This window comes from Delphinus delphis, chromosome 3 (genome assembly GCF_949987515.2).
Source record: "Delphinus delphis chromosome 3, mDelDel1.2, whole genome shotgun sequence".
NCBI lineage: Eukaryota > Metazoa > Chordata > Mammalia > Artiodactyla > Delphinidae > Delphinus > Delphinus delphis.
This window is the reverse complement of record NC_082685.1, coordinates 35,161,372-35,233,460: the sequence shown is the minus strand read 5'-3', so window position 1 is coordinate 35,233,460 and position 72,089 is coordinate 35,161,372. Positions and strand designations below refer to the sequence as shown.

At 36.2% G+C, this 72,089-nt stretch overlaps 1 protein-coding gene across 1 annotated transcript; it reads left to right on the top strand.

The window, feature by feature from the left end:
* Positions 1 to 54,232: 54,232 nt before the first annotated feature.
* GABRA6 (gamma-aminobutyric acid type A receptor subunit alpha6) lies at positions 54,233 to 69,171 on the top strand. Its single transcript, XM_060006812.1, has 9 exons — positions 54,233 to 54,270; positions 54,470 to 54,588; positions 55,176 to 55,243; positions 57,202 to 57,422; positions 57,508 to 57,590; positions 57,903 to 58,046; positions 58,458 to 58,610; positions 59,812 to 60,071; positions 68,896 to 69,171. Exons 1-9 carry the CDS (start codon positions 54,233 to 54,235, stop codon positions 69,169 to 69,171), a joined length of 1,362 nt encoding a protein of 453 aa, XP_059862795.1.
* Positions 69,172 to 72,089: the final 2,918 nt, after the last annotated feature.

Here is a 72,089-nt window from a genome sequence, read left to right as displayed (position 1 = left end):
AGTCATTGGATATGAATAAGTTACAAAAGTGACACCACAGCTCACATGGTACAAAACTGAGTTGCATGGTACTTTTTCAGAGCCAAAGGAAATATCTCATAGAAAATATTGTAGAAAAAGTATATGTTTGAGATATGGAAATAATAATCTAGATACAGTTTGAATCACTTTCTGTTATTAAGATGAAGGGACTAGTTTAAAGGTGCAATATGTAATAGATTGCCTAGATTTAAAATCCTATGCTACCTCCTACTAGTTATGGGCTTAGTGGGAGTTACCCTCATTCTCTGTGTTACAGTTTTCTCATCTGAAAAATTAGAATACTAATAGTAAATACCATACAAGACTTTTCTGATAATTAAATCTTAAAATGCATGCAAAACATAGTACCTGGATTTTATAAAATGTGCTCAACTAATGTTAGCAATTTTTAAAATTAATACTCGAAATTTCTGGTTTCAATAAAGGTAGAGTAGCTTGATACACACTAATCATTCTGCTAATGACAAGTATAAACTTTGGACAGATATTAAAACAAGTGTTACAAAACAATTATTTTAAAGTTCTGGAGAAAAGCAAAAGAAGGTAGAAACTAAAAGAGAAACAATCTTTAAAGGAAGGGAAATAAACTAAGTGAGTTTTGCAATTAAATAGCTTTTCCCCAAGGGTACCAGTAGCAAAGAAGGAAAAGAACTTGAAGCTGAAATCATCTGTTTTACTGGGACGAAGAGACAGAGGCAGGAATTTGGAGCTGCTAGAATGGCTGGAAATTGAGGGGAACATTCCTTAAAGAAAGATGCCACAGAGGGAAAAGCACCAAAACTGTGTACAAATTCTCCTTAAATATTGGCAGATGCCTTTGCATGTGCAAGGTGATACAAAAGGAACTCAGAAAAAAAGGCTGCTAGAATAAAGACTTGAGTAGAAATTCTGGCAACCTATTGTTAGAGAGACATTTGGAGTTCAAGTCCTAACAAGTTAGAGGAACTTGGTAAACATCTTTGGATTTCCCTTGAAATCCCAGAAGATCCATGCCTTAAGAAGGAGTCAAGGCTACATTCTAGTTCTAAGAGCAAAGCTAGGTTCTTAAGGGACCAATTAAAAGAAAATTACAATTACATCAAGTGAACCTGCTAGTTTTCTAAATCTCTACTGGAATGAAACACAACATTCTTTCAAAGAAGATAGCATAACCCAGATTTTCTACAATATATTACCCATAATGTCCAGTATGCACTTCAAATTCACAAGATATGAGAAGAGAAAAATTGGATGCAAAAATCAAAATGAAGTCAAAAGAAATAGACACATATATGACTTAGATAATGGAATTAGCAATAAAAATTTTAAACCAGGTTTAATAAACATACTGAAACATGGATTATAGATATATTGGAAGACTCAGGAAAATATGGTGAAACTGGGTGAACCAGAAGCGGAGAATCACAGCCAAGAAATGGAAAAACCTAAAAAAGAACCAAATGGGATTATTATAAGAGAAAAATACATCTAACATATATAAGATATTTGGATCGGCTAGACAGAGCAGAGAAAATAATCAATAACTACAAAGACAGATCAAGAGAAATTATTTAAACTGAAACAAAGAATTAAAATATGAAAATAAAAGCCAGAACAGAGCATTTGAGACTTATTACCTAATACAAAATAGTAATACGTAATCATGGTTCCCTAAGTGGAGGTGAGAGAATAAGAAATAAAACAAATATATGAAGAGATAATAGTCAAAACATTTCAAAAATTAATGGAAAATCTCAGGAAACCCCAAGCAAGAAAAATACAAAGAAAAACACACCAACGGGCATTATTGTCAGACTGTTGAAAACCAAAGATAAAGAAAAAAAAGTTAAAAGCAGCTAGAACAAAAAAAAAGATTCATGGTATTACACTAAACAAGAATAAGAATGAAGACTCATTTCTTATTGGAATAAAGTCAAAGACAGATGATAATAGAAAATTATCAAAATTTGTATGGAGACACAAAAGACCCCGAATAGCCAAAGCAATCTTGAGAAAGAAAAACGGAGCTAGGCATCAGGCTCTCTGACTTCAAACTATACTACAAAGTTATAGTAATCAAAACAGTATGGCATCAGCACAAAAACAGAAACATAGATCAGTGGAACCGCATAGAAAATCCAGAAATAAACCCACGGAACTATGGTCAATTAATCTATGACAGAGGAGGCAAGAATATACAATGGAGAAAAGACAGTCTCTTCAGTAAATGGTGCTGGGAAAACTGGACAGCTACATGTAAAAAAATATATAATTAGAAATGAAATGATAACACTCTTTAACATTATACACAAAAATAAACTCAAAATGGATTAAAGACCTAAATGTAAGACCGGGTACTATAAAACTCTTAGAGGAAAATACAGACAGAACACTCTTTGACATAAATCACAGCAATATCTTTTTCAATCCATCTCCTAGAGTAAGGGAAATAAAAACAAAAATAAACAAATGGGACCTAATCAAACTCAAAAACTTTTGCACAGCAAAGGAAACCATACATGAAATGAAAAGACAACCCACAGAGTGGGGGAAAATATTTGCAAATGATGCAACTGACAAGGGATTAACCTCCAAAATTTACACACAGCTCATGCGGTTCAATATCAAAAAACACCAACCAAATTGGTACAGCCACTATGGAAAACAGTACGGAGGTTCCTTAAGAAACTAAAAATAGAGCTACCATATGACCCAGCAATCCGACTCCTGAGCATATATCCAGAGAAAAATATGCTTCGAAAAGATACATGCACCCCAACGTTCATTGCAGCACTGTTTACAATAGCCAAGACATGGAAGCAACCTAAATGTCCATCAACAGATGAATGGATAAAGAAGATGTGTTACATACATAGAATGGAATATTACTCAGCCATTAAAAAAGAATGAAGTAATGCCATTTGCAGCAACATAGATGGAACTGGAGATTATCATACTAAATGAAGTAAGTCAGACAGAGAAAGACCAATACCATATGGTATTGCTTATATGTGGAATCTTAAAAAAAAGATGCAAATGAACTTATTTACAAAACAGAAACAGACTCACAGTCTTAGATAATGACTTAGGTTACCAGTGGGGAAGGGCGAGGGGGAGGAACAGATTGGGAGTTTGGGATTGACATGCACACACTGCTATGTTTAAAATAGATAACCAACAAGGACCTACTGTATAGCACAGGGAACTCTGCTCAATACTCTGTAATAACCTAAATGGGAAAAGAATTTGAAAAAGAATACGTATATGTACATGTATAACTGAGTCACTTTGCTGTACACCTGAAACTAACACAACACTGTTAATCAACTCTACTCCAATATAAAACAAAATTAAAAAAAAATAAAGATACCTCCTAAGTGCTGGTGGCAGTAAGGGTGGTAAGAAAACTGTGAACCTAGAATTCTAGATCCTATCCTCAAATATCTTTTATGAATGGAGAAGAGACTGACAGTTTTATTTGAGAGGGAGGAGATAAAAGCTGAACTAATTTGTCATAAAAAAAGACTAATAGAATTTCTTCAGGGTGAAGAAAAATAATCCACCAAGGAAACCTAGATACAAGAAAACATTAAGACAACTGGAAATAGTAAATATATGCGTATATAAGGATTGTATTATTCTTAACTTCTTTAAGTGTCTATTGATTCTTTAAAGGAATAAATAATTATGTTCATAGAAATAAAACATCTGATAATAGAAGCAGAGTGGGTAAGTTAAATTATACATGTTAAAGTATAATATTAATTTAAGTTAGACAATGAAAAGTTAATGATTCAAAACAAACATTGAAAAATTAAACAAAGAAATGAAACTAGTAGCTTAAAAGGGGAGATAAAATGAGGTAATGTAAAATACTCAGTAAAAAAGAAGGAAGAAAGGAACAAAATACCATACAGGACATATAGAAAATAAACAGGCGAAATATAGACTTAAATCCAATATGTCAGTAATAGCATTTATTATATATGGACTAAACGCACCAATTAAAAGAAAGAGATTGTCAGACTGGTTTTAGTGATGAGTGGTACTAAAATTATATATAAATACGTAGACTGGCTGAAATGAAAGGATGAGAAAAAATAAACAAAGCAAGCAGTAATCACAGAAGAGCCAATTAATAGCAGATAAGGTAGGCATTAAGAAAATGAGTATTACCAAGATACAAAAGAAGAACATTTTATAATGATAAATTATTTTCCTCAAAAATTAATAGAGTACAGAGACAAAACTCATGAAAGGACATAGAAAAATCGTACAACATTAGTAACAAGTGTGACCAAATTGACACTGCTGAACACTACCTGAAACAATTTCAGAATACATTTTTTCAGGTGCATATAAAACATTACTCAAAATAGACCATGTGCTGTACTATAAATTAAGCATTAACTGATTTAAGATTGAAAACATACAGCCTGTACTCTCACACCATAGTGGAATTAAATTGGAAATAACAAGAAAATTAGAAAATGTCCAAATATCTGAAACTTAAGTGACCTACTTCTAAATAGTCCATGTACCAAAGAAGAAATCATAAGGAACATTTTAAAATGTTAACTCAATGACAATGAATAAAAAATTTAAAAATCCTGTTTAGCAGGAAAGTTTTAGCTTTAAATTCATATTTTAGAAAATATTAAAGGTTTAAAGTAAGCAAATATCTCAAGGAATTTTTTAAAAAAGGATAAACAAACTCAAACAGAATAAAGCAAATAAAAATAAGAACATAAGAGATTTAAATACAGAATAAACAATGCAGAAAATTAACAAAGCCAAAGTTTGATTTCTTTGAAAAAATAATAAAATTAAAAATATTGATAGAATCGATAGCAAGACACAAAGAAAAAAGAAGAAACACAAATTAACAATATCAGGAAGGAGACAGGGTGTATCGCTACATAGCTGACAGACATTGACAGGATAGTATGGGGCTATTATGAAAAACTTTAGTCTAATAAAGTCAGCAATGTAGATGCTGACTACATGGATAGTCTCCTTGAAAATTACAATTCACTAAGAGTAACACACAAAAAAATTAAAATGTAATACCTTGTAACTATTAAAGCTGTGAACTAATTACTAAAAATTTTCCCACAAAGAAAACTCCAGGACCAGATGGTTTTACTGGTGAATCTTATCAAACATTTAAGGATCAAATAATAGCAATTTATAATAATTCTTTCAAAAACAGAGGAGGAGGGAACATGTAACAATTTGTTTTTTAATTAATTAATTAATTTATTTATTTATTTATTTTTGGCTGCATTGGGTCTTCGTCACTGCACACAGGCTTTCTCTAGTTGCGGCAAGCGGAGGATACTCTTCGTTGCAGTGTGCAGGCTTCTCATTGCGGTGGCTTCTGTTTGTTGGGGAGCACGGGCTCTAGGTGTGCGGGCTTCAGTAGTTGTGGCACATGGGCTCAATATTTGTGGCTCACGGGCTCTAGAGCTCAGGCTCAGTAGTTGTGGTGCACGGGCTTAGTTGCTCCGTGGCATGTGGGATCTTCCCAGAACAGGGCTCAAACCCATGTCCCCTGCATTGGCAGGTGGATTCTTAACCACTGCACCACCAGGGAAGTCCCCAACTTGTTTTTTGAGACCATTACAATAACTCTGATACCAAAACTGACAATAAGTATTAGAAGAAAATAAAATTTTAGATAGCATCCCTTATTAGCATAGATGCAACACTTTAATGAAATGTTAACAAAATCCAATAATACATAAAAAAAATGATACTACTCTAGAACTAAATTCTTGGACTTCTTCCAGAAACACACACTTGGTATTACTTTTAAACTCAATCAATATAATTCATAACATAAGAAGAATGAAGAAGAAAAATCATATGATAATCAATGTAAAAAAATACCTTTGATAAAATTCAATAACTGCTTTTAATGAAAACTTGTAGCAAACTCGAAATTGAAGAGATATTATTCAATCTAAAATTAATCATCTACAGAATGAACCTACAGCTAATATCATGCTTTTAGAAAAATATTTAATACTTTTAAAGATCAGGAACAAGGTAAGGCTGTCATATTTATTCACTCCATCAAGATAGCAGTTAGGAAGGGTGTGACTAAAAAGCTTTAATGAATAGGAGATATAACAATTCATTTAGAAAAAAAATCTTTGGTAAACTCTAATCACTAATATATCGAGGAGTTTATTACATCTCAGCAATGGCAACATTTCAGCTAAAAAAAAAAACCTAATCTAATAGCTGTGGCTGCCTGTAATCCTATGTTGAGACATTTTCTGAGATTTGTCTAGGCTCAGAGCACCATGACTGATCAGTGCTGTGTGCTCTGGTCATGGCAAGAGGAATAGAGGGCACATTTTCCAGGAGGTCCTCCAATAGTCTTGACAAAGGACAAAGAAGCTTAGCATTGAATAGCTGTAGTCTCAAAGCAGCTAGTGCCCATATTGGATAATTCCATTGGTAGACAGATTGCCTTCCCTTTGGTTCTAACTCTGCTTTGTTGAGTTACATAAAACTTGAATTCTTTTTTCAATATGTTATCATTTCGGGTATTTGGAAAAATCTATCAATTCTTATTAAGTCAAATAGTCTTTTCATTCTGTTGTTTCTCCTAATCCCAGGAGCTGTTTCTGCTTAAAAATGCCAAGGGGCGGGGCTTCCCTGGTGGCGCAGTGGTTGAGAGTTCGCCTGCCGATGCAGGGGACACGGGTTCGTGCCCCGGTCGGGGAAGATCCCACATGCCGCGGAGCGGCTGGGCCCGTGAGCCATGGCCGCTGAGCCTGCGCGTCTGGAGCCTGTGCTCCGCAACGGGAGAGGCCACAGCAGTGAGAGGCCCGCGTACCGCAAAAAAAAAAAAAAAAAAAAATGCCAGGGGGCACCCTTCTGCTAGAGGGTCAAAACAATATCCCATTTATCATTGTATCCCTAGACCTAGAATGTGCTAGAAGTAATGAAAATGTGTTGAATGAGTAGGATACCTTACTTTGTCCAATTGTGTAGTTAAACTTTGTTGCCCCAAATTCTTAATTTTAAAAAAAACACTCTCTCCATGCTGTAGAAATATCTAGTATACCTAGTAGTAAATTTACAAAGTTTTCAAAGTAATATTTCAGGTGTCAGAAAAAAAAAAATTTAACTATGTACAAAATGAAATCAGAGCACTTCACACTGCCTGTGTATGGTCCTGACATCTTCTGTCTGGTAGTTTGAGTTACAAAAGCAGATGTTTGTATCACAACACAGCTGCAAACATAATTTTATTTTTCCATTGCTACACTATGCTGAGTACTAGGTTAGATGATTTTACGTATTTGATCTTATTTAGTTTAAGAAAGGATTTATAGAATATTACAATTCTGGGTGTTGCTCCGCAGTTATTTTCTTGTCTTGTATCTTTCCATTAACATGGTATATAAGCTTGAATAAACTTTCTTTTTTTTTAATTAATTTATTTTTGGCCGCGTTGGGTCTTTGTTGCTGCGCACGGGCTTTCTCTAGTTGCGGCGAGCGGGAGCTGCTCTTCGTTGCGGTGCGCCGTCTTCTCATTGCGGTGGCTTCTCGTTGCGGAGCATGGGCTCTAGGCACGCGGGCTTCAGTAGTTGTGGCACGCAGGCTCTAGAGCACAGGCTCAGTAGTTGTGGCACATGGTCTTAGTTGCTCCACGGCATGTGGGATCTTCCTGGACCAGGGATCAAACCCATGCCCCCTGCATTGGCAGGCAGATTTTTAACCACTGCGCCACCAGGGAAGTCCTTGAATAAACTTTTAAAAAATTAATTATTAGCTTCCTCATTTCTAAACTATAGACAGGGATAGTGTTGCTTTCACAATTTTATCTCTAGTATATAGTTAAACGTCTGGCATATAGTAGGTGATCGATAAAACTTTGCTGATTAAATGCATAATAAAATGAATTAAAACACCCATCTCTACCTTGAACTCTTTGCTACAAATTCAACACTGATGCCTTCTTGTTCTAATAACCAATGGCAAAATTGTAGGATTTGAACAGTTGTTTTGTTCCAAGAATTCTGTTAGACACTTTATGTATTTTATCCCTCATCCCAATCTTACAGGGTCAAAATTTCTTTCATTATATGCATGGCTCTCTATCCACTACTCCTGCCAAAACAATATACATTCAAAGTAATTTCTTTTAAAATATCTCGAAATTTGTGGATCAGAAGACGAATGCTGTGTCGCTTATAAATAACAATTTTGCACAGTCAATTAAACAAAAGCACTGCATAAATAGAAAATGCTGTATTAATTAAGATGATATCTATGCTTTTGGTGAACATTTCTGAAAAATTACAAATTGATTTTATTCTATTCTCTGTTATGATTTTTTAGCACCATTATATTCAAGATAGTTTCTATTGTGATACAAATGTAACTATTTGGAGGTAATAGAGCTAAAATAAATTATTAACACTGATTTATATTATAATTTACTTCCAGGACAAATAATTTCATCCGTAAGTCTGTGTCAAAAGTGCAGTGCTGGGCTTCCCTGGTGGCGCAGTGGTTGAGAGTCCGCCTGCCGATGCAGGGGACACAGGTTCATGCCCTGTTCCGGGAAGATCCCACATGCCGCGGAGTGGCTGGGCCCGTGAGCCATGGCCGCTGAGCCTGCACATCCGGAGCCTGTGCTCCGCAACGGGAGAGGCTGCAACAGTGAGAGGCCCGCGTAATGGAAAAAAAAGAAAAAGTGCAGTGCTTTCAACATTCATCATACAAATCATTTTTCACATCTTTTCATAATTTAACTATATTTACTCACCTAAATGACTATAAAATTCACAGAAACTAATTAGGGAAAAATGATTGTTTCATTTTAGTATGTTCATAAGTATATTTGTGAAGTTGTTATGTACTGTAATACTGTATTATTCCATAATAAAATGTTTCCGTAAAATCAATTTTTTTTTTTCGTGGTACACAGACCTCTCACTGTTGTGGCCTCTCCTGTTGCGGAGCACAGGCTCTGGACACGCAGGCTCAGCTGCCATGGTTTATGGGCCCAGCCGCTCCGCGGCATGTGGGATCTTCCCGGACTGGGGCACGAAACCGTGTCCCCTACATCGGCAGGCGGACTCTCAACCACTGCGCCACCAGGGAAGCCCAAAAATTATTTTTTATTACAGTCATTTCATCCTGGGATGAAATTGTTTAATAATAATGTAGTTATCACATTTTTTCAAGATTATTAGCAGGTCTAGAGTAGAAGTATATCTTTTAATTCATTCACCAAGATTATTATTTGTTTATTTTTAATTGGCTCCCAAGGTGTCTTTTCTATTAGAAGGCAGTGTTCTTTCTATGTGAAGAAATAATATTAAGCAAACATTTTCCTTCTTTTCTTCTCTCTTTCCATTCTACAAGGTTCTTCTATAACATGTGACGTTTCTAGCAAAATACCTCTGATCTCTTCATCTTCCTCAGCACTATATAATTTAACATCCATTGCTAAGGATAACAGTCATCAATCAGCACAGTCATTGAGGAGTAGAGGCAAGGTTAAAAAAAAATCAACTAGCTTACTTTTTTCTTGGGTAAAGTGTAAATTACTATTCATGATTTATAACTTGGGTCAAAGGTCATTTCCTCTACGCAGCCTCCCCAACTTCTCAGACAGAGTCATCTATGTGCTTCTCTGACATTCCTGTCCCTCACATCACTGTCACATACCATACATGTAATATGAACACACTGGCAGTTCTTCAGTGGCAGAAACTTGTATTAATCCTGGCACCCCGCCCCTCTGGGGCTTAACACAATATTCTGCACAAAATCAGAAATCAATAGACATTTGTTCAGTGAGAAAACAAAATAAAATAAAATAATACAATATAAGAACAGTTAAAATTTTCATTCAAAAAGAAAAGAGAATATACTGTTCTTTTTACTAATAAACTTCCTCTTTAATAGAAAAAGATTTCCTGCACGAGATTTTAAGCAACTTAATCCTATAGACAATAATTATTGTGCCATTTATAAACAGGGAGTCATGAAATAATAGAGTATATGGTGATACAATACCATCCCACTTCCCACTATAGTTTCTTAGAATAGGATGTTTAAGATAAGTTAATTTCTTCTAATTAAGTCAGAGCTTGTAATACTCCCAAGAACTGATTATTAGTCACTTTTTAAGTTATCACTGATCTTAGAAGGGAAGGGACTACACATGATAATACATTACAGTGACTTCTAAAAGGCAAGATATTTTGACTTATACATAATAGAAGATGCACTGGTGGCTCAGAGGATTTAAGGCAAATGCTAGAATTAGCAACATACTAGTAAAGAACTAGTATCCCAATTTCCTGGTTTTAGGTCAGAGTTTTGTTATTGTTCTATGTAAATGTGTTAAAAGATATGCTTGTTCTCTTTCATTTATGTTTCTAGCGGGAGGAGGAGACTTCCCATTCTTAGGGAAGAATATTTGAATGGACATTTCCTCCCTTCACCTCCTCCTTTCCTCCATTCCATGCCAATAACTATCAATTTAAGGATATAACTTTAGCAATAGGTTTCTCAAATCCATGATAAAATTCACTGCATTTCTAGCCGCCACATTCTCCGGTTCTGCTTTACGGCGACCCTGAGAACTCTTCATTTGGCTAATTACATCTATTTATCAATTTGTTAGAAATCTTAGAAAGGAGGGGTGGGCGATCAAGCGGCACCACATCTCCAAATGTTGGAACAATTTCACCCATTACTTTATAGCCTCCCACCGTCCCACTTCAGATTCTAGAGTGCTTCCCAGTCTTCCTCACACCATGGCACATACAGAAAACTGTATTCTTCCGCAGAGGAGGCGGCCTGGCAACAGCCAACACAAGGATCAGCTACCCTAGACTCAGACTACTCCCCCTCAGGTGCAAAGACAATGTCTTACGGAGTGCTGACTAAACTTGACGCAAGGCGCTTTTTTTTAAATTTTAATGTCCTCTTTGTTTCTTTAACACAGTTGCTAAAGAGTGGTAATCATAAGGAAAAGGTTTTCTCACTGCAGGAGCCTCAAAGACTCATGGAAATTTAGAATCTAGCCTATTATAACATTGATACCAGTAGAGGCCAGTCTTACTTAACTGGTATTTTGATATGACAATTATAACTATTCTTATCTATTCCTTAAAACAGACATCATTAGGCAACTAGAGAAGGGTAGAGTGTTGCAATTATTTGTGTACTTCTAATAAATAACACTTAATATTTTAAAACATCTATTCCTCAAGTGAGTCCTTATTAGGCTAAAATCATGGAAAACAAGACTATGTTTGGGTTATTTATCCATTTGAGAAGCCTTTGTCATTTATTCAGAAGGATTAGTTTCTTTTTGTTTTGATTCCGTCCCCGTCCTCCAATTAAATTATCAAGTACCAACTGATTTATTTGGAAATGTATTATACCTATAAATGTATTATCTCTATGAGGCTCTATAATTCAGTGCATGATCTAGATAAATTAACCCCATCATCTATTGGTTTACTTGATCCAGAATCTGAAAAGTGAGGTTTTGGGAATTAAAGAAACTTAAGGCAGAAAGTCCTAAGTAAGCATCTAAACTAGAGACTGGCAATTTTTTTCTGTAAAGGATCAGATAGCGAATATTTTTGGCTTTGTGCGCTAGACAGTCTTCCTAAGGACTGCTCAGCTCTGCTGTTGTGGTACAGCAGAAGTGGCCACAGACAAAACCTCAATGAATGAATGTGGCCAGATTTGGGCCACAGAGTGTGGTTTGCTGACCTCTGATCTACATTCATCTCCATTTGTAGATAGAGAGAGTGCTGTCCGGACAGGACATACCTGTCTCTGGTTTCAGATCAGTGGCGAGAGGTCAGATCTCCTCCCAATTGTTCACTCTTTGCATTCTGTTGTATTACTTTTTTTTCTGGCAAAAAAGAGGGAAACAAATGGCATTAAAATCATCAGGGGTGTTTTATTCTGATATGTCAGTATTAAAATGTTAAACAAATACTAGTAGCTAATATTTATTCAGTACTATGTATTAGGTAAAATGCTTTTTAACATCTTTATTGGAGTATAATTGCTTTACAACGGTGTGTTCGTGTCTGCTTTATAACAAAGTGGATCAGCTATACGTATACATATATACCCATATCCCCTCCCTCTTGCATCTCCCTCCCGCCCTCCCTATCCCACCCCTCTAGGTGGTCACAAAGCACCGGGCTGATCTCCCTGTGCTATGAGGCTACTTCCCACTAGCTATCTATTTTACATTTGGTAGTATATCTATGCGAACTTTTTACATACATTTTATTTAATCCCCATTCAACCCTATGAGGTAGATACTTTTATTATCTCTCGTGTAGGTATAGGAAACTGAGGCTAAGGTAAATTGTACAGGACATAAAGACTATAATTGGCACAGCTAAGATTCCAACCCAAATACCAAAGCTGGGCTGCAATCCTACTCATCCATCATATCATATTGTCTCCATTGGTGAATGTGGTGGACATTTATTGTTTAGGGTCATCCAGCTCTGATTTCATATTATTTGATAAATGTAATGTAATCATAGCGACCCAAAGATATCAAGTCCTGATCCCTGTAACTTTTAAACTTTATATTTGGGAAGAGGATCCTTGCAGATGTAATTAAAGATTTTGAGATAATGTAATTATCCTAGATTTCCAGGTGGGACCTAAATAAACTCACAGATATTTTCATAAGGAAACTCACAGGTATCTTTATAGAGAAACAAGGAAGAGGAGGCAATGTGACCACAAAGGCACACAGCAGAGTAACCACAAGCCAAGGAATGCTGGGAGCCACCAAAAGCTAGGTGAAGCCTCGAAGAGACTCTTCCTTAGAGGAGTGGAAAGAAGGGGTGAGGCCCTACTGCCTGATTTTGGGCTTCTTGCCTCCAGAACTATTAAAAAAAATGTGTTTTGTTTGAAGTCACCAAGTCTGTGGCAATTTGTTACTGCAGTTTCAGGAAACCACTACAAGGAACCATACCCTGATGTTCCTCTTGATCACCACCCATTCCCTACTCTTTACTCATGTGCTTCTGATTGAAAATGAATACACCCTTGTTTCTAGGAGTGGTGCATTTGACCAGTCCGAAACGCAACACAAAATTACATTCCTTTGGCCATCATAATTGGCTCAGGAATAGATACATAAACTGGACATCCAATTAAAGTGAGTATGTGAATTTCATAGCTATTGGAGATAGATACTTTATCTTTCCTGCTTGAAAAAAGAGCATGTAGTTTAAGGACTACCTGGCAGACATCCTGCAATCATGAGGGGAGAGGTTGCAGAGAGCGAATTCGCCCTTTCTCCACCATCTTTGTTCTGTTCAGAACCTCAGTAGATTGGATGATGCCCACCTGCATCGGTGAGGGCAATCTTCTTTACTCAGTCAACGGACTACGTTCTTATATCTCCCAGAAACACCTTCACAGACACAGCCAGCAATAATGTTTTACCAGCTATCTCGGCATTGCCCAGTCAAGTTAACATAAAATTAACCATCACAAGTGGTTTCTTTTGAGCCCATGCATAAAGCTTCAAGTAGGGTCAGCTGTTAGGCTTCCTGATTTCATAAGGCCCAAAATTTCGTTTACAGTTAAAGCCAATTAGAATTGAGGTTTCTGTCATGACATCATAAAGACTCCTAATGTACAACAGGCTAAACATTGCAAAAATTTCTATAAATAAAAAACATAAATATTTATTTCATAATTTTTAGCCTCATTGAAAATGCAAACTTGGTCAGAAAAATATTTGGCACATAAAAATATTTTGGGCAAAATCTAGTTTATATTTAATCATAGTGCTTTCTGTGAGGAAAACAATACAATGTATGTGTTCATTCTTCATTCTCTATCTGCTGAAATGGTGAGTCTCACCACCTAAAAATCATTTTATCACTTTCTATTTATTCTCTAAACCCACATCTTTGCTTTCAGCATTTACGAAACTCTTATGATTTTGTCACTGTATATCCATTTCTTAATTTTTTTCTTCCTTTTTCATTTTTTTTTTTTTTACTATGCCCATGTTTTTATTTTATTTTTTTAACATCTTTATTGGGATATAATTGCTTCACAATGGTGTGTTAGTTTCTGCTCCACAACAAAGTGAATCAGTCACACATATACACACGTCCCCATATGTCTTACCCACTGCGTCTCCCTCCCTCCCACCCTCCCTATCCCACCCCTCCAGGCTGCCACAAAGCACCGAGCCAATATCCCTGTGCCATGCTGCTGCTTCCCACTAGCTATCTACCTTACTACGTTTGTTAGTGTCTATATGTCCATGACTCTCTCTCGCCCTGTCACAGCTCACCCTTCCCCCTCCCCATAACCTCAAGTCCGTTCTCCAGTAGGTCTGCGTCTTTATTCCTGTCTTACCCCTAGGTTCTTCATGACATTTTTTTTTTCTTAAATTCTATATATATGTGTTAGCATACGGTATTTGTCTTTTTCTTTCTGACTTACTTCACTCTGTATGACAGACTCTAGGTCTATCCACCTCATTACAAATAGCTCAATTTCGTTTCTTTTTATGGCTGAGTAATATTCCATTGTATATATGTGCCACATCTTCTTTATCCATTCATCCGATGATGGGCACTTAGGTTGTTTCCATCTCCGGGCTATTGTAAATAGAGCTGCAATGAACATTTTGGTACATGACTCATTTTGAATTTTGGTTTTCTCAGGGTATATGCCCAGTAGTGGGATTGCTGGGTCATATGGTAGTTCTATTAGTAGTTTTTTAAGGAACCTGCATACTGTTCTCCATAGTGGCTGAACCAATTCACATTCCCACCAGCAGTGCAAGAGTGTTCCCTTTTCTCCACACCCTCTCCAGCATTTATTGTTTCTAGATTTTTTGATGATGGCCATTCTGCCTGGTGTGAGGTGATACCTCATTGTAATTCTGATTTTCATTTCTCTAATGATTAGTGATGTTGAGCATCCTTTTATGTGTTTGTTGGCAATCTGTATATCTTCTTTGGAGAAATATCTATTTAGGTCTTCTGCCCATTTTTGGATTCGGTTGTTTGTTTTTTTGATGTTGAGCTGCATGAGCTGCTTGTATATTTTGCAGATTAATCCTTTGTCAGTTGCTTTGTTTGCAAATATTTTCTCCCATTCTGAAGGTTGTCTTTTCATTTTGTTTATGGTTTCCTTTGCTGTGCAAAAGCTTTTGAGTTTGATTAGGTCCCATTTGTTTATTTTTGTTTTTATTTCCATTTCTCTAGGAGCTGGGTCAAAAAGGATCTTGCGGTGATTTATGTCATAGAGAGTTCTGCCTAAGTTTTCCTCTAAGAGTTTGATAGTATCTGCCCTTACCTTTAGGTCTTTAAACCATTTTGAGTTTATTTTTGTATATGGTGTTAGGGAGTGTTCTAATTTCTTTCTTTTACATGTACCTGTCCAGTTTTCCCAGCACCACTTACTGAAGAGGCTATCTTTTCTCCATTGTATATTCTTGCCTCCTTTATCAAAGATATGGTGACCATATGTGTGTGGGTTTATCTCTGGGCTTTCTATCCTGTTCCATTGATCTATATTTCTGTTTTTGTGCCAGTATCATACTGTCTTGATTACTGTAGCTTTGTAGTATAGTCTGAAGTCCAGGAGCCTGATTCCTCCAGCTCCATTTTTCGTTCTCAAGATTGCTTTGGCTAGTCAGGATCTCTTGTGTTTCCATACAAAATGTGAAATATTTTGTTCTAGTTCTGTGAAAAGTGCCATTGGTAGTTTGATAGGGGTTGCACTGAATCTGTAGATTGCTTTGGGTAGTATAGTCATTTTCACAATGTTGATTCTTCTAATCCAAGAACATGGTATATCTTTCCATCTGTTTTTATTATCTTTAATTTCTTTCACTAGTGTCTTACGTTTGCTGCATACAGGTCTTTTGTCTCCCTATGTAGGTTCATTCCTAGGTATTTTATTCTTTTTGTTGCAATGGTAAATAGGAGTGTTTCCTTAATTTCTCTTACAGATTTTTCATCATTAGTGTATAGGAATGTCAGAGATTTCTGTGCATTAATTTTGTATCCTGCTACTTCACCAAATTCATTGCTTAGCTCTACAAGTTTTCTCGTAGCATCTTTAGGATTATCTATGTATAGTATCATGTCATCTGCAAACAGTGATAGTTTTATTTCTTCTTTTCTGATTTGGATTACTTTTATTTCTTTTTCTTCTCTCACTACTGTGGCTAAAACTTCCAAAACTATGTTGAATAATAGCAGTGAGAGTGGGCAACCTTGTCTTGCTCCTGATCTTAGAAGAAATGCTTTCAGTTTTCACCATTGAGAACAATGATGGCTGTGTGTTTGTCATATATGGCCTTTATTATGTTGAGGTAAGTTCCCTCTATGCCTACTTTCTGAAGAATTTTTATCATAAATCGGTGTTGAATTCTGTTGAAAGCTTTTTCTGCATTTATTGAGATGATCATATGGTTTTTCTCCTTCAATTTGTTAATATGGTGTATCACATTCATTGATTGGTGTATATTGAAAAATCCTTGCATTCCTGGGATAAATCCCACTTGATCATGGTGTATGATCCTTTTAATGTGCTGTTGGATTCTGTTTGCTAGTATTTTGTTGAGGATGTTTCCATCTATGTTCATTAGTGATATTGGCCTGTAGTTTTCTTTCTTTGTGACATCTTTATCTGGTTTTGGTATCAGGGTGATGGTGGCCTCATAGAATGAGTTTTGGAGTGTTCCTCCCTCTGCTATATTCTGGAAGAGTTTGAGAAGGATAGGTGTTAGCTCTTCTCTGAATGTTTGATAGATTCACCTGTGAAGCCATGTGATCCTGGTCTTTTGTTTGTTGGAAGATTTTAAATCACTGTCTCAATTTCATCGCTTGTGATTGGTGTGTTCATATTTTCTATTTCTTCCTGGTTCAGTGTCGGAAGGTTGTGCTTTTCTAAGAATTTGTCCATTTCTTCCAAGTTGTCCGTTTTATTGGCATATACTTGCTTGTAGTAATCTCTCATGGCCCTTTGTATTTCTGCAGTGTCAGTTGTTACTTCTCCTTTTTCGTTTCTAATTCTGTTGATTTGAGTCTTCTCCCTTTTTTTCTTCTTGAGTCTGGCTTCCGGTTTATCAATTTTGTTTATCTTCTCAAAGAACCAGCTTTTAGTTTTATTGATCTTTGTTATCGTTTCCTTCATTTCTTTTTCATTATTTCTGATCTGATCTTTATGATTTCTTTCCTTCTGCTAACTCTGGGGTTTTTTCGTTCTTCTTTCTCTAATTGCTTTAGGTGTAAGGTTAGGTTGTTTGAGATTTTTCTTGTTTCTTGAGGTAGGATTGTACTGCCGTTAACTTCCCTCTTAGAACTGATCTTGCTGCATCCCATACGTTTTGAGTCGTTGTGTTTTCATTGTGATTTGTTTCTAGAATTTTTTATTTCTTCTTTGATTTCTTCAGTGATCTCTTGGTTATTTAGTAGCATATTGTTTAGCCTCCATGTGTTTGTATTTTTTACAGTTTTTTCTTCCTGTAATTGATATAGTCTTATAGCATTCTGGTCGGAAAAGATACTTGTTATGATTTCAATTTTCTTAAATTTATCAAGGCTTGAATTGTGACCAAGATATGATGTATCCTGGAGAATGTTCCATGAGCACCTGAGAAGAAAGTGTATTCTGTTTTTTTTGGATGGATTGTCCTTAAATATCAATTAAGTCCATCTTGTGTAATGTGTCATTTAAAGCTTGTGTTTCTTTATTTATTTTCATTTTGGATGGAGATAATTTTTTTGAATGATGCTTTTGTATTTTACCTCTAAACAAAAGATTTCACCATAAAAATCTGCCTCCAAAATCATAATATCTCTTCATAGTTGGTATACAATCAAAATCTTAAAACTAACTTAAAATTCAAATCTTCACTCTGGAAGTTTAAATATTTTTTAGAGAAAATCAGTATCTGTTGTATGGGATAACACATTCAAGAGGGCTTTTTCAAATTTATTAAATGCCAATCGATAGTATATAATGATGACATCATTGCTTCATTAATTATCCAACATTTAAGTTTCCCCAGGTTAGTTTCAAAACAATCTTCTTTTGTCAACCCCTAAAGAAAGAAGATGGCCGAACATGTGACACAAACTTTTTAAAAAAGTAAAATGATATGTTAATTATTTCTCAATAAAACTGGAAAAGGAAACAATACATCCATTAAGTATGCATATATGACAATCATTACAGCATTATTCCTTTTTAAATCTGTAGGTGTTTGAGTTGTTTGTTAAGAAAATTACTGAATATATGAAGTTTCTGATAAAGACAGCAGAAAAATAAGTTAAAAACTCTTTGCAATAATCAGCATAGCCATATTGTCATGTAAAATAAAATTTATTTTATAGTATAGCTCTCATGGTTCCCCTACATCTAGAAATGTTATTGTGACAACTATTGCTAATGCACAGAAGTAATGGAAAATGTGGGATAATTTGACCATATGGAATATAAGAAGTTGAAAACTTTGGACAGCCTGACCATATGAAAAAAGGCTCCTTGATGCATTTAGTTAGATTCTGCCTGTGATAACTGAGCTAACTGTCTGAATAACAGTGCCCACCACTTATTACACAGCTGACAGAAGTGATTCTATGATTAACCTGGGTTGGTTGTTTCTATGGCTCAAATCACTGGATTTACAAAATTGTTCTGAACATCAGATTTTGCTCCATCTTGGAAGCATGTTCAAAATATAACCAGGAATATAGTATGCATATCATAGACACAGTTTTGTGGTGTGCACACATGGGCCATGATTTGGACGTGCAAAAACGAAGACTTCTGTTTGGTCTGTTGCTTTGGGAATAGATGTCGGTGGAATTAATCTCTCTGCATGTGTCATCCTTCCTATCACTGGTACCATGAGCCTCTTTCCAGAAGATGTCTCCTTTTTCCTTCATTGCTGTATATGGGTATTAAGTTCCACATTCATCATTTTCTGCTGTGTTTTAATTTTTTGGTTATATGGATATGTTAAAAATGGTTATAGCATTGTTTAGATAGAGCAGACTAATAAAAGGATTATTGAACTTATTTTACTTCTTAGTTCACATGTATGGAAACTATAACTATAGTAACTTGAGTTCTGAGACCAAGAACAGAATAATAATTTTGTGCTATACTTATGATGGTCTTTCCTTTGCATTTTTGCTTTGACACCTAAACTTTTTCATTTTTCTGGAGATAAAGCCTATGATTAATAATTTTTCACTTTCATTGTTGTTCATAAAGTTTTAAATCAGTTCTGTAATTAACTGAACAACGTAGACTTACAATCCAAGCCTTGAATTAAAGTTTGTATATGTACTATTGAAAAAAATATTAAACTTTCTCTCATCTTTTTCTGTGAATACAGCAACACATATTTGCATGTTACAAAATTCAAGGCATTGTTCAAATATTTCCAAAGTAAAGAAAAAGCAACTTACACATTTAACTAAATTCATAAGTTTCATATAGGTTTTTATATTGGTTCAATAACTTCATTGAAGTATATCATAAACAGTATCCTGCCTGAGCACTGTTGTCTTGATTTGTATATAGAAATCAATATTTTAACATACCAACAGTTCATTTTGTGTTTCCAGCTTATCTTCATCAACATTTTACCTGAGAAATCACACAATTGTGAAATTCATCTTTTCTTTATTGCAGCAATAACCAACTGAGACTAAAGGCCATTCTGGTCAAAGACACAAAGGAAAAATACAATCATTGATTACTGAACATTTCAGCTCCTCTCTTCAAAGGCACAAAAAGCACAAAGAAAGTCAATATAAAGCAACGAGTACAAAGTGGTGCTTTACAAGAGATTATATGGAAATTAATAATATGAACACTACTCCTTTTTCATTTCTAATTCTATTGATTTGAGTCTTCTCCCTTTTTTTCTTGATGAGTCTGGCTAATGGTTTATCAATTTTATTTATCTTCTCAAAGAACCAGCTTTTAATTTTATTGATCTTTGCTATCATTTCCTTCATTTCTTTTTCATTATTTCTGATCTGATATTTATGATTTCTTTCCTTCTGCTAACTTTGGGGTTTCTTTGTTCTTCTTTCTCTAACTGCTTTAGGTGCAAGGTTAGGTTGTTTATGGGAGCCTCTTTCTTAAGGTAGGATTGTATTGCTATAAACTTCCCTCTTAGAACTGCTTTTGCTGCAGCCCATAGGTTTTGGGTCATCGTGTCTTCATTGTCATTTGTTTCTAGGTTTTTTTTTATTTCTTCAGTGATCACTTCGTTATTAAGTAGTATATTGTTTAGCCTCCATGTGTTTGTATTTTTTACAGATCTGTTCCTCTAATTGATATCTAGTCTCATACCATAGTGGTCGGAAAATATAGTTGATACAATATCAATTTTCTTCCTTTACCAAGGCTTGATTTGTGACCCAAGATATAATCTAACCTGGAAAATGTTCCATGAGCACTTGAGAAAAATGTGTATTCTGTTGTTTTTGGATGGAAAGTCCTATAAATATCAATTAAGTCCATCCTTTTTAATGTATCATTTAAAGTTTCTGTTTCCTTATTTATTTTCATTTTGGATGATCTGTCCATTGGTGAAAGTGGGGTGTTAAAGTCCCCTACTATGAATGTGTTACTGTCGATTTCCCCTTCTATGGCTGTTAGTATTTGCCTTATGTATTGAGGTGCTCCTATGTTGGATGCATAAATATTTACAATTGCAGAAATACAAAAGAACATGAGAGATTACTACAAGCAACTCTATGCCAATAAAATGGACACCCTGGAAGAAATGGACAAAGTCTTAGAAATGCACAATCTGCCAAGACTGAATAAGGAAGAAATAGAAAATATGAACAGACCAATCACAAGCACTGAAATTGAAACTGTGATTAAAAATCTTCCAACAAACAAAAGCCCAGGACCAGATGGCTTCACAGGCGAATTCTATCAAACATTTAGAGAAGAGCTAACACCTATCCTTCTCAAACGCTTCCAGAATATAGCAGAGGGAAGAACACTCCCAAACTCATTCTACGAGGCCACCATCACCCTGATACAAAAACCAGACAAGGATGTCACAAAGAAAGAAAACTACAGGCCAATAACACTGATGGACACAGATGCAAATATCCTCAACTAAATACTAGCAAACAGAATCCAACAGCACATGAAAAGGATCATACACCATGATCAAGTGGGATTTATTCCAGAAATGCAAGGATTCTTCAATATAAACAAATCAATCAACGTGATACACCATATTAACAAACTGAAGGAGAAAAATTATATGATCATCTCAATAGATGCAGAGAAAGCTTTCAACAAAATTCAACACCCATTTATGATAAAAACCCTGCAGCAAGTAGGCATAGAGGGAACTTTCCTCAACATAATAAAGGCCATATATGACAAACCCACAGCCAACATCGTCCTCAATGGTGAAAAACTGAAACCATTTCCACTAAGATCAGGAGCAAGACAAGGTTGCCCACTCTCACCACTCTTATTCAACACAGTTTTGGAAGTTTTAGACACAGCAATCAGAGAAGAAAAGGAAATAAAAGGAATCCAAATAGGAAAAGAAGAAGTAAAACTGTCACTGTTTGCAGATGACATGATACGATACATAGAGAATCCTAAAGACACTACCAGAAAACTACTAGAGCTAATCAATGAATTTGGTAAAGTAGCAGGATATAAAATTAATGCACAGAAATCTCTGGCATTCCTATACACTAATGATGAAAAATCTGAAAGTGAAATTAAGAAAATACTCCCATTTACCATTGCAACAAAAAATAAAATATCTAGGAATAAACTTACCTAAGGAGACAAAAGACCTGTATACAGAAAATTATAAGACACTGATGAAAGAAATTAAAGATGATACAAATAGATGGATAGATATACCATATTCTTAGATGGGAAGAATCAAAATTGTGAAACTGACTCTACTATGCAAAGCAATCTACAGATTCAATGCAATCCCTATCAAACTACCAAGGGCATTTTTCACAGAACTAGAACAAAAAATTTCACAATTTGTATGGAAACACAAAAGACCCCGAATTGCCAAAGCAATCTTGAGAATGAAAAGCAGAGCCGGAGGAATCAGGCTCCCTGACTTCAGACTATACTACAAAGCTACAGTAATCAAGACAGTATGGTACTGGCACAAAAACAGAAATATAGATCAATGGAACAGGATAAAAAGCTCAGAGAGAAACACACGCACATATGGTCACCTTATCTTTGATAAAGGAGGCAGGAATGTACAGTGGAGAAAGGACAGCCTCTTCAATGAGTGGTGCTGGGAAAACTGGACAGGTAAATGTAAAAGTATGAGATTAGAACACTCCCTAACACCATACACAAAAATAAGCTCAAAATGGATTAAAGACCTAAATATAAGGCCAGAAACTATCAAACTCTTAGAGGAAAACATAGGCAGAACACTCTATGACATAAATCACAGCAAGATCCTTTTTTACCCACCTCCTAGAGAAATGGAAATAAAAACAAAAATAAACAAATTGGACCTAATGAAACTTCAAAGCTTTTGCACAGCAAAGGAAACCATAAACAAGACCAAAAAACATTCCTCAGAATGGGAGAAAATATTTGCAAATGAAGCAACTGGCAAAGGATTATCTCCAAAATTTACAAGCATCTCATGCATCTCAGTATCCAAAAAACAAACAACCCTATCCAAAAATGGGCAGAAGTCCTAAATAGACATTTCTCCAAAGAACATATACAGATTGCCAACAAACACATGAAAGAATGCTCAACATCATTAATCATTAGAGAAATGCAAATCAAAACTACAATGAGATATCATCTCACACTGGTCAGAATGGCCATCGTCAAAAAATCTACAAACAATAAATGCTGGAGACGGTTTGGAGAAAAAGGAACACTCTTGCACTGCTGGTGGTAATGTGAATTGGTACAGCCACTATGGAGAACAGTATGGAGATTCCTTAAAAAACTACAAATGGAAGTACCATACGACCCTGCAATCCCACTACTGGGCATATACCCTGAGAAAACCATAATTCAATAAGAGTCACATACCAAAATGTTCATTGCAGCTCTACCTACAATAGCCAGGACATGGAAGTAACCTAGTGTCTATCATCAGATGAATGGATAAAGAAGAAGTGGTACATATATACAATGGAATATTACTCAGCCATAAAAAGAAATGAAGTTATTTGTAGTGAGGTGGATGGACCTAGAGTCTGTCATACAGAGTGAAGTAAGTCAGAAAGAGAAAGACAAATACCGTATGCTAATACATATATATGGAACCTAAGGGGAAAAAAATGTCATGAAGAACCTAGGGGTAAGACGGGAATAAAGATACAGACCTACTAGAGAATGGACTTGAGTATATGGGGAGGGGGAAGGATAAGCTGTAACAAAGGGAGAGAGTGGCATGAACATATATACACTTCCAAACATAAAATAGATAGCTAGTGGGAAGCAGCTGCATAGCACAGGGAGATCAGCTCGGTGCTTTGTGACCACCTAGAGGGGTGGGATAGGGAGGGTGGGAGGGAGGGAGATGCAAGAGGGAAGAGATATGGGAACATATGTATAACTGATTCACTTTGTTATAAAGCAGAAACTAACACACCATTGTTAAGCAATTATACTCCAATAAAGATGTAAAAAATAAATAAATAAAAAATAAATCCTAAATCTACAATGTCAATGCTAGTGCTGACACCCCATAGCCTGTTTTTGTTTTTTTCAGATTTAAACCTCTGAAAAAAAGTGAGTTAATAAAAAATTATTTCACAGGGAAAGAAATAATAATAATACGAACACTACCTGTGTAGAACTGGATGGTGAAATCTACGCCCTAAGAAATTGCTTAGCCATAAATTCCTCCTTTGTCTTCCTTCCCAAAGGACTTATAGAAAAGAAATATGCTTTTTGGAATATTTAATTTGCCATTTTGCTGTCAAACAATAATCATTGACAAGCTAGAGTTGGGAGCTGAGGTGTGAAAATGGAATGATAGCTATGAAGAAAAGTCCTCCTAAAATTTTATGTAGGTGTTAAGTCAGTAGTCAGTTAATGGCCTCCACTTACACCCTGGCGATACATCCTTAGAACATATGTCCGGCATCAAAGACTATTCCCTGAAACATCCTTGGATCAAACCAAAGTCAAGTGACATGTGTGAGGCTGAACAGATCTGTGAAGATGACATTTTCAGGAACTGGAAGAGCTCTGAGATTCTCACACTCTGAATACGGAAAGGACACAGAAGGTGCTGAAATATCCCATGTCATCACTTCCTGGCGAGACTGGCACGTATGTGAGTGGTTTCAGACCCTCTACTAAGACACTTCTTTTGATGGAATTATATTGGATCCAGTTTTTCTCATGTAAAAATCTAGTCTTTTAAAAATCCATGTCTCTTCTGAAGTGCAAAAACAGGAAGTCTTCTAGCCAAAACACATTCAAAAGTAGATTGAGGCCAAATCAAGTAAAAGATTGCAGAAATGCCTGCTTTCCATCCTTTTACACTCTCATTCACACAACTTTCCTTTCCTAGGGTTCTCTTCTGAGGCAAGCAGCTTCCTTGAGATATTGGCAAGAATCTTCCCCAAAAGTACTGTGAACTTGAAAGAAAAATGGTATTTGTAGATATTCAAAAGTATCACTCACCTCTCTGCTAGACCCAAAGTGCCTCTTTTCTTCCAATTTGACTTCCATCCAGACAGAGTGAAGAACTATATGCCAGAATACTTCAGGCTGATATACCTGAATTGCCTCATTGGAACCAATCCCTAAAAGCCTTTTCAGTGTTATAGGTACAAACAGTTTAACTGCTACCAAGTTAAGAATGTTGTACTTGGTGTTAGGATCAGTGAGAAGAGTACTGAATAACCCTGAAAAAATGTTACAAGCGTTTGAGAAATAGTTGTATTTGAGTGCAATTTAAAGTACATGGATGCTAGCAATGCTTATCACAAAACTCTGAAAGAACACCATGTTATAATACATTTTGCAAATAAAACAGAGAAAAGAAATATATTCTCCGTGCCAGAGGGAAGCGGCTTGACACTGAGTTCTCACAACTGAAGTGCTGTATTTGTAAGGGAGTATGTACCTCTAGTAGATATAGAAACAAAAGATAATCTTTTATCCATCTGTTGTCTGGAACATATAACATGTAGCTTGTGGGCAAGTGAGAGAATTATTCACAGGCTACCATTTCTACTTCTCTGCTATCCAAATATCAGTGATGTGGCTGGAATTAAGTTCTAGAAAGTCTGAATCTCTGCCTTCAGAATTTGAAGTCATCAACTTTAAACGCTCTGATTGAATTCATATTTCTTGTTAGCCTTTTAGTCTTTTGCCTGGGGAATTCATTTATTTTTATCAGACAGAGAGCTAATACTTGTTTACATAATGGAGTATAATTTAATAGAGCAAAATTCCATGATAGTTAAGCACCACAGAGTACAAAGTAATGAATTTAGGAATTGCCAACGTCTTCCATTAGGCTTTAAAAGCCTTAAGAGCCATGGGTTGTAAAAATATATTTTAAAAAAATCACTCTTTGTAACTGAATATCTGTTGTACTGGACAATCCCTTGCAGTGCTACTGTCAACACCAACATTGCTAGAGCATTAGCAATGTAATTGGGAGAGAAGGAGGTGGGGGGAAAGGTGAGCCAGGGAGGTGCAACAGACTCCTTTAATAAAAAGGGGAACAAAACAATTTCTAGATTTCTAGTACAGTGAAAGAAAACATGTTCATTAAAAATAAAAAAGACAACCCTCAGAATGGGAGAAAATATTTGCAAATGAAGAAACTGACAAAGGATTAATCTCCAAAATTTACAAGTAGCTCATGCAGCTCAGTATCCAAAAAAACAAACAACCCAATCCAAAAATGGGCGGAAGACCTAAATAGACATTTCTCCAAAGAACATATACAGATTGCCAACAAACACATGAAAGAATGCTCAACATCACTAATCTTTAGAGAAATGCAAATCAAAACTACAATGAGGTATCACCTCACACCACTCAGAATGGCCATCATCAAAAAATTTACAAACAATAAATGCTGGAGAGGGTGTGGAGAAAAGGGAACCCTTCTACACTGTTGGTGGGAATGTAAGTTGATACAGCTACTATGGAGAACAGTATGGAGGTTCCTTGAAGAACTAAAAATAGAACTACCATACGACCCAGCAATCCCACTACTGGGCATATACCCTGAGAAAACCATAATTGAAAAAAAGAGGCATGTACCACGGTGTTCATTGCAGCTCTATTTACAATACCCAGGACATGGAAGCAACCTAAGCGTCCACCGACAGATGAATGGATAAAGAAGATGTGGCACATATATACAATGGAATATTACTCAGCCATAAAAAGAAATAAAATTGAGTTATTTGTGGTGAGGTGGATGGACCTAGAGTCTGTCATACAGAGTGAAGTAAGTCAGAAAGAGAAAAACAAATACCGTATGGTAACACATATATATGGAATCTAAAAAAAATTAAAAAATAAAAATGGTTCTGAAGAACCTAGAGGCAGGACAGGAATAAAGACGGAATAAAGATGTAGATGTAGAGAATGGACTTGAGGACACGGGGAGGGGGAAGGGTAAGCTGGGACGAAGTGAAAGAGTGGCATGGACTTATATACACTACCAAATGTAAAATAGAGAGCTAGTGGGAAGCAGCCTCATAGCACAGGGAGATCAGCTCAGTGCTTCGTGACCACCTAGAGGGGTGGGATAGGGAGGGTGGGAGGGAGTCACAAGAGGGTGGAGATATGGGGATATGTGTTTATGTATAGCAGATTCACTTTGTTATAAAGCAGAAACTAATACACCATTGTGAAGCAATTATACTCCAATAAAGATGTTAAAAAAATATATCTGAATAGGTAAGGACTCCTGTATTCACTACAATTGGATATGGGACAAGATCTATAATTCAGAGATTGGGTAAACTTCTCCCATTCTAAGTATGCAACAATTTTCATCTGGCCTAGATTAAATTATTTTATAGCATACAGAATACAAATTCACACCCAAAACGGAAATATGTTTCTGTTCCATTTGACTGCTTAACTATAGATGTTAGAAACAATAAAGTTTGAACTTTAGCTGTGCAAAATATTTATATCGAAGAACTGAATCTTACTTCTAGCAGCATGAGCACGTTCCAAGGAATATAAGACAGCTAAATGGTTTGAGGTAGTCCCTTTTTTCACATCTGGATATCATATGTGCAAAATGATTATCTGATGAAAAGCTGGACGAATTCACATTTTTTTCTAAATAAAAGAGCTTTTGATATGAATTTTTAAAACTTTGTTAATTTCCCCCTTGTCATCCTTTTTCTATTTTCTCGTTAAGTAAATTGAGAGCAAAATAAACTTATAGAAAAAGATGAAAGTAATAGCCAAAATCCAACCACTCAATTGTCAAACAGTGAATAGATTTGTTATTTTAAACAATTTTATAATTAATTTTAATTATATTTAAATATGCTTATGTCAAGTAGCAAAACTTTATCATTTTTTCATTTTTTTCTTTCATTAATTTTTATGCCAAGAATATGCTTACTTTTTATTAATTTATATAAATATAATTATTATTTGCTTATCTTTATTTTGCATCAATACAAAAGAATCATCTTGATTTAGAAGACTGATTAAAAATATAACTGTTGTTTAATATTTTCCTCTGTCAAGGTTCTTTTAAAGTTTTATCTTAATAGGCCAGATAAATTTAATGTTTCATTCTCCCTTAAAGCTGCTACTGTAAATGAACATTTTTTTGGTTGCTATGGAAATTTTTAATTATGAATGTATTCTCTCTTGCTGAAATAAACTTTTTTAAATTAATTAATTAATTTATTTATTTTTGGCTGCGTTGGGTCTTCGTTGCTGCATGTGGGCTTTCTCTAGTTGCGGTGAGCAGGGGTTACTCTTCATTGCAGTGTGCGGGCTTCTCATTGCGGTACCTTCTCTTTGTTTCAGAGCATGGGCTCTAGGTGCGTGGGCTTCAGTAGTTGTGACATGCGGGCTCAGTAGTTGTGGCTCATGGGCTCTAGAGTGCAGGCTCAGTAGTTGTGGCGCACAGTCTTATCTGCTCTGAGGCACGTGGGATCCTCCCGGACCAGGGATTGAACCTGTGTACCCTGGATTGGCAGGCAGATTCTCAACCACTGTGCCACCAGGGAAGCCCTGAAATAAATTCTAAATTTGACAAGTAAAGCTATGATTAATTCATATTTTATTGACATTATTTTCCATTTTTACGAAGTTTTAGTTAAAATCTTGCAAAATTAGAATATTACCCGCTCAAACCTCTCATTTTGAAAACATAAAAGAAAAATGATAACTATTTCTTAAGCATAATTTTATATAATACAAGAGAGAAAGTGTGGTTATTTGTCTACATAATTTTTATTCACTTAATTCATGAAACTCCCATCTGCTGTATTACAGTGCATTGAAATAGTTACCTTGCATTGCAATTTTCAGTTAAATCATTTCAATGGAAGAAAGCATTTATGGACTGTAAAGTATTAAACTTACAAAAGCAATTTTTTTCCCAGTGCTTTCAATAATAAAGATACTTTTATAGTCTTAGTGTATATCATCATGGTAAGAAAAAATAACTAATTGGTTTATCAGAACCAACTGAAAAAAAAAGATTTCCTTATTTGTTCTTCAAGCCGCACTGTTCTGAGTTTCTTGATCTCAATAGTACAATTTTGCCTGCAGCACAGTTTGTAACCATGAAGAGTATATTTAAAATAAACAACAATAGGAATAAGCTATTCAATTTTAAAAATAGAATCCTCTACTGAATAAAACTTTCCTACATTTTAAGATATTGGATGATAACCTGAGCACTGTTGACAGCTAACTGTGGGATCTTAGGCAAGTCTGTTCTTAATTTTGAGTCTCAATTTACTAATCGGAAAACAAAAGAATGGCATACATATTCTTTACGGAGGGACAAACAATATGCACAGATGTAAGATTAAGAGCCCAAACCTTTAGGCAGGCAGAGTTGAGTGAAACCTAACTTTCAGAAATGATATGTGAAATGATATGATTTTGGACAAATTACTTCACCCCTATAAACTGTAGCTGTACTTGTAAAATGAGGATTACCATATTTGCCAGACAAGGAACCATAAACAGAACTATCATGTTGGGAATATACCAGAGGAGGTGTGTAGCAGGAAACAAAGCAAGATGTGTGACAGGGAGGATTGTGGCATGAGGGAGATGCTGACTCAGACCAAAGCAGAAGCAGAAGAGTTGGTGAGACACGGTTAGATTCAGGATGTATTTTGAAGGAGAAGCTAAGAGAACTTGCTGATTAATTGCATATCAAAGGAGAGGAAAAAAGGAGACTAACTAACTCTTAGATTTTTGACCTGGATAATTAAGTGAATTATATATGATTAAGTGAGAGGGAATCTAAGAAAGCACAGCTGGGAGCAAAGGGGTGCTTGGTGAAATATTAAGAGGTCAGTGTTGACTACCTTAATTTGAGATACCTCTTCTCTAATAAAGAAAAATTTTCCACTGGGTTAAATACTAAGGAAATAAGACAGTTTCAGAAAGTAAATTTAGTAATATTGAGAGCCACTGTTGATCCAAACAAAAGTAGTTTCTAAGTAGTAGTAGAAACAAAAATTTGATTAGGGTAGAAGGATACGATGTGAAGACAGAGAAAAATGTGAAGAGTTTTCCTAAAAGAGAGGCAGTGATATGGAAAGAAGAGCTGAATAGGGAGATAGGGAAAGGGTCATATAATATATTTGAATTGGGGTATATTATGGCATATTTTACGCTGATGAAGTGACTCAGTACAGAGAGTACAACTGATAAATGTAGTGAGGGATGCAGAGATGATTTCAGAAGCGAAAACCTTGAGAAGGTGAAATGGTGTTGATTTTATATCTATGTGTTAAGATTAGCCTTAGAAGGAGCAGGAGTAGTTTGACCACAATTACAAGAGTGAAAGCAGCATATTTTGTTACAGCTCCAGTGGGCTCATCTCTCTCTCTCTCTCTCTCTCTCTCTCTCTCTCTCACATACACACACACACACACACACACACACACACACACACACACACACAGATCTTCTTTATTTTGCATCATGAAAAAAAAGCCTAAATGTGAATACTGTTATGTAAACTGGGTCATAGGGTAAAAAAGAATAGAAGTTGTAACAATAATCTAAATATGCCATGGGGAATAGAGCAGAGATTGTGAAATAAAGGAATCCCATAAGTGTTAGTATTGATATATTTGGAAAATAACTTCCAAAATATTAAAATAATAGCTCCTCATTTATTCAATGTTATAAGACTGGATTCTTTCTACTGTAGTTGACAGAACCCAGCTCAGGCTAAAGCAAAGGAGAATTTATTTGCTCAGGGAACGGAAAAGTTCAGAGATATCTGCTAACTTCAGAAACAGACTAGAGTTCAAACATGTCATTGAATACCTGTATCTCTCTAGAATCAATCAGTGATTTACTCTGGTCACATTTCTTCTCAAACAGATTTCTACCTTATGCTGGAAGGTGACTAATGGCAGCTCCACACTTACATTCTTCCAGCTCAAAAGCTTCTCTGGGAAATATGGCTAACCCTTCCTAATAACTCAAAAACATTTCCAAGACTGAGTCCTAGTAGGCCATCTGGGGTCACCATTTATCACTTCTGCAAAGTATAGTAGGATGCCCCAGAACTGAATGAGAGCATCATCTCCACCAAATCCTCATGGACTGAGAGTGAAGTGGTAATTCCAAGGCAATGGATCTTGGTGATTGATTGAAAAATGCCCAAATATTAACAAAAATCATGCATGATTTCAAGTTCCTTAGTTTGGAAAACTGAGTACACGATAAAACAGTGAAAATGGCTAAATGTGAAAACAGAAACAGCAGCAATTTTAAGGCAAGAATAGGATAACATCCAGTTTTGAACAATTTACTTTCAGGTGGCATTGGGATAATTACTTGGAATCGTTTAAGAAGAAATACATGTTCATAGATTATGTAGAAAGCTCAGCAAATGAAGAAATTTCTGCTTATATAGTACATTTAATTGTATATATTATTTTGAGTTTTATATAAATAGTATGTTTATAAAAAATTTGCTATGAGAATCCTTGTGTAGAGTACAACAGATGTTTCAGTGTATAACTGGCTGCTACAGAGAGCAAGTATGATAGTGTTTTTTATTCTTTGAGTTTAAATAAATTTTAAAAATAATGATGCTTTAATAAAGATTGAAATAATGACAAAAATCATTATTTTACTAGGGAGCTAAGATTTTCAATAACAAAACAGGTCTGATATGTAAACCATGTATAAACTTAAGAATCTGATTTTAGGTTGGTACAAGCTTAATAAAACACGGCTGCTGTTTCTCCTCTGTCCCCCAAATGACTTTCCCTTCCCCTTGGATAAGCAAAGAAACCCGAGTTCCAGGAAAAAAAAAGCTATGGATACAAAATTTTAAATAAATTGGCCCCTAAGTAAAGGTAGCAAAAGTGTTCATATTCACTCATGCCTCGTAGAGTTCCTTTCACACGACTAAATGGACACGTATTTTTATATTCTCTGTAAACAGGACATAAAATAGCATAATGGTTCAATGAGTTCCATATCTGAAACTGTGGTCCAGTTTAGTCATTTGGGTTCTTTGACTGCAAGCAACAGAGGCTGATTTAGACTAAGCTAAACAAAATATATATGTGTATTGGAAGTTACAGTTTAGTCATAAAATCGAAGAGATTATGGACTGAATTATTTCCCCGTAAATACATAAATTGAAGTCCCAATTCCCCAGTACCTCAGAATATGAACTGTATTTGGAGATATTCACTACAATCCTTAAAGACATAATTAAAGTGAGATCTTATAGGTAGACCCTAATTCAATATGACTGACGTCTTTATAAGAGGAGATTGGACACGGGCATGCACAAAGGAAAGGCCATGTGAAGACAGAGGGCCATCCACAAGCCTAAAAAGAAACCAGCCCTTGATCTTGGACTTCTAACCTCCAGAACTATGAGAAAATAAGTTTATATTGTTTAAGCTTCCCAATCTGTGGTACTTTGTTACGGAAGCCCTAACAAATATGTTACTGAACAACCAAGTCTCAGAAAGAATGCAAATAAGGTGATCTCCAGGAATTGTAAAAACTAGTGAATAGTTACTTCAGTATCACAACCCATGTACTAAATAAGTGTAAATTCTGTCCGTCTTTACACAAATTCAATCAAAGTACAAAATTCCAGAAGAAAGAATCTGATTGGCTAAGGCTAACATTTCTACCTCTTGGCCAGGACAAAAAATTATCTTGTTTTACAGCTATACCAAAACTGCATAAAACAAGAAAGGGATAGCACCTAAATAATAAATACTTCCTACAACAACTACCAACATCTTTCATAATGTCACACTCTCAACAAAGGAAGATCAAGTATAAAATCCTAAAGTCTACAGAGTAGGAAAAAGACCAGAATATTCTAAGACCAGACAGAAACTCTGCATGTCTGGAGAGGGATGGGCGGGCGTAGTATTAGGCTATAAGATCAGAGAGGAAGGGAGAGAGTGGCCGTATCTTTTAGAGATGGTTTCATAGGTCAAAGAAAGAAGTTTACATTTAATTTTCAGTGCAATGTGAAACCACTGCAGTTTTATTTAGACCCCAGATAGCCAAATAAGACTCAATCTTGGAAAATTGTTTGAGCTATTATGAAGGGGTAGTCATATGTCCTAGAGAAGCTAATGAGCTAGAAGAATGCAAGTGTGGAGCTGCCATTATCCACCTTCCATCACTCACAACAATGTGAATATACTAAAAACTCCTGAATTGTATAACTTTGAGGGTGAATTTTATAGAATGTAAATTAAGTTATATATCATTAAACCCGTTACTGGAAAAAAAATGGCGATTTAACAGTAAATCAAAATTGAAAATGAACTGATCAGAAAAATTTAAATCTCTTACCACTGACCCAGTCTTTAATGAACGTCTTTGATGTGGGTGGCTTTCAATGGACAAACATCTACAAAATGACTTTCTTTTATTCCTTTGCAGCCAACTGAGTTAGAATATCTCTATTAAACAAACAAGTTCTGTTTCTTGGACACATTTACATCCTTCTGTGAACATGGGTTAAGGTGGGAAAGACGTAAAAAGTCTATATTGCTCCATTTCTCCATCTGATGTAATAACCATAGAAATTTGGATTTTTTAGGTGTAGCATGATGTGCTAAGGAATCTACTCATTAGTTATTTAAAATACTAAGGAATGGGAAAAGATTTCTCAGTACAAAGAATTAAAGTTGCAAAATTTCTCAATGTTTTTCTTTATACTTCCTTCCCCTTTTGCATGTGGGTGTTTCTGGTGTTCAGTTCTGTACTACTCAACAGGTAAATTAAACATCTGAACAGATTCCAGCAAAACAAGAGCACCAAAGTAGTAAAATTATTGAAATAATTTCATACAGGATTTTTTTAAGAAACCACCAAAGCTGTCATAAATCAAAAAATAATAAAATGTTTATTCGACTTCCTTACTCTTATTTTATTTGGGAGTTATGTAATTTGAAATCCATATACAGAAACATGATCTTAGTTCAATAATGCTTTAAGGGTGTTCCTGAGTGTGTTTCATTAGAAGAGAAGTAGAGGAATTGGCAAATGATTGAAATTTATGGAATCTCCTTGCACATCTGTTTTTTCCAATCTTTGAAGGTACGATGTGTTCCATAAAATCTCCTGAATCTTTACTGACTAAATATTTCCTGTGGAATCATAGTACAGAGAGAGGATGATTCTTATTAGCTGGCTCAGAGATGAAGACTTAGAATAGGCGTTAGAAAACATGGGGGCTCAAGCTGATCAAGAATAAGTCAAATGACTGATGAATGCACAGAGAATTATGGTAATTTTGGAGACTATGGATTTAGTGTGCTTATAATCATGATGGTTTAATTTTTTTTTCTCCAATAGTAGACAGCAATCTGATAAGATGTTTGGTGTTCAGAGCAGAGTTTTGTTTGTTTTTGTTTTTTCCTTTTTTTCCTGGCATATATGTTAGTAAGATAAGTGTGCTATAAAATGGGGGCTACTGGGGAGAAAATAGTTGAGACAATCAAGCTTGTGGTTCTAGTAGGTTTAGGGAAAAGATATCAAGAAGAGACATATAGACTGAGGAATTATCAAAAGACTGGAAATCTCCATGAGAACACAGAGCAGAAGCGTTGCAAACAAGATGATGACAACCTTGGATTGATGGGTCTGGTGTTCAGAGAGTAAATACTGTTAGGTGTTTCTGAGGTGGGGTTTTTCCAGGCCCTGAAGTTCCCAGGATGTGTCCCTGGGAATAGGTGGCTGTAGTGGACTCAGTGAGAACACTGCTGACATAAAACGGATCCACGAGGAGTTACATGAACAGTAAAATATCTCATAATTATGGTAGAGGTTTTGGTGGAGGTGAAAGCTGTGCATCATGTTTCTAAAGGAATAAGGCCAAGTGACTCAAAGGAGAGTAGCTGACTTTAGGTTTCCTGTCATTTCTCTATGCAACCAAGATTTGACTTTTTCTACATGATTTCCTCTCTATGTCTCCAGTTTGCTGACGGTAGATCCTGGTACATTTCAGCCTCCATAATCCTGTGAGCCAATTCCTTATAATAAATAGCTTCATACCGTATTGGCTCTATTTCTCTAGACAACTCTAACACATGTAAGTAACAAAATTTGGGTAGGTCTTTTTGCTCCCAATATAGATCTCTGTCCTACTCCATCCCTTTCTATCTTCATGAAAGTTCTAAGAACGTCCTTATTTCTTTCGTTGAATTTCTGACCTATCTCTCAGTGGGTATTAACCAAAACTGTAATTTAATAAGAATGCTTGAGGTTTGATTTTTTTTTCCAGCTTTAATGTAGCACTGCCTGTAGGTTTCTGGGAAGTTTCTCAGAGTACACAGGAGCCTGATTCATCTACACACTTACCTAAAAAGAAGAATTCACACTAAATAAAATAAGCACTCCTCCAGCAATGTAATAGTGTAACACCCATTGAGATGTCCTTATAAATAACCCCAAGTGAAGAACATTAGAAAGAGGTACACATTTATATCCACGTCTCTATTACAGAAAAAATATGAAATATGGATAAAGTATCTAGTATCCTTAATAATATCTATGTATACTTATATTCTGTTCACACATTGGCACTTATTAGTATGCCAGAATAACATTATTTGCAATGATGAAAACATTTTTATAGCACATTAAATATATTTTAAATTACATAATCAAATTAAACACTATTGTTATGCTATTTCCCTAATATAAGCAATAAATAAAAGATTTAAACAAAATATATCAAAACATAGGGCAAGATGAGTGCCTTTTAAAAGCTGTTTCTTATGGATAAAGAAGAGGTGGCACATATATACAATGGAATATTACTCAGCCATAAAAAGAAACGAAATTGAGTTATTTGTAGTGAGGTAGATGGACCTAGATACTGTCATACAGAGTGAAGTAACTCAGAAAGAGAAAAACAAATACATTATGCTAACACATATATGGAATCTAAAAAAAAAAATGGTTCTGATGAACGTAGGGGCAGGACAGGAATAAAGACGCAGACGTAGAGAATGGACTTGAGGACATGGGGAGGAGGAAGGGTAAGATGGGACGAAGTGAGAGAGTGGCATGGACATATATTCACTACCAAATGTAAAATAGATAGCTAGTGGGAAGCAGGTGCATAGCACAGGGAGATCAGCTCGGTGCTTTGTGACCACGTAGAGGGGTGGGATAGGGAGAGTGGGAGGGAGACGTAAGAGGGAGCGGTACGGGGATATATGTATACGTATAGCTGATTCACTTTGTTATACAGCAGAAACTAACACACCATTGTAAAGCAATTACACTCCAATAAAGATGTTAAAAAAAAATGTTGGGCAAAAGTGAACACAATATACAGAACATTAAACAAAACGAAAAAAGTTGTTTCTTAGTCTTGTGCATCAGAAACAGAAATAAAACAGAAATGACAAAAGTTAGCTTAATGATTATTTTACATTTACTAGAACAACATCTTCAGAATGATTATAGAGTTTCTGACCCAGGTCACATGATATAGACACGACTGTTACTGGGCTTCACATCTAGAATAATATTTTTTTATTAGTGACTAAAATGAAGCCACTACCCTGAGCAACAAGGTACTGTGGGCTAAAGTGATATCATCTTTTATCTTTCACAAAGTCTTAAGGGACTTGTGTTTATAAAACCTTCAAATATAACTGACTGGTGTGATCTTGCGAAATACAAGTAGTTTTTAATGGGTTGGTTGGGACACTTTGGGAATTGCTTTTTTTTTTTTTTGCCATATTCATTTTCCTTCATTTGACAATGCTTTCTGGCATTCAGATTCTGCCACCCAGTACATTGTGGGTGTTGAAGGTACACAATTACGTTTTTCTCAATGATTTTCTTGGCATAAAGAGCCAATATGGAGCCCAATAAATATCCCTCAGATGTGCAAATACATGAAGAGCACCCCAGGAGAGAAGTATAACTGAATAACAACCTTGAATTGCTCATAACACCATGGTTTTTATCTGGTCACATATATCTCCCTGAATATGCATTATCTGAATACTCTTCAAGCTTGATCCAACAGCAGAGGCTGCAGAAATGGATGCAAAAAATCCTTTATTCAATTTGCAGTTTTTCACTCTACTCCATTCTCATATGAATTACCACCTGAATTTTTTCTATCCATTATAAAATGACACCTATTAAAAACGCCATGTGTTCATGGACTATAGGCATGTGTATATCCATATGCACACAAATGTGTGTGTGTGTGTGTGTATTATTGGGAAGAACGGAAACAATAAAATGAAGTTTATTCATTCACATGCTCACTTAAGCAATATGTATTAAATACATTTTATGTGTCAAACACTGTACTAAGTACTCTGGAAGTAACTCTTTGAATATCAGCTTACATTCTAAGTGGGAGGAGGGATACTGTTAAACAAAGAATTACATAAAATATTTAACTATTATTATGATAAGTGCACAATAGACTACTATGTTCTGTGAGGATAGCTAATTGAAGAATCAAAACTATTTATTTGGAGTAGGAAATTGGAAATAGGTAAATTTAACTGTGAAATTGACATTTAAGTTGCAACTTGGAGTATGAGATGCAAGGTCAAGAGGATTAACAAGTGATATCCATCATAATAGATCTATTCCTGAGATTATAAATTCAGAAATCTCTGAGGGATATGCCTCAGTGGAAAAGACTAGATAATGAATGAAATCTGGGCATCAAGTCTGTGAATAATTACCAATACCCCTTACCACCGTTACAGATGAAATATCATTTTGCAGCTGAAGACTGAGGCCAAAAAATGTTTTTGAGAAGAAAACTAGTTTATTGCTTTTATTTCTCTATTCCAGGTCCTATTTTCTTCATAAATTCTTTTCTCATTTTGACCCCCAAGAGGGTCCTGAAAAAGGATTATGAAATAGTGAAAGAAGCGGTATTTGAACAAAAGGCAAATAATAGACAGGAAAACAGAATATTACACGTTTGTTGCAGACATAAATCTCTGTTGACAAATTCTGGCTTGCAAAATACGAAAACTCTTCCTTCCTGATGCTACAGAAATAGGGTCTAATTTAGTGCCAAGACATGGACTGGGGACAGGGCATCTGTTCTCAAGCATCAGTTCACAGAGTTGACAGTGAAATTTCATTGCCCCTGCCTGTATGGTCCTGTGAGATCTAGTGGTTCTCCATAGCTTCTGAGCTATTCCTGGGGGACAGACATCTGCTTGTAGTCCCATTTGCATAATCTACCAGAACATCATTTCTATCTTGGTGCCTTGCCTCCCAGGTGGTAGAGCTGGAAAGCATGGCACAGCTCCCTTGCTCTTTCCCAACCTACATATATTTCCATGTTTTTCTATTCCCCTAGCCTGTGGGAATTTACTTGTAGTCTGAGTGAAATCTTTCTGTTTTCATGTTTCTTCAAACCACTTTGTTTAAGCCTACCACCAGACCTTTTGGAAACAAAAGCTAAAAACTAAAGTGTATTCATTGCTTTCTGCCCTGTAGCAAGGGAGGATAGAATTTGCTGCCTGATTTACTGGGGAAAATATAGAGGTAAAATGAAGAGGAAGAAATAAAACATAAAGATATCAAAATATTTCCCAAAGATTTCAAAATATGAATGTGTGGTCTAGAAGAAATGATTAAAAATGAAACAAAAATAGATAATCCATTGATAAGTGAAATAAAATTGAGCCTTCAAGTGCAGTCTCCAAATCCAGTCTGCCAATACTTTTTATTTGATCTCTGGAATCACACGTAAGGTCTAGTACATACTAGATCTAAATGTTTGTCAAAATTTTCCAAAAAATGTGAAGTGTATATGTTTTCATAATAGATTTTTTCAAAATACTCTTTTGTGGTATTTCTGAAATTACATATATGGCCTAATTCCCTATTATGCTATACCTACAGATCTTCTCAAGAAAAGATAGCTTACCACTTAGAAATATAGGATACAAAAGTCCACGTATATGGAAAAGTTTGTACAAGAGTTTACAAACTGGCAGGCCACCAATTAATCTGCATTGAGTCACGGGCTGCCTTCCCTAGACAGCAGATTCTGAATCAGGGGTTAGCATGTAGGCATTTTATTAGGAAGTGCTATTGGGATTACCAGCTGTGGAATGGGAGGGACTGGACTAGAGAATTTGCAGTCTTAACAATGGCCCCAGCCAACTCCACGGGAGCTCTGAAGCTAAGGTGGCCTTCTGTATTCAAGTTCTGGGGAGGGGGCTAGATATTTGTATCCATGTTATTGAATGTTGGCTGCTCCAAAAAATATTTGTGCTTAGCTACAAGCCTCTTCAGCTGATGGAATCTGGAAAAGGATTCACAGCACTCCCAGCAGGTAGAGAAATAAGTGCTTCAGTCTTAAAAGGAGATTTGCAGCAAGAGGCATACCGTAACATCCATTACACACAGTATTTAAGGAAGAAGATGAAAAACAATGGTGTGCATATAAGTAAATAAGTCAATGGAACAGAACTGAGAGCTCAGATATACCCCCAAGCAAAAGTGGAAAATTGTTATACAATAGAGGGGATATTATAAATCAGTGAAGAAAACAGAAACCATTTTATGCTTGGTACTGGAATAATTGCATTACAATTACAACAAAAAATAGATCCTTAATACTACCCATTCACAAAAATATATTCCAGATAATAAAGAATTTTAATGGAAATATACTTCAAAGCTATAAGAAAATATACTAGATGTTTTTATTTATAGGAGGAAATAATTTATTAGATAAAACCCAAGATCATATGCTATTAAGAAAAAACAAAATAAAGTTGACAACATTAAAATGTAAAAATGTGTGTGACAAAATATGCTGGAAACAAAGTAATTGACTAGGAGAATGCAATGGTTGAATATGTAACAGCAAAATATTTTTAATTTATATAAATTAACATGAAATTTTAAAATAACTTTACTAATTTATAAATTAATATGAAAGATGAGCAACTAAGTAATAAAATGGATAAGGACGGTAAATAGGTGATTACACTAGGAAGAAATACAAAAAGGCCATAAAATATTTTTTGAAATCTTAATAGTAAAGATATGCAAATTAAAACAACAATGAGATATGTCAAATGTATCAGATTAGAAAAAAAAGGCTGACAATATTGACAATATCAAGATTGGTGCAAAGGAGACAAGAATTTGCATGTATTAGGGCTGATGAATTGATGTATTGGTAAAACAACTTTGGAAAACAATTTTGCAATGTCTAATAGAGGTGAAAATGCACAAGCATAAAATTCTTCAAGGATATTTTATACATGTATAATAAGGGACATGTAAAAGGATATGCATTATAGCATTATTTGTAATCTAAAACATTAGAAACAACCCAACTCAAACGTTTGTAGAGTGGCGAATATAAAATTGAATTATGATACAGCAAGTCTAGAAAGTGATATTTAGTGAAAGAAGCAAATGACAGATTGATACAGTGTAACATTTTTGTAAATTAAAAACATAAACTTATCTAATGCACAAACACACATGTGGTAAAAATACAAAAGCATTTACTCTGAAGGTATATAACATATTAAGATATTATTTGGCTTTCTCAAGGGAGTAGAAAAGAATCTGGAAAGACACAAACAGAACTACAGCTTGATTTGCAATTTTCTATGTCCAAAACATTTTAGCTGAAGAGAAAAACATGTTTATGTTTATAATCTCCTGCTAGGTGGCACAATGCATGGAGACTACTCTCTACACATTTCTATATTTGAAAAACTCTTCAAAATAAAATAACTATTGTCAATTTGTCAGTTCTTCCTAACTTAATCTATAGATTCAATGCAATCTCAATAAAAATCCCACCAAGTTATTTTATGAACACTGACAAACTGAAATTGGGAAGCTAGACTTCATTTGCGTTAAAAACTTCTGCTCTGCAGAAGACAATGTCAAGAGAATGAGAAGATAAGCCACAGACTGGGAGAAAATATTTGCAAAAGATATATCTGATAAAAGAAAGACTGTTACCCAAAATATACAAGGACCTTTAAAAACTCAAAAATAAGAAAACAAACAACCTAAGTGAGCCAAAGACCTTAACAGAAACCTCATCAAAGAAGATATACAGATGAAAAATAAGCATATGAAAATATGTTCCATATCATATGTCATCAGGAAAATCAAATTAAGACAACAATGTGTTACCACTGCATTTTATTAGAATAGCCCAGATCCAGAACGCTGACAACACCAAATGCTGGTGAGGATGTGTAGCAACAGAAGCTCTCATTTATTGCTGGTGGGAATTCAAAATGTTACAGCCACTTTGGAAAACAGTTTGGTGGTTTCTTAGAAAACTAAACCTACTCTTACCATATGATCCCATTATTGTGCCCCTTGGTATTTACCCAAAGGAGCTGAAAACTTACATCGATGCAAAAACCTGTACGTGGGTATTTATAACAACTTTATTCATAATTGCCAAAACTTGGAAGCAACCAAGATGTCCTTCAGTATTGAATGCATAAATATATTGTGGTACATCCAAACAATAGAATATTAGTCAATGTTAAAAGGAAATGAGCTACCACGCCATGAAAAGATGAGGAGAAAACTTACATGAATTTTGCTAAGTGAAAGAAGCCAATCTGAAAAGCTATACACTACATGATTCCAACTATACGACATTCTGGAAAAGGTAAAACTATGTAGAGAGTAAAAAGATCAGTAATTTTCAGGGGCTCAGCTGGGGGAGGGCTGAATAGGTGGAGCACAGAGGATTTTTAGGGCAATGAAAATACTGTGTGTGATACTCTAGTAGTGGATACATGTCATTCTACATTTTCCAGACCCAGGGAATGTACGAAACCAAGCAGGAACCCCGATGTAAACTGTGGACTTTGGGTGACAGTGATGCGTCCATGTAGGTTCACCAATTGTAACAAATGGGCCCCTCTGGTGGGAGAAGTTGATAATGGAGAAGGCTGTGCACGTGTATGAGTAGGGGATGTGTGGGAAATCTCTGCACATTCCTCTTAATTTTGCTGTGAACTTAAAATTTCTCTTAAAAAATAAAGTAAAAAAAGTATAATATTTTTACCACATAAATAAAACACTGTCTCCTTCTTACCTTAAATATAAGAAGCTATCCAGCAACCCCACTCCTAGGCATATATCCAGACAAAAGTACAATTCGAAAAGATGCACGCACCCCTATGTTCAAAGCAGCACTATTCACAATAGCCAGGACATGGAAACAACCTAAATGTACATAAACAGATGAATGGATAAAGAAGATGTGGTATGTGTGTGTATACACACACACACACAATGCAATACTACTCAGCCATAAAAAAGAATGAAATAATGACATTTGCAGCAACATGAATGGACCTAGAGATTATCATATGAAGTGAAGTAAGTCAGAAGGAGAAAGACAAATACCATATCACTTATATGTGGAATCTAAAATACGACACAAATGAACCAATCTACTAAACAGAAGCAGAGTCACGGTCATAGAAAACAGAATTGTCATTGCCAAGGGGGAGGGGAGATGGAGGAGAGATAGACTGGGAGTTTGGGATTAGCAGATGCAAACTATTATATATAGCATGGATAAACAATAAGGTCCTACTGTATAGAACAGGGAACTATATTCAATATCCTATGATAAACCATAATGGACAAGATTATGAAAAAGAATATATGTATGTATAACTGAATCGTTTTGCTGTACAGCAGAAATTAACACAACATTGTAAATCAACTATACTGCAATAAAATTTAAAAAATAAGAAGATATGTGGCATTTTGCTAATGTAGTTTCAAAGTATAAATTGGCTGGAGCTTCACAGTAACTGCCTCTTTTCTATAAAATGTATTATCTCCAGTTTAGTGTCTGATTTCTGGTTTTGCTAGAATCGTCTGCTTCCAAATCTCCTCTCATAATTAATGCCTTCTCCGTTCTGTATTATTCCATTTTATCTTGGGTTTTAGCTCAGATACTACTCCAGATGAAGTAATCAATAGATAATGTGAATAAAGTTGATCCAAATGACTAAGTGAAAGTCATCAATAACTGTTTCATTGACTGATATTTATTTATATCCTATCTTCTTCCCTGAACGTTTTGAGAAGCATCACAGAAAAAGAAAAATGCAAAGTATAGAATAGGAATAGAAAAACAGGGACAGGAATAAGAGAAGACGAACACAAACAAATATTATTCAGTTTTGACTTTGAGTTTCCTGGCAGCAAGGTCAAAAGGAGAAACATGCTCAGTTGTACAGTCTGTGAAAAGAAGAACTTGTCAATTTCTTATCAAGGCAAATATTTTCCTGTCACTTAGTTTTACAAGATATTTCCCAGATGGGACTTATAATAGATACTAATTGATGTAACGGGTAAAATTTATTTTGATTTCTTTCCTGTAGGAAATTTTAAAAAAATCTCAGTTTGTAACTTAGAAATGCAACCCAGGAAGAGTAACTCTGGTAGGAGCTAAACTAGGGTGGTTCAACTATTTAGGCCTTTGATGGCCTGAGTGCTTTAACTGAGCATCAGGTCTTTTTCTATTAGCCATTGGAGAGTGGCTGGATTAACCGTATCAGATGGCCATGGAATTCAGGCAGAATATCTTAAAATATTAAGAAAGATATTAAGAAACATACTGAGAAAGTATTTCTCAAACTTTTCACAAGCCTCTCACCAGGCTTCTGCACTTAATTTGTGCAGATTGTGCCTGGCCCAGCAGCTGAGTGTGCCAGTGGCAACAGACACATAGCCAGCACTCCTCTCCCTATGCCTTCAGCTCAGAGTAAAGGGTATCTTGTTGTAATTAATCTACCTACAGGGGGTTCCTTGCCTGTGAGAGACCGCTTAGAAAGCAATTTAACTATCACTTATCTTCGTTGGCCCCCTACCTTATAAAGTATGACAAAACTAGACAAGAATATCCCTTGCTATTGGAATTAGTTCACTCCTAGGTTTCTACAGTAAGTATCAAAGGATTTTTATAGGATTCATCTGAACATTTATCTGTATAAATTCATTTCCTAATTCAGGAAGCAGGGAATCTCTTACAACATTCTCAGCTTCTTCTGTAGCTAGAAGTGGCCCTTTGATGCGGTCCTTTATTTCTTCTGTTGAATGGAAGTATGATGACAAACCCAGGTAGCCAAATTGCAACCATGAAGGAAGACTACATGAAATTCTGCTGTGTCAGCATTGCCATGACTCAGCGGCCAAAGCCAGGGGCTGCCTACCTCCATCCTTTTCCTACTGTAAGAAAAAAAAATAAGCCATTTTCTTTATACCACTGCAAGTTAGGTTTTCTGTTTTTTCATCTATTGCATTCCTTACTGATACAGTGCCATAATAACAAAGCACACAGCAACAACAACAATAAATTCACATAAAGTCCACAGAGCTACATAGCTCTTGTAATTCTGACATATCAGATACTGTACTCCTAGCATGCTCTCTCCAAAACCTGTTAAAAGTACTTTTAAATAATCCATTTGTTCCTTTGATGGTCAGAGTTTGTTAGAGAGCTTTCACCAGCTGGGTTTTTTGTTTTTCTGGGGCAATATCATCAGTCACTGATGAGTCATTAGCTCAAAATTTTGCATCAAACACCTCTTAGCTTCTTCTCTGAATAGTCCCCCACCCCATCACTTATTTTTTCCTCTCTGAGATTAGATCATTCATATATAAATGGCAATCCTCCTACATTTTATTTTAAAAAGAAACATTAACTTCACTTTCAGATTTTTCATCATTAGTGTATAGGAATGCAAGAGATTTCTGTGCATTAATTTTGTATCCTGCTACTTTACCAAATTCATTGATTAACTCCAGTAGTTTTCTGGTAGCATGCTTAGGATTCTCTATGTATAGTATCATGTCATCTGCAAACAGTGACAGCTTTACTTCTTTTTTTTTTCCGATTTGGATTCCTATACACTAACGATGAAAAATCTCAAACTGAAATTAAGAAACACTCCCATTTACCATTGCAACAAAAAGAATAAAATATCTAGGAATAAACCTACCTAAGGAGACAAAAGGCCTGTATGAAGAAAATTATAAGACACTGATGAAAGAAATTAAAGATGATACAAACAGATGGAGAGATATACCATGTTCTCGCATTGGAAGAATCAACATTGTGAAAATGACTATACTACCCAAAGCAATCTACAGATTCAATGCAATCACTATCAAACTACCACTGGCATTTTTCATAGAACTAGAACAAAAATTCTCACAATTTGTATGGAAACACAAAAGACATAGCCAAAGCAATCTTGAGGATGAAAAATGGAGCTGGAGGAATCAGGCTCCCTGACTTCAGACTATGCTACAAAGCTACAGTAATCAAGACAGTATGGTACTGGCACAAAAACAGAAATACAGATCAATGGAACAGGATAGAAAGCCCAGAGATAAACCCACACACACATGGTCACCCTATCTTTGATAAAGGAGGCAAGAATATACAGTGGAGAAAGGACAGCCTCTTCAATAAGTGGTTCTGGGAAAACTGGACAGTTCCATGTAAAAGAATGAAATTAGAACGCTCCCTAACACCATACACAAAAATAAACTCAAAACGGATTAAAGACCTAAATGTAAGGCCAGACACTATAAAACTCTTAGAGGAAAACTTAGGCAGAACACTCCATGACATAAATCACAGCAAGATCCTTTATGACCCACCTCCTAGAGAAATGGAAATAAAAACAAAAATAAACAAATGGGACCTAATCAAACTTCAAAGTTTTGCACAGCAAAGGAAACCATAAACCAGACAAAAAGACAACCCTCAGAATGGGAGAAAATATTTGCAAATGTAGCAACTGGCAAAGGATTAATCTCCAAAATTTACAAGCAGCTCATACAGCTCAATATCAAAAAAACAAACGACCCAATCCAAAAATGGGCAGAAGACCTAAATAGACATTTCTCCAAAGAGCATATACAGATTGCCAACAAACACATGAAAGAATACTCAACATCATTAATCATTAGAGAAATGCAAATCAAAACTACAATGAGATATCATCTCACACCAGTCAGAATGGCCGTCAACAAAAAATCTACAAACAATAAATGCTGGAGAGTGTATGGAGAAAAGGGAACCCTCTTGCACTGTTGGTGGGAATGTAAATTGATACAGCCACTATGGAGAACAGTATGGAGGTTCCTTTACAAACTACAAATAGAACTACCATATGACCCAGCAATCCCACTACTGGGCATATACCCTGAGAAAACCATAATTCAAAAAGAGTCATGTACCGCAATGTTCATTGCAGCTCTATTTACAATAGCCAGGACATGGAAGCAACCTAAGTGTCCAGCAACAGATGAATGGATAAAGAAGATGTAGCACATATATACAATGGAATATTACTCAGCTATAAAACGAAACGAAATTGAGTTATTTGTAGTGAGGTGGATCGACCTAGAGTCTGTCATACAGAGTGAAGTAAGTCATAAAGAGAAAAACAAATAACATATGCTAACACATATATATGGAATGTAAGAAAAAAAAATGGTCATGAAGAACCTAGGGGCAAGATGGGAATAAAGACACAGACCTACTAGAGAACGGACTTGAGGATATGGGGAGGAGGAAGGGTAAGCTGTGACAAAGTGAGAGAGTGGCATGGACATATATACACTACCAAATGTGAATTAGATAGCTAGTGGGAAGCAGCCGCATAGCATAGGGAGATCAGCTCGGTGCTTTGTGACCACCTAGAGGGGTGGGATAGGGAGGGTGGGAGGGAGGGAGATGCAAGTGGAAGAGATATGGGGATATATGTATATGTATAACTGATTCACTTTGTTATAAAGCAGAAACTAACGCACAACTGTAAAGCAATTATACTCCAATAAAGATGTTAAAAAAAAGTAGAAACATTAAGTCATTTAATATGGCAACATGAAGGACACAATTGTTCCCATGAAGGCCTCTGACCTTTCCATGGCACTTTCAAATGTTCATTTTTTTTCTCTTGCTTTGAGAGTATCCCTTTAGGAGGCCGTAGGTTTGGAATTTACACCTTATCCAAGTCCAACAGAATGCATGCTAATAGACTTCCATTCTGCTTGTTCTTCTATAACGTTTCCCCAGGTCTCATCACTGGGCTTGAACCCAAAATTCTGTCCTGTCTTTCCTATACTCCAAGCATCGGATAATAGGCAAACATTCTGGGCCTTGGGTAGCACTGCCAGGAGATGATGCTCAGTAGTCCCCTAGTGGCCTGAAAGAGTTCATGCAGTATACCAAAGTGCTTATTCTACTCCAAGGAGGTGTGAGAGATTCATGAAGCAGCAATATCATTAAGTAGCTGCCAATTAGCACATTCCTTTCCAGAAGGTCCACAAAGTACACTCGAGATTCCACATTGTCTAGGTTTGCTATCTAGTGTGTCGTGCAGTCCATCAAAGTGTCATACTGTATCATGACAATCGGAAATTTTACTGTCAAGTTTGGGATATAGACTCCTGAGTTAAAAGGCTCCTTTTAGGAGCTAGTGACAGTAACCCACTTACCTGAAGCAAAAAAGTGCACTTTATAAGAAAGCTACAGTGCTTTCAGGAGGAACTCAAGGGCAGAAATGGCAACTAGATAATGAAGGAATGAAATCAAGGAGGCCATCAGAAATCTAGGTAGCTGCTCTCTCAGATTTTGGGGTTGCAGTGACTTGTCTCTGTTTCTTTCTGTAGAAAGAAACGTTTCTGTTTTGTTTTGTTTTTTTCCCCTCTCTCCACACAGATATTTCTCTGATGTTGCATGAACTTGGCCAAGCATACCTACCTCCAACACTGGCAGACTTAGTAAATTACACAGACCAAGCTTTAATTTTCGACCCCATTTCTAAATGATGGAGAAAGAAGACTTGATCTGACCAAAAATGATGATGATAGTGATGATTATGGTGGTAGTGGTGTTGATGGACATTTTTATTTCGTGTTTACTGTGGGCAATTCCCCATGATAAACACCTTTATGCATTTTTCACTTAATTCTCATGGAGACCCTGTAATCCCATTTTATGGGTGATGAAGATGATGCCTAGAGATGATAAATAATTTGCCTAAAGTAACTTGCCTGCTAATGAACCCAAATTACCTGATTCCAAAGTGGTCTAAACAATGGAGGGTTGAGGTAGGACCGTTGAGTAGGACAAGTATGACGAATAAGGCTCCACCCCATGAGACAGCAGGGCAATTCTCAGAGAAAAAGTGCTCTTATGAACTGTTTACAAAACCCCATTATGGTCTAGTATAGATGTCTGTGCCTTTTCTCAAATGCTCTAGTGAGGAGCATGGACATCTCCCTCTATTGGACTCAGTTTTCTCTTCTAGTCTTTTTATCCATTACATTCTTCTTTGTTTCCTGTATTCCAGTTTCTCAGAGTTATTTGTTGTTCATAAACACTGTGAATTGCCATGCCTCTGCGCTTACCACGCAGCCTGGAAAGGCCTTTTCTAATCTACTAAAAGGTTATTCTATTGCTGAAACTCAGTCCAAATGTCATCTTTTTCATGAAATAATCACTGATCCCTCCCTCCCTACAGAGATGCCTCCTAACTCTGTTTCCATAAGCACAGTGTTAATAAATTATATCTTTTGCACTTAGCATTTTATCTGCTCTATCACACTGATTATGAATATCTACAACATGAACTTCCTGAGGGTATTATTTAAAAAAAAATAACTATATCCTCAACATATAACAATAAATAAAGTCTAAATTGAACTGATACTGGCTGAACAGGTATAAATCATGAATTCGTATGCCTGTGTTCTTTTAGATATGATATTTTGGTCTCTCTATATTTGTGTCTTGAGGTTTGAAATCCATATTGCCTGCCTATACTTTTGGGAGCACCAAAATGCCCTATAATATGTTCAACATTCTATTGCTAACTAAGCCAGAACAATTTAAAGTGGCTGTACAGAAAACTGTCCCTTTATTGTCCTTTGTTTCCCAGAGCAATTTTATCCTTTTTGCACTGAATTCCCAAGAGAGACTGCATGGGGATTTTCTACAATGTCCACTGAGAGGTCACTTATACCTTAACAACAATGTAAAAAATATTGTTGGTCCAGGGAGTTTAGAGCCTTAACTTTAGACAACAATGTCAGTATAGAAGGCCAAAAGGCACATGAAGAGATGGTCAACACCGCTAATTATTAGAGGAAATGCAAATCAAAACTACAATGAGGTATTAACTCGTACCAGTCAGAATGGCCATAATTAAAACGTCTACGAACCATAAATGCTGGAGAGGGTGTGGAGAAAAGGGAGCCCTCCTACACTGTTGGTGAGAATGTAAATTAGTATAGCCACTATGGAAAACAGTACGGAGGTTCCTCAAAAAACTAAAAATAGAATTACTGTATGATCCAGCAATCCCACTCCTGGGCATATAACCAGAGAAAACTCTAATTCAAAAAGATACATGCTCCCCAATGTTCACAGCAGCACAATTTACAATAGCCAAGACATGGAAACAACCTAAATGCCCATCAACAGATGAATGCATAAAGAAGATGTGGTAAATATATATACAATGGAATATTACTCATAGAAAAGAATGAAATAATGCCATTTGCATCAACATGGATGGACCTAGAGATTATCATACTAAGTGAAGTTAGTCAGACAGAGAAAGACAAATACCATACGATATCACTTAACTGTGGAATCTAAAAAAATGGTACAAATCGACTTTCACAAAACAGAAACAGACTCACAGACATAAAAAAACAAACTTATGGTTAGCAAAGGGGAATACCAAATGTAAAACCGATAGCTAGTGGGAAGCAGCCACATAGCACAGGGAGATCAGCTCGGTGCTTTGTGACCACCTAGAGGGGAGGGATAGGGAGGGTGGGAGGGAGGGAGACACAAGAGGGAAGAGATAAGGGGATATAAGTATATGTATAGCTGATTCACTTTGTTATAAAGCAGAAACTAACACACAATTGTAAAGGAATTATACTCCAATAAAGATGTTAAAAAAAAAGGGGGGGTAAGGATAAATTAGGAGTTTGGGACTAACATATACAAGCTACTATATATGAAATAGATAAACAACAAGGTCCTACTGTATAGCACGGAGAACTATATTCAATATCTTGTAATAAATTATAACGGAAAAGAATCTAATAAAGAACATATATATATATGTATGTGTGTGTGTATAACTGAATCACTTTCCTGTACACCTGAAACTAACACAACATTGTAAATCAACGATATTTCAGTTAAAAAAGAAAACGATGTCAGATCTGTCATATATAAAGCACAGTGTATAAGAGCATGTACTTTGGAATTGAGATACTTTCTAGCTCTGCGACATTAGGCTGTTACATACGTTTGTGAGCTTCATTTTACCCTTTTGCGCAATGATGCTAGAAATGGCTGCTTTATAAGGCAGTTACCCAGATTAGAGATAATATCAACATATATGATTGACATCTAGTAAGTGTTCAATAAATATTAACCATTATTATATAATCTACCACTTTTACTTCCTCCTTTAATACAACTTAGTAGGACCTCTCCATTTTTCTCCTCCAATGTACCTCCAAAGTACATTTACCACCAAGAACCTCTTTAAATTCTTCTCACATCACTCCAGAAAAACTCCATAGCTGAGTCTTTGAACCCAAATATTCACTCAAGCTCTCTATCAAACTGCTCATCTTTAGGATGTCCCCAAAATAACCTCAATCTTCTGCTGAATGTTCTTAGGGATCATGTAATTTCCTCCTGAAACATATATTCATGAAACCCACTCATGGTGTTCCAGGCCATACTTGAATACTTTTGTTAATAAAAAAAATTCATTTTCTTCTATGATAGTCCATTCCATCTTTGGATAAGTATGACAGAAATTATTCCTTTAAAGAATTGAAACATATTTTTCATTGGATTCTTCCCACTGGCCTTAGTTTGTACCTAGTTGGTTTTGAGTTAGAATAATCTGGTTTTAAATTCTAATTCTGTCACTTACTAGCTGTGTGAGATTAGGCAAGTTACAGACTTAATGACCTACAAAATAGACTCAATTATAGGCAACTCATAGATTTTTGTGTTAGCAGTGAATAAGTTGGAGTATGCGGAATTCTTAACATAATTCTTGGTACATGGTAAATGTTAAGTATTTGGTATCTATTATTAATACTGTGTTAATTTCCACTGACACAGTCTTAAATTGCATTTATTGACTGACTTGCTTTCCATAACAGTTTCTAAGACAAACAGGGAAAATGTTTCAAGTCCTCCAGTATTAGGTGGGAAGTAATCATACAAATACCGGAATCCTTTGGTTCAAGCTCCTCATATATTTAAGAACACTAATGCTCAAATAATAAAGTTACTTGCTTGAAGTTATTATTTGACAAAACAACAGCTACTGGTTTTTTGAGGCTCAGTTCTAACACTGTGTTTTAAAGCCCAGTGGAGATTTGCTGTGAGAAGACACAACCTTGTGCTGTACAAGAGGCAATTCCATACCTATCCTGAAGATTTTGGTTGTTTGTTCTATACTTAATGTATAAATGCATAAACGTGTGTATTCGTTCTTTTGTATCATAGTAAGTACTATTTATTGTCTGGTGCCAAGTTTGTTTTTTCTATGCAATGACCTCCTCCAGTCATCGTTGAGTCTTTAATTTCACACACACAAACCTGTGTTGTAGGTGTTGGTACAAGGAGTTCAAAGTTTAGGACAAAGAAGGGAGACAGACTGTTTTCACTTCGTCCTTCTGCTAAGCCCAGTGTACTGTTGGGGAGGATGGTAGTTCTAGGCTTTCCAGTGGAGATAAACAGCAAAGCAAGCAAGTGGTTGTCCAAGGTAATTTAAAAACATATTTAGGAAAAACAGCTGTGAAGGAGACAGGTATGAGATAAATGTTCTCTAATTTACCAGAAGAAGGTAATTCTCTAAATAGGGGGAGCTCCCAAATGCTTGCTTTGCATAGACAGTACGCTACATAAATGACCATACATTTCTCAGAGTCATAGCCATTGTCATGTTTTTGAACTCTCTCTTTTATGGCTAGTTCCACAGGAAAATAATAACTGCAGTCAAATCAACAATGTTGCTACTAGAGCTTGTCTGCCAATTCTGAGAGGGATGTGTGTGAACAAGTGACTTCATTACGTACAGACACCAACGTATAAATCGAATGCACAGAATTAGAGAGCTTGAGTACCTTAGGTCCAGCACACTCATTTACAGGTAAAGTCCTCAGAGGTGAAATGACTTAGATTACATGCCCTTATTATCCTTCCAGACCTAGGACTTTTTTTTTTTTCTTCCTACTGAGAGTAGTAAAGGTATTCCTTCTCCTTCATTAAACTACTAATTAAAACCCATCTGAAAATAGACTCAAGTATGTTAATCTTCTCTTTAGAGACAAATGTAACAACTATCATTTGTTCCTTTTTTGGATAAATAATTTTCAGGAGAAAAACATGCCTATTCTATAGGAATATGTATATAAATGCACATATTGCATTTTTTTTTTACCCATGATCATTTTTTTTACCGTATGAAAAAATATTCAGTCTTAGAAACCTAAGTTTGAGGATGATACAAATAAGAGATGGATAGTAAACATAATGATTGAAAAAAATGATACAAAGTTGCAGGGATTATTTAGCCATATTTTGGAGTCCTACAATGAATAAAAATAATAAGTTGTAGTAAAAACGAATAGAGAATTATTTAATAGCATCATATATTTAGGGTTGTAGTGCAATCAATGGGAATTGAAAATATGTTGTGGTGATTAGTTGTAGGAACTTTAAAGTAGAGGGAAAAGAATGAGAGATGAAAACCAGGGTCTATAATGACCAAAAAAGGATTTTAGGAGTCTTAGCTTAAATTAGAGAGGACATGATAGGTATCTTTGTTTATGTGGCTGTCATGTAGTTTTTCCCTGAAAAATTATTTTGTGTAGCTTCAAAGGTGAGAACTGGGACCTGGGTGCAGGCTTCAACTCAGCACAAGTAAAACAATGTGAGAAATCACACGTTGAATACCACTTGCCAGGAATGCTGGAGGGAATTCAGGTTTTCGATGAGTAACCAGAAAATTCCATGTAACTAAGATGAGGTAATCTTAAAAAATATATTTTATAAGAAATCTTGCACTTGTTCTGTTTTCACTGTTGTTGTTGTTTTGTTTTGTTTATAGCTAATTTCTTGATGTTTCTCAAATGACTTAGGTCTTCAGAAATAACTCTTAAGACTGTGCTGTATGGCATCAAGTTACCATCACTTTTGTAGAATCTAAAAATACAGACTGTGAACGAGGTAGATAGTGGGCCAGAAGATGCTGAAGAAGACATCTGCTTCTTGCTCTTATGCTCCTGAATTAAATATATATATTCACAATACTTTATTAATTTTATTTTTTTAAAGATTACAATTTTAAGGTTTAAAGAGACTTCTTTTTACTCCAACTTTCTCTTACCAGACTGGGCGGAGAATGCTATTTCTTGGGTTCAAACATTTTGCTTTTGACCTGTGGCAAGCCTAATAAAATAGTGCCAGCAACATCATCATTAAACATTATCTATGGGTGCTTTATTCTTACAGCATTTCTACATGGGAACCTTAATAAGCTATTTCCAGATTGTCTCTTATAGGCAGCATTCATGAAACTGGCCAGGTTTCTAAAGATAGTGGTAAAATTTTGTACCTTAGCTTGAGACGCCACACCTTTGACAAGAAGGATCAGCGAAGTACTCAACACTTTAAAAAAAATGCTAATCCAAAAGCAAGATGGTCAAGAGCTGTGGGAATGTAATTCTGGTGTCTTATAAATGCTTTTTCCAAAGAAGAATGAGGACCAATTTTTAAATAGAGAGGAAAGGGACGTCTGATGCAATAAACCTGGTGAAATCAGAAAGAGAATCTGAGAGGATCCCAATATTGTTAGACATTTTAAGCAGTGAGAGCCATGTAGAAATCCTTCTGTGAACCACGGAAATAATAAATGCTGAGCCCGTTGGAACATAATCTCAATCAGCAAGATGCCACTGCCTTCCAGATTTCCTCACAGGGCCCTGCGAAGTCCATGCCAAAACTAGCAGTGGATTTCTCCCATCTAACCTCCCCTTATGCCTTATTCGATTATTGTCACTGCTCTCTGACCATGCACTGTCGCTTCAGACTCTCATTTCCCAACTAAGTCAGTCAGAGGAGGCTAAGTGTCCATTAGGACGTACTCTAAGACCGCAAACCACCTTGTTCCATGTGAAAAGACGGAACAGAGAGTGAAGAGAGCAAGGGGAACCCTGCAAGTTTAGCTGGCAACCTTCTCACCTACTGGATTACTGGCCAGACACAAACAAGAAGGGCTATGAGTGGTCCGGGAGATTGCTCTAGTTAACTGGCAAAGGGGAGCTGGTTGGGAGGAGGAGAACCCAGGAGGAGGGAGAACTGGGCATTTCAGTGCACCGCAGGATGGCATCGCCTCTGCCCTGGCTCTACATTATTCTATGGTGAGTAAGACTTTTTTCCGATTTTTCCTTTTTGCTCGGAGAAAAGGGCAAGCACACACCCATTGGGTGACTTCTATACCAAATCATGGAAGCAGCCTGGGTGGTGTGGCATGTATGTGTGGTGGGGCAGACGAGGCTGGAATGAACAGCCTATTTCCTCTGAGGCCAGGAGTGAGGGTCATTGACTGTCTACTCACAGGGTAGAAAATGCCCTAGGGAAACTGGAAGATGAAGGAAACTTCTACTCCAGAAACATCAGTCGGATCCTGGACAACTTGCTTGAAGGCTATGACAATCGGCTGCGACCGGGATTTGGAGGTGAGAGGCGTCCTTACTAGACCAAACGTCTGTACTTTTCTTCCCCCTTAGTGCCATTCCAAGGCACAGAGGCCTCAGGATAGCAGAGTGGCAGGTTGCAGAGCTTGGGGAGGGACCATGTGTATGTTCCCATCCAGTCTCTGTCCCCTCCTCAATTCGCAACCTTATATGCCAGTCATTTGAACTCTAAGCCTCACCTTTCTCAAATGTAGTGTGAGTGTATGAACTGTGCTTGCCTCATAGGGCGTTTGAGTGTAAAATGAGATTTGCCATATAAAACACTTCCTTTAGCATTTATCCCATGAATGCCATCACTAAACATTAATTATTGTTGTAATTTTCTTTAGAATACTAACCTAGTTCTCGTCCATTCCTTAAATTTCACAATTTTGCCAGAATGCATTCAAAATAATGCAACTGGTGTGAGTTTGTAAAGTTGAAAATCCAAAGAATTCCTGCTGCTGGAATTACTTTAGGATGGGTTGCAGATTCTGGCCATGAGAAGGGACTTTGTGATAGACTTATTCAGTTCAGTCCCCTTAACATCATTGATGATAATTGCCCCCATCCCTCTGGGCTCATTTCAGGTGCTGTCACTGAAGTCAAAACAGACATTTACGTAACAAGTTTTGGGCCCGTGTCAGATGTGGAGATGGTGAGTGAGCTCTGAGTGAGGAGAGTAATTTTGCTTAGTTGGGGGAGAGGGCTGAATCCCAGAATGAGTGATAAGGGGCGTTGTTACCAAACTTGGCTCCAGATCCAAAAGCAATATGTGTGCTCCTGCTGGGAAGGAATGGCCCTTAGAGCAGATTCCTGGCTTCATCTCTTTCACATTTCACTAAAGGCTCTGCTTGAATACTAATCTGAGGGGCCTTTTATGGTGATACCCTCTCTTCTGTTCACATATCATGCATCTATTCTTCCCTACAAAGAGAAGATCTTTCCCCATCTTTATGAAGTCCTAGTAAATTTTTGGAGGAGAAAAAAGAGAAACCAGCAAAGATGGTATGCTACATAAGTGTATATTGAGAATGTCTATTAAATTTAAAACATAGCTGTTTGGGCAGTGTATCTTTCTCGGTATGTGTTATTAAAACAGTAAAGGGAGTCCTTTGGAAAGAGTAATGCATTCCACCTTTTATGTTTGCAAATGGACCAATAGGTGTTCTGGGGACTCTGTTCCAGGTACAGATGGCTATAGGATTCATAGTAAGCGGCAATGAAAACCTGAACCAGCCTTCTAGAACAAAGTATATTATGATATTCCTTCATATTTCTCAGGTAGTATGTCCCCCTAAAAGTAAAATATACATACTAAAACGGAAGAAAAACGTAACTCTTTAAAGTGGTGCATTAAATGTACTAGGGGAATGTAATTCTAGAAAAACAGTTATCAGATACTTTCATCTTCTGCTTTTTGAGTTGACGAGATAAGGAGAAAGGAAAGGAGGAGGAATTAAAAAAAGGGAAAAAGGAAGGAGTAAAAGAGAAAGAGAAAGGGGGGCAGGAGAAGAGAAGAAAAAACAACACAGAAGAGGGGGAGAGAGTGAGGAGTACTTTATTTAAGAGATAAATGTCTTAAGACTTGAGAGAAATTAGAGTCAGCATTCTCCAGAATTCTCAATTACTTATCATATTTTTTCATTTGAGTACTGACTCACCCCAAGAATAAATAACCACAACCATATCTTATGGTACCATTGAAATCTGGGGACACTTAGAATTTATTTTATGCATGTGTCTCTTTTTTAAGACACACATCTTATATTTGTACAAGAGAGGCTTGTTATAGCCTGGGTCATCATTATATGGATATGTTGTGTGTCAAATTATAGTTTTAAAATATAATCACCACTTGCAGTAATAGGTCTCATAAAGGAACATATAAAGTAGGCAAAGCAATTCTTGGCAATATTTTGACCTAATTATAAGTTGTTATTTATCATTGACTTTTGCAAAGGCCCTTATCATAATTCTTAAGATTTTTAATGTTATTTCATAAAAGCCACAAATTAAAACTCATAATTTTGATTATGCATGCTTAAATGATGCTCTGTTTGGGTAATCATGGTAACATTTGCTTTTATGTTCTCTGAGAACAGTATAAAACAATCATGATGTGCAGACAAGAGTATGCTTATCAAGTAAAGTTTCTCTATCCTTGGAACTTTACTAAGTGGTACCATGTTGCTCAGAGATACCTTTGAAGGTGAACAAGCTGCTAAGGGACTGGTTAGACTCACTGATGGTAGGAAGGTCAGCATAAAACCTAGACTAAATCTTTTTCTATTTTTCTTCTAAATTAAGGAGGGGGAGCTCAATAGGTCAATAGATGAAGAGATGGATGACTGATAGAAAAAGAGGAAGAATGTTAAGGAGGGTGAAGGTGGAAGAGAGAGGTTTGCACAATACAACACTACCTTTTATAATAATATTACAATCTTGGAGTGTGAAAACATAATAAGTCACTGAAATTATCACTTTCCTGATAGGTTATTGTCATCAAAAGTTGCTTCATTTCTTGAGTTTTAAGATTGGGTATGTAAGCTAGTGAATGAACTATTCTTAATAAGCCATCTGCCCAGCATGCATGAATCTCTTATTTTGTCTTAGGAGTATACAATGGACGTTTTCTTCCGCCAGACTTGGACCGATGAGAGGTTGAAGTTTGGGGGGCCAGCTGAGATTCTGAGTTTGAATAACCTGATGGTCAGTAAAATCTGGACACCTGACACTTTTTTCAGGAATGGCAAAAAATCAATTGCTCACAATATGACAACTCCTAACAAACTCTTCAGAATAATGCAGAATGGAACAATTCTATACACCATGAGGTGAGGTTTCCCCAATTCTACTTCCTCTGCCCAAATTATCTGCCCATCACACTAACTCAGAACCACTTATTTCAATGTTCCTTAGGCTTACCATCAACGCTGACTGTCCTATGAGGCTGGTTAACTTTCCTATGGATGGGCATGCTTGCCCACTCAAGTTTGGGAGTTGTAAGTTACAAAAAGCTTCTGAGAGTCAAATAATGCATTCAAAATATATAATTATTTGGTTTTAGTCAGACACTGGAAAGCAAAAGAGAAATATTACTCTGACGTTCTCAGTATGATTCCAGGAATTAACTTACTTGATCACGTCTCTCTCAATCATACAGTCAGAGGTTTTGGTCACCAGGATTAAAGAAAATCATTTAAAAAATTTGTTTGTACTTCCTTTTTATAATGAACAAGATTTGCTTTGAAAGAAAAAAAAAACACACAATTAGCCAGATTTACTTCTCTGTTTAATTTGTTTAAAAAATTCAGATGCTTACCCCAAAAGTGAAATCATATATACATGGAAAAAAGGACCACTTTACTCAGTGGAAGTCCCAGAAGAATCTTCAAGCCTCCTTCAGTATGATCTGATTGGACAAACAGTATCTAGTGAGACAATTAAATCTAACACAGGTAAGCATTTGATCAATGCATGGATGTAATCCTGCATGGTGACTCCAGTGCACATTTTCAAAATATCTATTTCTTTTTCTTCTGCATTATCCATCCTCAGCTAAACTTATTGTTTTAAAGTGATAAGTAGCTTTCTTTAAAATTGATTTTGCAACCATGTGCATATAAAGATTTGTGTAGCCTTGGAGTGAGTAGTTTTGTATGTATATGACACAAAGAACCCCACAGAAAACAATGAGCTGATGTATCTATCATCTGCTGATTGAGTAGCTTTGTCATATATTGAAAAAATGCCTTTGCTTGTTTTCTTCCCACCCATATTAATTTAAAGATCTGCAAGATTTATTTCCAGTTGCATTCTTTCTGCACACTGTCAACAGCAATAATCCTGATATACCTGTCTTCCAACAGGTGAATACGTAATAATGACAGTTTATTTCCACTTGCAAAGGAAGATGGGCTATTTTATGATACAGATCTATACTCCTTGCATTATGACGGTCATTCTTTCCCAGGTGTCTTTCTGGATTAATAAGGAGTCTGTTCCGGCCAGAACTGTCTTTGGTATGCTTCACTCTTTGGGCTCTACTTTCTGTTCATCCTCCAGCTCACATTGCTTGTGTATCTTAGGGGAATGTTCACACCAGTGCACTTTTTCAACCCACAAAGGAAATAAACTCCTATCTCATTCAGACACATGTATCATATAAAATGACCCTCATCTTATCTCACATTGTGTGGCGAATCAACAAAAGATTAGTCTCAGCAAGAATTCTGGCTGGTTTCCTGTGACTTTGACGTGCCCTATTTAGGAAAGTTGTTTTCTTGTTGGTTTGTTTTGTTTTTTAAACTCAATTTGCTTTTTCATAACTAAAAAAAAAGCAGAAAATTAAAAACTGACATGTAAAGCAATGAAAACAAAGGCTAAGATATTGAACCCACAAATACATAAATTATATCTCACTTTTATTAGGTTGGATCTTAAAAAAAATTGCCATTTTTAGGTCTAAAAATAGATAAATATCACCAGTTTCCCCATTGTTCAACCTAAATATTTAGTTACATTTATGATGTACAGAATCATTACTAGTGTGATGGAACAAAATGAAATAAGAAAAAGAGCTATAACAGAAAAATATCATCTGTAACGAAATCCAATATTTTTCTCAGTTTTTGTGATTATAAATTTAGTAGTTCATAGGGAAGGCCTGAGTTTAATTGAAATCTCAGGTGAATTTTGACTTTTTAATTTACCATACTAAAATAGATCTCTTTTTGCAAGTTATAAAAGAATATTTATATACTGATGTTTACCATCTTTGAATTATATAAATCCTCCAAGACAGAAGACTGCTGGCAGATGAGTAATGAAATTATTTTCTCATGATTAGATATTTTATCTTAAAACCAAGCTAGAAATAAAAAAAATTGAGAAATCTAATTTATATTTATTATTCACACCAAATAGACTTATTAAATATGATGAAAGATTATACCAGCATTAAATTTGATCAGAAGTTCAAAGCTTTATTAGTTATGTAATAATTTGCTATATTATAATATATTATTATTAATACACATCACCACACTAGGCTTTGAAGGAAACCAAAATGTGAATGCCTATGATAACTGTGAACAATTAAAAATAATAAAATAACAAAAAATACATTTGTAACAAAAATCCTCTCCACCAGCATGTTCCCACTTGATCTTGTTATTGGATTGCAAATGCTAATAGTGCATTTCTCATTCTGTTTCATTCTAGGGATCACCACTGTCTTAACCATGACTACTCTAAGCATCAGTGCCAGGCACTCCTTGCCAAAAGTGTCTTATGCGACCGCCATGGATTGGTTTATAGCTGTTTGCTTTGCTTTTGTCTTCTCTGCTCTTATTGAGTTCGCAGCTGTCAACTACTTTACCAATCTTCAGACACAGAAGGCCAAAAGGAAGGCACAGATTGCAGCCTCACCCCCAGTGACAATAGCAAAAGCGACTGAACCCTTGGAAGCTGAGATTGTTTTGGTAATTGTTTACTTTTCTAATGTTAGCTACCATATAGGAAAAGGCAGCCGGAATAGTTACCACAAACAATTAAATAGTCCAAAAGTAATATTAGTGGGGCATGAGTTACATAAATTTGGTTCCAAGGCCAACTTCTTCTCCAGCTTCACAGAAAAAAGCCAAGCAACAATCCTTCATTTATCTTTGCTCTAAACTTTTGGTATTCCTCTTTTATCACCCTCACTAATACTGGCAGATTGCAAGCTCTCAGAGGAGACAGAAAATTCTTAGCCTTTAGATGTTTTCTTTGAACAGGTTCCGTTATACCGACTAGGGAGAATAAAGTTAAAAAAAAAAAAGTTCCTAATGAGGTTTCAGAGTCTGAAGGAAACAAGCAGGGACTCCATGGACCATTTCTGTTAGAAACCCACTCGCTGCTTTATTTCAGGAGGGCACAATGTATATATTAGGTTCTATGAATGCTGAGTCATAAGCCAAGTTTTTGACTCATGTGAAAACGTTCTCATGTTCACATTCATGTTATATGTATATAATATACATATTATTATGTATATTAATGTGGTTTTTTTGAGACACAATCAGTGAGAAATACCTATAAAATTAAGTTTAGATTTGCTGTGGCTAAGCTCTGGTCCCCAAAGTTTTTTTGAATAAAAAATAAATGATAGTATTAATAATTCAAGGGTCTTAAATGTGCCCCCAAATTTCAATTTCACATATGAATAAATTCTCACAACAATCAAATCGCATGTACTTTTTAAAAACTGGATTATAGAACTGATTGACAAGTGTACATTTTTATTTCAAAACAAACTCTAAACAAGTAGCTCTTGAAAAGAGGAAAATTTTGCTCTACAAAATCAAGTAATGCAGACACTTTGAACTGAAAATTTCTTTATAACTGATCAATTCTCATGACTATTTCCAAATCGCAAAACCACATACAGCCCAATTAATTCTTGGTTAAATCTTATGATAAAAATTATAAAGCTATATGTGTTTTACTTTCCAAATACTCAGGTGTTTATTGGCTTTAAAAGATAATTTTGTATTGAAACTTTTCTCTTTGATAAACTTAGAAACTTGTTAGAGAATTTACATTTTCTTTAAAGGATAAGACCAATCCCATGATAAGTGGCAATATGTAATTTAAAGACTTTTTTTTCTTGAATTAGACTTTGTTTTTAAACAAACAAAAAAAAAGTTTGCCATCCAGTAATCTGGTCTAATTACACTTACGAATAAAAAACAGAGCCTCAGAGAAGGAAAACATTAGGCACTAGTTGGTAGAAAAACTAGGAATTGATTCCAGAACTCCTAACATCCACAGATTTACAGAGGCTGAGGCCCAACACTTTTTCAAAGACTGAAATATAATAGAGTGTGTACCCCTGGACAAAACATTTTCTGTATGTAGGTAAGGTTATTCCCAAAATTCTTCCCTTAATTTAATGATGTTTTCTTTATATACGTGTGTGTGCTTTGAAAGTTCACAAAAATATAAATTTTGTAACAAATTTGTTAAGGATCCAGTTCAAAAGACTTGAAAATTATATATTTCAGAAAAGATAAATTCAAAATATTTTTGAGAATTATTTTGTTTGTAAAAATAAGTGATTATGTTACAACCTATCTGTACTTACATAGGTATATAATTGACATATTGTCCAAAGGTCATATATTATCTTAACATATAGCTGGAAAGGAAGAAGGAATTTATCATAATTCCATTTAACAGTTTCTTATTTGAGAAACACAGTAAAAATAAAAAAAGAAATTCATGAAAAAGAGGCTAAGAAAAGTGATTTTGAATATAGTCACTGATCTGATATTGAAACAAAAAGAAAGACCAACTTCCTTACTTCAACTCTTTTAAAATATATATTACTAAGAAGAATATGATTTCAAATCCTTAGAGAAAGCATAGAGTTATCGTTCCCTAAGTCCATTATTTTAAAGGTATAATTTATTAATAAGATGGAATTTAAGATCTCAGGTCTTCATATAAACTATCTTCTAATAGTTCTAAAGTAGTAACATATAATGAGCAGGTTCTTTGGGAAGTTGGATAAAAAATTGCATTTAAACCATCTCAAAGCAGTTTTTTCCTTGCAAGTTGACTTTTTTCCCTACAAAAAATATTTCTAAACCTGGCTCCACTTAAAATATTCCAAGGCAATGAAAAGGAGAATTTTGTTTCTGAAAGGCTAAAGTGTAAAAATAAAAAGAAAAGTAACCAAACCTAACAATATTAACCTTGTAGGCATCAAAAAATATAGATGATTACATAGAACATGTACAGTTTTATTTATTTATGTCAAAACTTGGCTATTGCCTTATATAATATAGAGGAACAAACAAATTACACATTTCAAATTTATACAGCACAATGGTATATTATGATTGCAAGGTCATTTTTTCTTTCAAATACCATGACATTTTAAAATGCCTATTCAGTTGTACTCAAAATGACATTATTTGAGTAAGTTGGACATTGAAATAGCAAACCAATGTGGTAAAGCTGAAATGAGATTAAGTGCTTGGATATTTCATGTGATTCTAACTTGTATGTTTTAATATGCACATTGCTTTTCAAAGGAAACTGCTTAGAATGAATGTGAAAACTTTATCACTTTGAATTTGACCTTGAAATTTACTATAATAATGACAAAGAGATTCAGGCATTTAAAGCCTAGTACTCACACCTGAAGACTCATCTAAAACTAAATCTTCAGAAGTGCTCTATAGAGTATTAATCTTTCTTATTTTAAGGCATTTGGAAGTGGAGACTTTACATTTTTGGATTTGGAGAAGAAATTGTCCACAGTTTCTTTCCTGCTTATAGGGTATCTTTCCATATTGTTTTTATTTGGTATGCTATTTTGGCTTTAGAGAGTTATTCCTGTATTTATGTTTCAGAGCTTATTACGTGTCTGGGGTAGATTTATTTTATATATAAGACCAAGTTTAGACTTTGATCTCTTTCTGGATGTTTTGCTAGTTTTCTTGTTACTTTAAAAATCTAAGCCCTCACCACTATGTTCCTAAGAATGAATCCCCTGGCCCCCTACCCATCAATACATCCAATGTGGTTTCTCTTTTTTTTTTTTTTTTTCTTGCGGTACGTGGGCCTCTCACTGTTGTGGCCTCTCCCATTGTGGGGCACAGGCTCCGGACGCGCAGGTTCAGCGGCCATGGCTCACGGGCCCAGCCGCTCCGTGGCATGTGGTATCTTCCCAGACCGGGTCACGAACCTGTGTACCCTGCATCGGCAGGCGGACTCTCAACCACTGCGCCACCGGGGAAGCCCTGTGGCTTCTCTTTTTCACTGAACGTGTAATGTTCTTGGTAAATTATCTACAAACTAAGTTGACCAAAATTTAATTGGTCAAGATAATAACTATATTTATACTGATTACTTCTTTTCACCTGACACCAATTTATTGAGTACCTATGTGTTCATCAAATTATTCATACCATAAGCCTTTATTTGTTAAGTGCTTTTTTGCCAGATCCTTTGTAGAATGCTGAAGCTACCTTAGTAAGTGACGTCAACAGGGCCTCTTCCATCATGGAGCTGCCTGTTGAGCATGAAGAGAGGAAACTACTCAAGGAGCCATGACAATATACTGTGATAAAGGCTGTGGTTAGAGATGTGTAGAAGGCTGAAAAAAAGCCATGAGACAGTACCTAACTCAGTCTGGAGGGGTGATTGTGGAGGAAGTGATGCCTATGCAGAGAAAAGAAAGATGAGCCTGGCCCTGCTCTAGAAACTCTCAGTCAGTTGTGAGAAACTTGGGCACAGAGAGGGAAATAAGACATATTTTCCTTCCTGCACTCCTTTCAAGGTTGGAACGTCTGCTGGGCCATTACTATGTTGCCCTTCACCTGTGTAGAAAAATATGAATCATAGCATACTGAAAGATTTACCTCCCCTGTTCCAAATCGTGCTAAGATTTCTTTCAGTACTACCATTACTCCAAAGAATGAACAGTTGAATTAAGACCATCAGAGACTCTGAGCACCAGAAAGATCATGATGTCCCTTCCCCATGGTAGCGCTGTCATATGACTTATAGAGAGGGTGGCGTGGATTAGATGAGGGGTGTAGGTGGTTGGCTCTCTCCCTATACCTTCCATCAAATCACCATTCAATATTCCTTTTTGCACCCTCCAAACATTCCAGTATGGTTTTCAGACATGCCACTAGCACCACTGACCCACCAGATTGCTACCAATAAGCTGCTTCTCTGCAGGCATTCTGGAATTGTCTCCGCTCCTCAATTCTACCAGCTGTAAAATAAATGTGGGGACATTTGACACACTGATTTATTTTCTCCATAATGATTAATATGTAGCTTAAAAAAGGTCAAATAATAAATGTTTTCAAAAATATTTTCTCTTATTTTTGGTGCCCCTGTTCGCTGGTTCTAAAAGCAGATACTTTGTTTGTCCTTTGAGTAATGCAGCCCTGGTTAGAATATTTCTCCTAAGAGGTAACCCGTTGCCCCCTCTTCTTTAATATATTAGACTCACTAAATGCTGTATCAGAATTGCTCTAAGTACTTCCCAAATGCCTCATCCCTATACCAAATAACTGATTGTCACAAAGTCCAGTTTGACTCCAAGTACCTTTGCAATATGGCGTTACTTAAAACAAAACAGTGCTCTAAAAATACCCAAAGCAGGATGACACTGAACAGCAGGGGAGCCCCGGAAAAATTCAAAACCACAGGCGTTCTACTCAAAACAGTGACAGCCCCAAGCTGAGCCCTCATCTGGACTCTGACAAAAGCTTATTTTACCATCAGCTGAAGCTGCTGAGCTTACAATAGAGCAGGCGGGATCCGACACAAACCTGTAGCTTGAATGGTTTGCAATATTGGCTTTCTTTTCATTTCAGAAATTCAGTGTGATTCTTCTAAATTTTAGGTGTCCAGTCTCCTACACTGCCGATTCCCAATTATCCAGGAGCTGATTATCCAGCGTGTGGGTTAGCCAGCCCTCTGGCATTTCCTTGAGCACCTTGTATTTGCTGCCTGCTAGAAATCCCCCAGCCATCATTGGGCAATGAGACAGTGTAATTCTAAACCAGTGAAGCTCAATGGTGGGTGAATTTTCCCCCAGAGGACATTTGTCAAGGAACAAGGATATTTTTGGTTGTCAAAACCCCGAGGAGGTGGTTGCTACAGGCATCTTGTGGGTACAGGACAGGGATGCTGCTCAACACCCCATGATGTACAGGGCAGTTCCCACAACTAAGAAGTATCAGTATATCCGTAGCTTTGTGGTTGAGAAACCATGCCCTAAACCCTAAAGCTGATGGAAAGAAAAAGTAATATTTATTAAGAGTGGGGCTTCCCTGGTGGCGCAGCGGTTGAGAGTCCACCTGCCGATGCAGGGGACACAGGTTCGAGCCCCGGTCCGGGAAGATCCCACATGCCGCGGAGCGGCTGGGCCCGTGAGCCATGGCTGCTGAGCCTGCGCGTCCGGAACCTGTGCTCCGCAACGGGAGAGGCCACAGCAGTGAGAGGCCCGCGTACCACAAAAAAAAAAAAAAAAAGAGTATGGTCTTAGGGATCTGAGAGGGATTGAGTGAGGTACTGCTGCTTATTACTTGTGTGAGCTTTCTGCTTACACCTTCATTTGCTCATCTCTGAAATGAAAATAATATTTTTACATGATAGATTCTTCCTAGGAATAAGCAAAATAATGCATGCAAAGTGCCATGTAGTGCTTGTTAATGGTAGGCATTTAGATATGGTAACGATAATATAATGTAATATCAACAATATGCTAAAATATAGTGTAAAATAATCATAAAACGTTTTGTTCCCTTCTCTTTGCCTGACTACAAAGTCTTGGAAAATGTTTAGATTTTCATTCACTTGTTTATTCGGCATATGTTTATTAAGCGTTCACTGTGTTCTGTGCACTGGCTAGGAACTGTGGAACACTTACACATGAGAATAATATGCCCTCTACCACTAAGGCGATTTCATGTCAGGAAAGGGGATAAAGCACAACGGAAATAATATTTACAGGGAAGAGGTGATGACAGCAGAGAGTTGTAACAGTTAGGTAGGCAGAAATGTGTACAGAGAAAAAACACATTTCCTTTCTCAAGTTCTTAAAGAAAAACACCTTACAGCTGAAACAGTAATTGGCTCTTTCTTTTTTTCTTTTTTGTTTAATTTTCTTTCTTTTTTTTTTATTCAAGTATAGTTGATTTCAATGTAAGCTTCGGGAGAGTCAGTGACTCCTAAGGCATGTCTAAGTCATACAGCAGCTAAGTAGTATCTATGGAATTGCAGTCTAGGGCTTTCTGACTCTGCTGCCCTCTTAACTCCTAAGCAACCCTCCACAGAGATTGTCTGGGGAAGCAGATGAGGAAAAGAGGAATCCTACTGTAGGAGACCTTTAATTCCAGGCTAATGCCATTGTGCATAAATTTTTCATGCTGTTAGGTGGTGAATGATGTTGCTTAACTCTGGACAAGGGTTATTCAGCAATCTTCATTAAGTCATTTGTGACACTGTGACGATGCCAAGAGATTGACAAATAAGTTTTCCCAACATCTCCAAAAGAGAGAGAGAGGTAAAACAGTGCCTTACATTTTTATGCTAGATTATGGTTTATAATCACTTTCATCTCAGTGAACTTATTCATGTCTGCCCTGTTTCTCCCTAAAAACGGAAGAAACATAGGTGTCAGACAGACAATGCATGCTATTAAAAATCAAGACGTGTTTAGAAGAAAATCTGCTCTAAAGCCTTGCCCTCTTTCTTTCCATTACGATCCTTAGAAAATTTACTAGAGTAAAATATTTTAATGTTCCTCATATCTGGGAGGAAGAGAACTCTTTCTGAAGAATTAAACAGTGACAAATTTTGCTCTTTCAGGTGGAGAATATTTTAATAACATATATAATAGATGAAAATTCAAATCAGAGTTTGAGAAACATGATAGAAAGCTCTTGGCAGACAATGCTATGTTTATTCTCTCATACAGGTAGCATGCATTGAGACCAAAATACCACTACTCTGGTCCTATCCACACACTATCTAGTGACCCTGGGCACAGTAGTCCTGGGTTGTCACATATTTTTAATAGAAAATGTCACTTATTTCCGATCCAAGATCAGTAGACTTGGCACTCTTCTATTTTAAATTCTCTTCTACCTCCAATACCTATGATTTATTTCATTCTGTCCAGAGTGCCTAGCCTAATACTGGGTCAACAGATAACAAATAAAGATATTCTTTGCTTGAAATTCACCATGGTCATGTCAAATCAGACTTCATACTGATTTATTTTTGCTTTTGGTAAAGAAACAAATTTTCCCACGGTCCCTAAAAGCACAGTGGGCTTGAACTCTCTATGATGACTATTATAGATACTGGGCGAACTTCCATGACAAATCAAAAGCAAAATTCAGGATGGGAGTATAGAGAGGAGCGGTTCTCAGGGTGGTTGTTTCCCACAGTCCAAATGTCACCACGTCGGTGGGTAATTCTGGTCCTGTGGCTCAACCAGCACAGGGGAGGCGGCAGCCTCATCCCGTTGCTGGGGGGGCTGCTGTCTAAAGCTCCAGGAGTCTGTGTCCACGTGAGTAACACACCCTGCCGGGCAGCAAAGTGGTAATTCTGCTGCCAAGGAGAAAACGAGGCAGCTTTACAAGAGCAGGGTTAATGTACAGCCAGGGTGTGAAGGCAGGGACCCGGCAAGGACAACCTGGCCACAAGCAGAGTGATTGTTATAGGTCGTAGACAAGAAAAGGTAAGAATCAGAGGAAGCCCCCCAGTCTCCACCATTATGAAAGGAGTCTAACGCAAATAGAATTAGAGTCTCTGAACCAGGCTCAATACTTTAAAGGTGAGAAAATGCTGGGATGAAACAAGCAGTGAGATTGACCAAGGCGGTTTATTACGGGCTGTGAAACTATGGGCGAAGCAATTCCCACATCTGGACCTCAGCCTTCTCATCTGTTACTTAATGCACTGAAGATCCCTTTCAAGACTAGGATTGGTTGTCTTATGATTTCAGTAGAACAGAAAATCTCATGATAGAAAAGAACATATGACAATTCTGAAGTTAGTAAATATATCACTTTGGTAACTTAAGATGGAGGGAGACCAGTGGAGAAGCTCTGAATGGAAAGCAGAAAGCTCTCAATATACAACTCTGGACCAAGAGGTAGTCGTATTTCCAGGGGAGAACAGTCATCCCACTCAATATAAGGGTATTTCTATTTTGTCACTGGCTTTTGATGTACATGAGCACCTTTATATTTTTTTTGCTGTTGTTGATACCTCAGTTGGTTCAAATTTATGAATGGTAAAGATTAGACTGTTGGCTGGGAATGTGTCTAGAATGTGTCTAAATAACATTTAGCCGAGCTTTTATTTTCTTGTATTGAGTAATTGCCCACACATTCCCAAATGAAATTCCCTCTCATTGCCCATACCCATTGCCCTATAGGTTTATGCATAACTGGGGTGGTGGGTGGATAAGCCCTTATAACCTGGCTTATCTTCTAATGGTACAACACTCAACACAGTTTCTGGGGCATGGAACATGCTTAGCATCAATTGCTGATGTATTAAATTAGAGGACGTTGGATGTTAGCAAATCGATGTTTTTAAAATTTGTTTTACCGCTTTCTTGGAAAAGTAGCGCCATCAATTACTATCAAGAATTTGCTGATATTTTAACTTATATAGTAAGTAGTCAGTAACTATCTGTCAATGACGGAAAAAATGAATGATTAAGGGATGTCTATTCTTTTACCCAGGCTGAATATATATGTATCTTTTCCTTTACAGCATCCTGATTCCAAGTACTATCTGAAGAAAAGAATCACCTCTCTGACGTTGCCAATAGTTCCATCCTCCAAGGCCAGCACAGTCCTCACAAGAGCTCCCATCTTACAGTCAACACCTGTCACCCCCCCACCCCTCTCTCCTACCTTTGCGGGTACCAGTAAAATAGACCAATATTCTCGGATTCTCTTCCCAGTTGCATTTGCAGGATTCAACCTTGTATACTGGATAGTTTATCTTTCCAAAGACACGATGGAAGTGAGCAGCAGTGTTGAATAGGTTGCAGCCGTAATAACCTGTATTCTGTGAGTTCTCATTTTCTGAATGTTTAAAAATAGCAATGAGACTTGTATAGATGCTTTTCTGAACATGAAATCGAAATTGAAAATCTCTAACACATAGCTTTGAGTAAGCATGTATGGGCAAGAAAAGCAATAACGTTACTCCTCAAAATTGGAAGGTGAAGGTTGGTGAAAAATATGACTTTTCTGCACATTAGAGAAAATTTTATAAAAGGATAAAATGGATTCAAGATGAAGTTGCCAATCTTTGTCCTTCATTGTTCAATATTTTAATTGTCACTGTGAATATCATTTACCACAAAGCAAATAAAAATAAGAAATGCTGACACTTCCAAAGCCTGCCTTAAAATGTTTATTTTGGCTTAGTTCTCAAGGAACAAAATATAAGTAGTCTAAATATTTATCAGTAGGTTAATACCAGCATGTTGGAGGCCTTTATGCTAGTAAAATGGCTTTCAGTGACATTATAAAGCCTGTATTGAGCTTAGCCATTTCTTTTTAACCTTGCTGTGCTACTTTACCTCAATAAAATATGGTGTTTGTATACATATGAATTATACATAGATCATAAATTATATATGCATTTGGACATAGCTTTAGTTGGACTGCAGTACAGTGTTGTTTTATCTCACTAAGCTCTCCTTTTAAAATAATATGCTCATTCATAATTCCATGAAGTGGTCGAAGGCTTGTATATTATGACTGTTCTTATATCTCATATGCTTTACCTTTCTAAGTGTATCACTAAACAAAACAACAATAAACATGGTTCTCTGGGTCTGTTTAATAAAGCTCAGAAGTTTCCTTAAGTATGGGGAAATGAAGTGGTTACCTCCCCAGTGTTAGTGTCCCTGCAGATTCTGAGAGATAGAAGGTATGGGACAGCCAGGCTTGGTCACCCAGCTCTAAAAAAAACACGTGAATTTGTATTCAAATAGTCAATCCTGCTAGAAAACAACGGAACAACATCTTCAAAATGCTGAGGGAAAATGATTTTCAACCCAGAATTCTGTAACCAGCAAAATAAAGATAGAGGATATATTAAAAAAGTCAATCCTTCATCTCTTTTCTGCTCACTCAACACACTTTCTGTTATAAGATGAATGGAGTCTGAGGATCTAATGTATAACTTGGTGACTATAGTTGATGACACTGTATTGTGTAATTGAAATTTGCTAAGGGAGCAGAAACTAAATGTTCTCACCAAAAAGAAAAAAAAAGTAAATATGTGAAATGATGGATATGTTAAGTATCTTGCAATATTTATTTATCAGCTGTACTTCAATCAAGCTGAAAAAATGAATGAAATTCTTTTTCTTCCTTTCTACTATTGCAGCTCTTTCTGATGCTAACTCTACCCATGTTTCTCCCACACAGAATGGTATTAGGGAAACAGGAACTAGGAGTGGGAGAAAGCATGTGGTGTGGTTTGTGCCAATCAATAAACCCCTCATGAGTTGTAGCTGGCTCTTAAACATCATTGAGATCAGCCAGAGCTCTGAACCCAGAAAGAAATATTCTGGAATTACTACCTCTTGCCTTTATCCAGGAAAATACAAAAAAAATTCTACAGCCAAACAAATTAGAGTTTAATTGCAATAGCTCTCTACTAAGGGTGAGGAAGTTGAGATATCCATCTAACTGCCCTATTAATTAGCTCATAAAAAAATCACTTAGCCTCTGGAAGACATAGCTCTAGTCTCACCTATAGGACGAGGGGGATGGAATGGATACCCTCTGAAGGTCCTTCCATTTTGAACAGCTTATGTTTGTTTCATTACTTCTTTTTTTTTTTTTTTTTTTTTTGTGGTACGCGGGCCTCTCACTGTTGTGGCCTCTCCTGTTGCAGAGCACAGGCTCTGGACGCGCAGGCTCAGCAACCATGGCTCACGGGTCCAGCCGCTCCGCGGCATGTGGGATCTTCCCGGACTGGGGCACGAACCCGTGTCCCCTGCATCGGCAGGCGGACTCTCAACCACTGCACCAGGGAAGCCCCATTACTATTCTTTTCTATCTAGCTTAAGTCATTATACAAGGTCTGCTCCTGTTTTTGAGAGTACATTAAATAATTAAATGCTACGTAGGTGTTAATCACATTATATCCTATGTTACATTTAATCTTCATAAACCTGTAAAGTATATACTGCTGTTATCTCCATTTAAAGATAAGAAACCAAGGCACAGTGAAGATGAGTAATTTTGTTCAAAATCAAGTGGCACTCAAGTGTTATAGCTGAGAGCCATACCTAGGCAGTGTGAATACATAGCTTGTTCACTTAACCATAACCATACAATGCAAGTCTATTCTGTAATCCTCTCCAGAGTTCTCTCGCCTTGTCTTTCATTTCCTGTAATAACTTTCCTTGTATCCTGACCTGCCTCAGCATTTATTCTACATTTCACTGCAAAGCACATTACTGTCAGTCAACATCTATACTTGGAGTTGAAACAGATAAGTAAAACCCACTAAAATCATTACATATTATAGGCATTAGATTTCTCCTCAATTTTTTCAAGGGATCTTGAAAAAATTTGCAAAACTTCTGAACTGCTAAGGATTCTAGAGAATACTATTTCTCAGTGTATATCATAGAGTGGTAACAGAGGTTAACTGAAAATAGAACAGTTTCAGAGTTAAAAATTTTTAACAGAGCTAAAATTTTTTAACTCTGTTAAAAAATTTTAACAGAGTTAAAAAATTTGAGGGGAGATGCTGAGTCAAAGCAAAATACGTTTCTTTTCTGCTGGAGTTCTCAGAGCCTTTATTATGCTTATGTGCATTGTGATTCTCTCATAGTTTGCTATAGTATTTAACATTTCCCAAATCCACATGGCCATAAATATTATTTTGCAAGGAGGAAATGCTGGAACTAGCATTTCCCAGAAAACAGTTTG

Excerpts from the sequence above, each read along its gene's own strand:
- GABRA6 (XM_060006812.1), top strand. The coding sequence starts at position 54,233 with ATGGCATCGCCTCTGCCCTGGCTCTACATTATTCTATG. Across the intron at positions 54,271-54,469 it reads TGGCTCTACATTATTCTATG|GGTAGAAAATGCCCTAGGGA; the intron begins GTGAGTAAGACT and ends GTCTACTCACAG. Across the intron at positions 54,589-55,175 it reads GCTGCGACCGGGATTTGGAG|GTGCTGTCACTGAAGTCAAA; the intron begins GTGAGAGGCGTC and ends GGCTCATTTCAG.